The sequence below is a fragment of the Primulina eburnea genome, chromosome 8 (assembly GCF_022965805.1).
Source record: "Primulina eburnea isolate SZY01 chromosome 8, ASM2296580v1, whole genome shotgun sequence".
NCBI lineage: Eukaryota > Viridiplantae > Streptophyta > Magnoliopsida > Lamiales > Gesneriaceae > Primulina > Primulina eburnea.
In genome coordinates, this window is record NC_133108.1 from 30,192,250 (window position 1) to 30,253,197 (window position 60,948).

Genomic DNA, 60,948 nt, shown 5'->3' on the forward strand with positions numbered 1-60,948 from the left:
CGTGTAAGTGTGTGTGAGTGTGTGTAACGTGTGTGTGTGTTTTTAATTAGGAGAAATTTGTGTTAAATTAACTAAATTAAATTCTAATTAAAAGTTAACACACACTAATTTGATCAAACTCTACAATTAAAATAACTACACACCAATTTTTAAAAGTTTAAACTCTTAAATCACTCAATACATAAATACGGCTTTAAAATACTAAAACTCTATAGTTTATTTAAAATGCCTCATCCTGAATCTTAAAATAAAATACCACATTCTAAATTGCCAAAATCGTCACCGGTCTTTTCCTCGATCCCGCCTCGAATAATCGCCTGAAACATGAAGCTCGAAAACTATTTTAACGTCCATCACATAAACATAAATAATTTAAAACAATGCATCCAAATAAATCATGCATGGCTTAAAAGTCATTTTAAAATTAATTAAATGATTTACTAGTTAAATAAATACATGGGTTATACGTGTACTGAATTTGGGCACTACAGTTCCTCCCCCACTTATAAAAATTTCGTCCTCGAAATTAAATCTTACCGAACAACTCCGGGTAGCGAAACCTCATATCTGCTTCTGATTCCCAAGTGGCCTCTTCCACCGATTGATTTAGCCAACGGACTTTGACTAGCTTAGTCACTTTGTTCCGGAGCCTACGCTCTTGCCTGTCTAGGATTTGGACTGGTTTCTCCTCATAAGACAGGTCTGGAGCCAGCTGCAACGGCTCATAACTCAGAATGTGCGAAGGATTAGCCAGATATTTCCTTAGCATGGAGACATGGAACACATTGTGCACCCCGGCCAGATTCGGCGGAAGGGCAACACGATAGGCTAGTGTTCCAACTCTGTCCAAAATCTCAAACGATCCAATAAACCTCGGACTCAGCTTGCCTCTCTTCCCAAATCTTATAACACCTTTCATAGGTGCTATCTTGACGAATACATGATCCCCGACGGCAAACTCGAGATCTCTCCTCCTCTTATCAACATAGCTCTTCTGACGGCTCTGGGCGGTCTTCATCCTGTCACGGATCTTGACCACCACATCTGCAGTTTTCTGGACTATCACTGGGCCAAGTTCTGCTCTTTCACCGACTTCATCCCAATGAACTGGTGATCTACACTTCCTCTCGTACAACGCCTCATAGGGAGCCATACCAATAGATGCTTGGAAGCTGTTGTTGTATGTGAACTCCACTAGAGGTAGTCTAGACTCCCAAGTTCCTTGAAAATCAATCATGCAGGCTCTCAGCAAATCCTCTAAAACCTGAATCACTCGCTCAGACTGACCATCTGTCTGCGGGTGAAAAGCTGTACTGAAAAGAAACTTTGTCCCCATGGCTGCATGTAAGCTCTTCCAGAAGGACGACGTAAACCTTGGGTCCCTGTCGGACACAATTGAAATTGGAAATCCATGTAAACGAACTATCTCCCTGAGATAAAGCTCCGCATACTGCGTCATGGAGAAAGTCGTCTTCACTGGTAGAAAATGCGCCGATTTAGTGAGTCGGTCCACTATAACCCAAATAGAATTCGATCCTCTGACTGATCTAGGCAATCCAACGACGAAGTCCATCGTGATGTTCTCCCATTTCCACTCTGGGATGGGGAGTGGCTTAACCAATCCCGCTGGCCTCTGATGTTCTGTCTTCACCTGCTGACATGTGAGGCATTCAGACACAAACCTGCGGATGTCTCTCTTCATCCCTGGCCACCAATACAAAATCTGTAGGTCCTTATACATCTTGGTACCTCCTGGGTGGATAGAATACGGAGATGCGTGTGCCTCTATCAAAATATCCTGTCTGATCGATTCACCACTAGGCACCCACATTCTACCTATGTATCTCACAATCCCATCTGACACTGCATAAAGAACACTGCCCTTGGCTTCATCTTTCAGTCTCCATTTCTGTAGCTGCTCATCTGAAGACTGTCCTGCCCGGATACGATCTAGCAAATCAGATTTGACTGTCAGATTAGACAGCCTAGGAGCTCTGCCCTTACGATAAATCTCTAGACCAAACTTCTGAATCTCAGATTGAAGAGGTCTCTGCACTGACAAGTGAGCTACAACTGCCACTTTCCTGCTCAATGCGTCTGCGACAACATTAGTCTTTCCCGGATGGTAGCTAATTTCGCAGTCGTAATCTTTCACAAGTTCTAACCATCGTCTCTGTCTCATATTCAACACTTTCTGCGTATCTAGGAAGACAACAGCAAACTCAGACACCACTGGCAAATCAGCCAATGATGGACTCGATTTCAGTAAGTCAATTTAATATACAAGGAACCCCTCTTCTACTTTCAGCAATAATTGAGTCATAGACAATGCAGATATCAAAGGAATTCTAGCTCTAGAACCTTACCGTAAAATTTCCATTCTTCAACCATCTCAGGTCTGAATTTCGCAATCTTATGGAAACAGTCAACGGTAGCTCTGTACTTGGTCAGCATATCAATACCGATAATACAGTCAAAATCAGACAATCCAAGTACAATACAATCTAACTCAATCTCTAGCCCATCATACTGTAGCATACAATGTTTCACAGATTTCATTGATATCAAACATTTCCCCAAATGAGAAGAGACAGATACTACATCAGATAAAGACTCAACATGCAAATCATGCATCAAAGTAAATTGCTCAGAATAAATGCATGTGAAGCACCCGTATCTATCAATACGTAAGCATGATAACCACATAAAGAACAGTTACCTACAACAACATCATCTGGTGCTTCGTGAGCCTGCTCATCTGTCAAAGCAAATACTCTGGCCTACTGTCTCGGAAACTGGCTAACTGTCTGGATTCCTCCTGGCCTCTGCTGTGGCCAAGTAGTAGTCGGTGTGGGCTGGAAAGAATGAACAGCAGATGATCGTCTATCAGTCTGAGCCACTGATCCAGCTGATTCTGCTCCCTGGGATACCTGGGAACCTCTTTGTGGACATATTCTCGCAAAATGTCCCTGCTGTCTGCAAATACGGCAACTTCCAATCACTCCTTGGCATTGCTTGTTCGGATGTCTCCCTCCGCAAGTTCTGCAATAAGCCCCGGTATAACTCTGGCTCTGTCGGGAACCACTGGAGCTAGAAGAACTGCTGCCAGACTTCTTAAACTTTTTCCTCTGGCTTTCAGAAAATCTTTCTTCCCACTGCTGCTGCCACTCTCAAAACTGGGAGGTGGTTGCTGTGGTTTTGGTGCTGGGGGAAAATACGAAGCTCCTCTCTGTCTAATCAGACCAGCTTCGGCTCCCTTTGCTCTATTTAGGGCATCAGCAAAGTTATTCGGTCGCCCTGTGTTTACCAATGTAAATATCTCAGGATTCAGGCCATTGATGAACTGATCAGCTACAACTTCGTCGTTCTCAGCCACATGTGGAGCAAATCATAACAATGTAGAGAACTTGGCCACATATTCTTCTATATTCAGCTGACCCTGTCTCAAATTTTCAAACTCTGCTCCTTTGTCCTTCTTGTACGACACTGGAAAGAATCTCTGATAAAACTCAGTCTTAAATACATTCTAGGTAATAACTGTACCTCGATGTTCCAACGCTCTCCTTGTCATAATCCACCAGTTCTTTGCAACGTCATGCAACTGGTGCACAATGAATCGGGCTCTGCGCTCATCTGTGTAATCCAATGAATCAAACAACATCTCTATATCATCTAACCAACACTGACAATCAACAGAAGTCTCTGTTCCTTTCAGGGTTGGCGGTTTGAACGACTGAAACCTCTTCAGTAACATTTCCATCGGAGTTGCTGTCACATCCATAGGATTTTCCGAGGTACTGCCATGTTCCGGGATTCTTCAAGGAGGCATATCTGATTATCAAATGGATTAGTAACCCAATACAACAATTCTGTTTCAGTTCAGTCCCCCCTCTAATCATCTTACTGCTGATCAAGAATCGGTTCTGATTTATTCTCAGTAATACAAATTACCATTTTAAATCAAATAATCAGGTAACATGCATTATAAAGCAGTAGAACATGATAGCACAAGAAAATTAGGAAAGAAAACTCAATCTACCCCGCTCACTAGCTTCTATCTCAGTCTAGTCAAACCTACTGCTCTGATACCACCTGCTGTGGGGACCCGGACGCTAATTCATTTCTTAATCGTTTTAGGAAATAATTTGATCAATTAAGATAAATAAGGTCTAAATTTGTTTTATACAAATGCGGAAACATAATGTAATCAATTTGATATACATATTAAAAGTAAACGTGCAAGTCATGTACTGGATACAATAACATCAAACTAGGGTTCAACTACTATATAACAAGTGTTGAATCCTATTCTACTTCTGATCTGGATCTCCACGCTAACTTGTCCTCTCTCATCCTCTTCTTGACCCTGATCATGTCCCACCTGTTGTCACGCACACATACAAACACGAAAACAGCCGGATAACTCCGGTGAGAATATAATCCTAGTATAAATAATGAATAAATGCAATCATATAAAAACATATATAAAAGCATAAACAGTCATCAATAACATGTATCAAGTCCGAAAACATGAATCAATATAAAACTGTAAATAAACTCGTGACTTGTCATCTCAGACTCGACTCATCTCTAATCTAGGGATCCCTGTGATTGTTTGGATCGCTTGCTGTCATGTGTCGTTCCAGTGGCCATATGATCAACCATGGCACCATGGCTCGATCTAGACATCACGAGGTATTGTGTGAACCATGGCTAAGGGCTAGAAGCCAACCAAGACCCACACGAATCCTCAAACCCGAAATTACACATGCAAGAAAAAGAAAAGATTCGAAGGGGCTGTTGTGTGTTGTTTGTTTTAAAACCGATGGGAACGTGAACCAAGCCATGGAACGGCATATTGGTCACATCCTAGACATGTCAAGGAAGGGTCCTAACCATGTTTACAGGCCCTAAAGCCAACCAAGATTCGAACCTCTTTGAACAATCAAAAACCTGAATTTTTGAGACTCAACTTGCAACTATGGAGAGTTGCTGTCAAATCTCTTTCTCCAGCGTGTTGGGGACTTGAACAAATGGACCAACCTGATCCAAACTCACCCTAGTACATGCCTAGGTGCAGCCTTGGTTGCCTGGAATCGAGCCAAACCATGAAACACCAAAACTAGCCAAAACCGTGAGGCACAATGGAAGAGCCGAAAAATTCTGCACAATGTTTTTCGAAAATGCTTGACATGATTTCGGTTTTGCTTCATGATTCATGCACATATGATGTTTTAAAATAATATTAGGACTTGATTGAGGGGAAAAGGATGATAGAAACATGCCTTGGATTTGTTTTGAAAGAAAAACAAACGAATACAACGACGCGGCGCGGCGGAGACAAAGTTATTTCTCTTACTAGTTTTTCTCTCTTGTTTCTTGCTAGGAGACTCACGATTTTCTTCTCTGAAAATGCTCTGAAATTTCGAGAATGGTGAGGTAGAAATCAAGGAGGTGGCCGATTTTTACCAGATAAATGGGGATGAAATATTGCTAAATTATTAATTATTGGGGAATTAAAATTGTAGGAATTATTCTACCATGAAGGGATAAGGAAATATATCAAAGATGGAGTGGCTAAAATTAAATCAAATTCTCAAAGAGGTGGCCGAAATTATGCTTAATAAATGAAGGGAAATATTGCTTAATTATTGAATTTTAAATCTTTAAAGTTTTATCTACCCATTAAGTATTTTAGTGAATTAATAAATTAATTATTGAACCTAAATGAACTTATTTCCTACTTACCTCAAATTACTTAAATAATTCCTTAAACATTCTTTTACATTAAATTAACTTATTATTTATCTTAAATAAATTCTAAGAATGTTTTCTTAATATTAAATTTTATCTCAATACTTCAACTCCAGTCCGGCCTCACTTATTTAACTGAAAAGATAAAACTAAACTTAAGCGATTTAAAATAAATAATCATGACTAATCAACTAAAAAAATGCTTTAAATAATCAATAAATCATTTTTAATTTAAATACTAGAAATTATGCATAGCTTATACGTAGTCTAATTTAACAGGTTCTACAACTCTCCCCCCCTTAAAAGAAATTTTGTCCTCAAAATTAAAACTTACCGAATAGCTCGGGGTACCGACTCCTCATCTCTGACTCAGACTCCCACGTAGCTTCCTCCTCTGAATAATTAAGTCATTTGACTTTCACTCGCTTAACCCGCTTGTTCCGAAGCTTCTTCTCCTGTCTGTCTAAAATCTGCACTGGTCTCTCTTCATAAGACAGGTTCGGAGTGAGCTGCAATGGCTCAAAGTTCAAGACGTGCGAAGGATTTGCCATATACTTCCTCAGCATAGAGACGTGGAACACATTGTGTACTCCGGCCAGATTCGGCGGAAGAGCAACACGATAAGCTAGCGTCCCAACCCTGTCGAGGATCTCAAATGGTCCGATGAATCTCGGACTGAGCTTTCCTTTCTTTCCGAACCACATGACACCTTTCATAGGTGCCACCTTCATGAAAACATGGTCGCCAACGGCAAACTCTAGATCTCTCCTCCTCTGATCAGCATAGCTTTTCTGTCGACTCTTAGCAGTCCTCATCCTATCACGGATCTTGACTACTACATCGGCAGCCTGCTGAATAATCTCTGAACCCAACTCTGATCTCTCTCCTACTTCATCCCAATGAATAGGAGATCTACACTTACGGCCATACAGTGCTTCAAACGGAGCCATACCTATAGACGACTGGAAAGTGTTGTTATAGGTGAACTCTACCAATGGCAAATTCGACTCCCAACTCCCTGAAAAGTCGATGACACAAGCACAGAGAAGATCCTCCAAAATTTGGATAACACTCTCTGAATGCCCATCTGTCTGAGGGTGGAAAGCTGTGCTAAACAACAACTTCATACCCACTGTTGAATGCAGACTCTTCCAAAATACGGAAGTGAATCTAGGATCTCTGTCAGACACTATAGAAACTGGAATACCATGAAGTTTGACTATCTCTCGGATATACAACTCTGCATACTGAATCATGGTGAAAGTCATCTTGACAGGCAAGAATTGCGCTGATTTGGTAAGACGATCAACAATCACCCATATAGCATTTGATCCTCTGACTGACTTCGGCAAACCGGTCACGAAGTCCATGGTATTCTCCCACTTCCACTCGGGAATAGGAAGGGGCTTGAGCATACCTGCTGGTCTCTGATGCTCTGCTTTCACAAGTTGACATGTCAGACACTCGGATACAAAACGTCTGATATCCTTCTTCATTCCTGGCCACCAATACAATAGCTGCAGATCTTTGTACATCTTTGTACTCCCAGGGTGAATAGAGTATGGCGACATGTGGGCCTTTGCTAGAATATCTGCTCGAATAGAACCACTGCTAGGAACCCATATTCTGTCTCGGTATCTCACAATAACGTCGCTGACTGTATACAGGACACTTCCCTTGGCCTCATCTCTCTGCTTCCACTTTGCCAACTGCTCATCTGCTGACTGACCACTGCGAATACGGTCTAGAAGGGAAGACTGAATCATCAAAGTAGATAGACGGGGAACTCTACCTCGAGGATAAGTCTCTAGATCAAACCTCTGCATCTCAGACTGAAGAGGCCTCGAAATTGCTAGATGAGCCATCACTGCGACTTTCCTGCTCAATGCATCTGCAACTACATTAGCTTTACCCGGGTGGTAGCCTAATGTCACAGTTATAGTCCTTCAATAGCTAAAACCAACGCCTCTGACCCATATTCAGGTCTTTCTGCGTAAAGAAGTACTTGAGGCTCTTATGGTCGGTAAAAATCTGGCACTTCTCCCCGTACAAATAATGCCTCCAAATCTTCCAGGCAAATACTATGGCTGCCAACTCTAGATCGTGAGTAGGGTAATTTCCTCATTTCAACTTTCGAGAAGCATACGCTATCACTTTCCCATGCTGCATCAACATTGCGCCTAAACCGAGCTTCGAAGCATCGGTATACAAAACAAAGTCTCCGGGCCCTGACGACATGGCTAATACTGGCGCTGAGATAAGAGCTTGCTTCGAAGGATCGAATCTCTTCTGACACTCATCGCTCCACACGAATTTAACATTCTTCTTTGTTAATGATGTGAGTGGAACTGCGATAGAGGAGAATCCCTGAATAAACTTCTGATAATATCCTGCTAGGCCAAGGAAACTACAGATCTCTGATGCATTCTGCGGCACAACCCAATCCCTGACTGCTACAACTTTCGCTGGGTCTACCTCAATACCGCTGCTAGAAACGATATGGCCTAAGAACGCCACCTTCTCTAACTAGAACTCGCACTTACTGAACTTGGCGAATAACTTAGGCTTTTGCAAGGTCTGAAAAACTGTGGTCATATGTCTGCTTTGATCCTCTTGATTCTTTTAGTAGACGAGGATGTCATCTATGAATACTATCACAAACGTATCAAGATACGGCTGAAATATGCGATTCATGATATCAATGAAGATCGCTGGCGCATTCGTCAGACCGAATGGCATCACCAGGAACTCGAAGTGGAAATAACGAGTCCTGAAAGCTGTCTTGAGAACATCGGCGTCTTTCACCCTCAACTGGTGATAAACCGAACGCAGATCAATCTCGGAGAAAATCTAAGCTCCCTGCAATTGGTCAAACAAATCCTCAATCCTCGGAAGTAGGTATTTGTTTTTCATTGTAACCCTGTTCAACTCCCGGTAATCAATACAGAGCCTCATCGTACCATCATTCTTATTCACAAACAAGACTGGCGCGCCCCATGGTGAAAAACTCGGGCAAATGAACTCCTTAACTAGAAGTTCCTGAATCTGCTTCTTAAGCTCTGCCATCTCTGTTGGCGCTAATCGGTACGGTGGTTTTGATATCGGAGCCGTACCTGGCATAAGCTCAATAGAAAACTCCATCTCTTGCTCGGGTGGCATACTAGATACGTCCTCAGGAAAAACATCTAGGAAATCCATAACAATCGGAACATCTGAGGCTGACTGACTGGGTGCCTCGGGGACAGATATAAAAGTCGCTAAAAATGCGCGACACCCTCTATGCATAAGCTTCCTAGCCTGGACACAAGGTATAATGCGCGGTAAAAGAAAGTACCTGTCTGGCTTGAATAAGAACTGCTCCATCCCAGGCGGTGGGACTAGAACAGATCTCCGCTGGAAGTCGATCAACACTCTATTCCGTAATAGCCAGTCCATCCCCAGAATGATGTCAAACTCTGGCATCAGCAGTACGATCAGATCCGCATAAACAAGGTTGCCATGAAGCTCGAGGTCTATGTCTCGGATCACGTTGGTAGCTGTTATCTCCTCACCAGAAGGCAATACTACTTAATAGGCTATATCAAGCCCAATGGTCTTGACCTTGAGAAAATTAGCAAAGGTCTTCGAAATGAATGAATGAGTAGCCCCTGAATCTATCAATTCTTTCCTAGCTGAACCCGCTATAAAGATTCTCCCTGAAAGGTTGGAACGTCAAGCTGAACCTAAAATTACTAGAACTAACTTTTAGACATGCAAAGGTCAAAGTTCTTCTAACCTAATTCCCGAAAGTAACTCTGATTAGAGCATGTAATCCTATCGAAATTTCTAAGTTCAAAATCTCAACCCAAAACATAATTTCCCAAAACATTGAATTTCGAATATTAACTTTGTAGAACCTGTAACTTAGACTACGTATAAGCCATGCATAATTATAGTATTTTAAATTAAAATGATTTTATTTCATGAGTATTTAAATGCTTTTCCTTAAGTTAATTATTTTATGCAGTATTTTGATTTTTTTTCATTTCACTTAATTCAGTGAGGCCGGACTGAAGTTGGAGTTTAGAGATAAAATTTAAGATTTAGAAATCATTTCCAGGATTTATTTTAGCTAGCAAATAAGTTAATTTAATTTAATAAGGAATTTTAAAGAATTATTTAAGTTACTTGAGGTGAATAGAAAATAAATTCATTTAAGTTCCATAATTAAGGGGTTAGTTCACTAAATTAATTAAAGGATATGTAAGGCTTTTAAGGGTTACAAATTTAGTAAATAATCAACATTTCCCTTCATTTTTAGTGATGATTTTCGGCCCCCCTTGGATGACTTAGCATGCCTTGCCACCTCACCACCTTTGACCCTTTCTTTGTATTTAATTAGTAGGATAATTCTTTTATTTTTGGGAGCACCATTTAATTAATGATCAACCTTATCCTCACCTAGTCTAGATGGTAATATGATCGGCCACCTCACCCCAACAAATCACTTGATATCAAACAAGAATTCAAATTTCAAAAAGGGGAGACTTGGTCTTGCATGCATCCCACCTATATTGCACCCATCTCCCTCACTCTCCCAACCATCATCCTCCACCCCTCCATCACCGAAATTCAGAGGATTTTAGAGACAAAAATCGTGAGGTGCTAAGGGAAAAACAAGAGAGAAAAATCGAGAGCAAGAAAGGTAGAAAAGAAAGTGCTCCACCTCCTCCGCGCCGTATCGTCTTATTCATTCGTTTTCGTTCAAAACGAAACCAGACATGCATATATTCTTCCTTGACTCTTCAATCAAGTCATACTATCATTATTTTTATGTTTCATGATCGTCCTTTCATGTAAAAACCGAAACACACCAAGAAATTTCAGAAAATGTACATGCAGATTTTCGGCCCTCCCTTTTCAAGCTTCATGGTTTTCTTTTGTTTTGTGGTTTCAGGTATTGGTTCGATTCCAGGCTCCCAAGGCTGCTCCTAGTCATGTACTAGGACATGTTAGGATCACATTTGTCCATTGGTTTGGGTCCCACGCTAGCCGTAATCAAGAAGAGGACAGCAACCTCCCATTTGGTGTCCACATGAGTTTGGAAAATTCAGTTTGTGGTCAAGGGGAAAGTTTCAGATCATGGCTGCCCAAAAGGCCTATAGCCATGGTTAGATCACTCCCTAGCATTTATAAGATTTGACTAAGTCGCCCTTTTGGTGGCTTGGTCCATGGTGAATCAGTTTTCAAATAAAACAACGAGAACAGCCCCTTCCCCTTTCGGCCCCTTCACTTTTCAGCTAGTGTTGTTTTGATTTGTATGGAAAGGTGTGGATCTTGGTCGGCCTCCGGCCCTTAGGCACGGTTCATACCATACCCTAGATGTCTAGATCGTGTCATTTTCAATCGAATGGTGATTGGAACGATTCGTGACATTCAAACAAAAGCAATGCATCCTACGTGCAGAATTTGTTCTCGGTTGGAACGTTCGATTGTTTGCTGGTGTGATACGAATGGTGGCTGGCCTAGGGCCCTTAGCGATGGTTCGAATCATTCCTTGGGATGTTGGTAAGAGTCTCTGGTCGGTGTTTCAAGCCCCAATGGCCGGTAGTCTTGAAAACGACACGAGAAAAGCAAATGTGCAGCTACTGTAATTTTGACAGCAAGCGTGCTGTTGTTCTTGGGCGTCGTTTGAGTTCTTGGTTGGCTTTTAGCCTATGGCCTTGGACTGGACAGTGCCTCATCGAGTTATGAAGGTCATGTTTTTGACCATTTGTGATTCGGATCATTTTTTTGAGGTCGTACGAGAATTTACGGTGCGATGTGCCAAATTGACTCTCGAAAGAGCGTTTCATGTTTTGGCCTCCATTCACCTAAAATTCGACTTTCATCATTTTAGGATCATTAATTCATCATTTTAAGCGTATTTTAATCATGACTATATGATGTTTCAGTGTTGGCTCGGGTTGGTTCGGAGTCATGATTAGATACGAAGTCGTTCGGTGTAATTGTCACATTTTCGAATGTTATTGCATAGTTTGGTCCCATAAATCTATTGGATATTTTTCATGGCATATTTAGGTTGCAGCGAGCCTGGGAGCGATCCAATCCAAGCAGTAAATTATTAAAGGATATTTAATTGTGCCATTTAATTATATTACGTGCATAAAAATATAAAATGTTCATTTTTGAGATTATGCGATACTGCTTGTGGCCATTTCACTATCATGGGATTATTGCTAAATCCGGTCGCCAGTTACCGGTCAGTTCAGTTTGTACCACCCGGTATACTGTGGCATAGTCTGATCAGACGTTTACTATTTTACCCGGTCGCCAGTTACCGGTCATGGGAGCATTTTATTATCCGGTTGCCAGTTACCGGTCAGTTTCAGTTGAGGGGCCACTTACGTAGACCATAATCTCGATAGAAAATTTATGACATGCTATTTTATTACAGGGATCCAAGGAGCTAACATTTTCACTATGATTTTCAGTTCAGTTATGCACGTATTATAATTTCTCATGACAAGTTAATTTCACTTTATGTCTCATGACCTGATATTTTTATCCCATGCAAATTTTACTATATTATTTACTCGTTATTTACGATATATGCATGTTGAGTCTTTAGACTCACTAGACTTGATTGTTGTAGGTACTGATGATGCCGAGACCGAGGGCGGGGACCAGTGAGCTAGCTTGGGTCGGCAGTAGTGGAACCCGAGGACCTCATTTTAGCATTTACCATTTTTATGCTCAAACAGTTTATCCGTTATTGGATTATTCTTAAATTGTTCATTTGCAAACAAATAATTTCTTCCGCTGCTATTTTTAACTTTTAAACTTTATTTAACCATCTATTTTATGAATGAGGCATTTTACTTACTTTAAAAAGAAAATTTTTATTTTTTTCGCAAAGATTCAAACATGAATTTTCGGGCCGTTATAGCTGGTATCAGAGAAATGGTTCTGTATAGGGTTGTACTACTACTGACCACGAGAAGCTCATGAAGTCACGTCTTCGGTCTGTAAGTTTACATTTACGCATTTTATTTAAAGCATGAATTATTTTTAACGGCATGATTTCATGAAGCATTTTATGTCTAGATTCATTTTATTTGTTCAGTATTTAAATTTAAATAAATTATGGAATTATGCATGTTAGTTACGTACGAGTTATGTATGGAACAGTATGCCCCCTAGACGCATCCTTCAGCGCCCTATTGAGGATGAGCCTCGCCGAGAGGACAGGGAGGAGCAGAGGCAGGAGAGAGACTTACCACCTCCACCGGACATGAATGCCCAGATGCTAGCTGGGATGACGCAGTTCTTCGCACAGTTTGCGGGGAACCATGCTGTGGCGACCAGGCCGACAGGGCCCGAGGCTGTCTACGAAAGATTCATGAAGATGCGTCCGAAGGAGTTTTCTGGGACGTCTGACCCCATGATTGCTGAGGGCTGGATCAAGTCCCTCGAGGTTATCTTCGAGTTCATGGAGCTTGGAGATGCAGACAGAGTCCGATATGCCACCTACTTATTCGGAGGAGATGCCTGCTTATGGTGGGAAGGAGCATCGGTAGCCCTGAACGTGGCTACGCTGAGTTGGGAACGCTTCACGGAGGTGTTCTACTCCAAATACTTTGCTGAGGAACTGCGCACCAGGTTGACCACTGAGTTTATGAGCTTGAGACAAGGAGATATGACTGTTACAAAGTTCATCCGTAAGTTCGAGAGGGGTTGTCATTTTGTACCCCTGATCGCAAATGATGCTAGAGCCAAGATGATGCATTTTCTGGTGGGTCTACGGCCGATCTTGCGCCGTGATGTTAGAGTGTCTGACCCTACTTCTTATGAGGTCGCTGTCTCCAAAGCTCTAGCCGCAGAGCAGGATCAGCGTGATATCGAGAGAGATCGCTTGGGAAAGCGACCAGCCGAGGTACCGCACTGCCCTCCTCCTCAGCAGCAGAACAAGAGGCCTTTTCACGGGCCTCCTAGAAACAGAGGCCAGCAGCAGCGGGGACGCCCAACCCCGAGGGCTCTTGAGCGCCCAGTCTGTCCTAAGTGCTCACGTCACCATCCTGGAGCCTGTATGTACGGCTCAGGAAAGTGTTATAGGTGTGGTAGTCCAGACCACTTATTTCTTGAATGCCCTCAGAAGAATCTGCCTACCCAAGGCAGAGTGTTTGCTCTCCATGCCACGGAGACGAACCCAGATACGATGCTTATGACAGGTACCTTAAGCTTTGAGTCTGCATTTGGAACTTAATGTTTTGGGTTAATATTTTGAACATAGAATTGCGATAGGATTGCATTCTCTACTTTGTAATATTTTGGAAATTTAAGTTAGAAGAACTTCAACCTTTGCATGTCTATAAGTTTAGTCTTTGTAACTATTGGGTTCAACTTAGAGTTCCGATCTTTCAGGGACAATTTTTATATCCGGTTCCGCTACGAAGGCCTTGATAAATTCAGGGGCCACTCACTCATTCATTTCAGAGGTCTTTGCTAATTTCCTAAAAGTTAAGACCATTGGGCTAGATATAGCCTATCACCAATGTGATCCGAGACATAGATCTTGAGCTCCATGGCAACCTTGTTTATGCGGATCTTATCGTACTGCCGATGCCAGAGTTTGACATTATTCTAGGGATGGATTGGTTACTGCGGAACATAGTTTTGATTGACTTCCAGCGGAGATCTGTTCTAGTCCGACCGCCTGGAATGACGCAGTTCTTATTCGAGCCAGACAGGTACTTTCCTCTACCACGTATTATTCCTTATGTCCAGGCTAGGAAGCTCATGCATAAAGGGTGTCGGGTGTTTCTAGCAACCTTGGTATCTGTCCCCGAGGCGCCCAGGTCAGCCTCAGATGTTCCGATTGTTAGAGACTTCTTAGACGTTTTTCCTGAGGACGTTTCTGGTATGCCATCTGAGAGATAGGTGGAGTTTTCCATAGAGCTTATGCCAGGTACGGCTCCGATCTCAAAAGTGCCGTACCGACTTGCACCGACAGAGATGGCAGAGCTTAAGAAGCAGATTCAGGAACTTCTTGACAAGGAGTTCATTCGCCCTAGTTTCTCACCTTGGGGCGCGCCAGTCTTGTTTGTAAAGAAGAAAGATGGCACGATGAGGCTTTGTATTGACTATCGGGAGTTGAACAGGGTTACAGTGAAGAATAAATACCCACTTCCGAGGATTGAGGATCTGTTTGACCAGTTGCAGGGAGCTTCGATTTTCTCCAAGATAGATCTGCGTTCCGGTTATCACCAGTTGAGGGTGAGAGATGCTGATGTTTCAAAGACAGCTTTCAGGACTCGTTATGGCCACTATGAGTTCCTTGTGATGCCGTTCGGTTTGACGAATGCGCCAGCGATATTCATGGATCTCATGAATCGCGTATTTCAGCCGTATCTCGACCAGTTTGTGATAGTGTTCATAGATGACATTCTCATCTACTCCAAGAATCGGGAGGATCACAGCCGGCATCTGACCACAGTGTTGCAGACTTTGCAGAAGCACAAATTATTCGCAAAGTTCAGTAAATGCAAATTCTGGTTAGAGAAGGTGGCGTTCTTAGGCCACATTGTTTCCAGCAGTGGCATTGAGGTAGACCCAGCGAAAGTTGCAACAGTCAGAGATTGGGTTGTGCCGCAGAATGCATCAGAGATCCGCAGTTTTCTTGGCTTAGCAGGATATTATCGGAAGTTCATCAAGGGATTCTCTTTGATTGCAGTTCCACTCACAGCACTGACAAAGAAGAATGTGAAATTTGTTTGGAACGAGGAGTGTCAGAAGAGCTTCGATAATTTGAAGCAAGCTCTAATCTCAGCACCAGTTTTGGCCGTGCCGTCAGGGTCCGGTGAGTTTGTACTGTGTACTGATGCTTCGAAGCTCGGTCTTGGCGCCGTATTGATGCAGCATGATAAGGTAATAGCTTATGCTTCTAGACAGTTGAAGACTCATGAGAACAATTACCCTACCCATGATCTAGAGTTGGCCGCAGTAGTTTTTGCCTTGAAGATTTGGAGGCACTACCTGTACGGAGAGAAATGCCAGATCTTTACCGACCACAAGAGCCTCAAGTATTTCTTTACGCAGAAAGAGCTGAATATGCGTCAGAGGCGTTGGTTGGAGCTTGTGAAAGATTATGACTGTGACATTAGCTACCACCCGGGTAAAGCTAATGTAGTTGCGGATGCATTGTGCAGAAAAATAGAAATGATGGCTCATTTGACAGTTTCGAGACCTCTTCAGATTGAGATGCAGAGGTTTGATCTAGAGTCATATCCTCAAGGTAGAGTTCCCCGACTATCTACCTTGACTATTCAGTCCACTCTCCTGGACCGTATTCGTAGTGGTCAGGCAACAGATGAGCAATTGGCCAAGTGGAAGCAGAGAGATGAGGTCAAGGGCAGTGTCTTGTATTCAGTCAGGGATGGTATTGTGAGGTACCGAGACAGGATATGGGTTCCTAGCAGTGATTCTATCCGAGCAGATATCTTATCAGAAGCCCATACATCGTCGTACTCTATTCATCCAGGGAGTACGAAGATGTACAAGGATCTGCAGCTATTGTATTGGTGGCCAGGGACGAAAAAGGATATCAGACGATTTGTATCCGAGTGTCTGACTTTTCAGTTAGTGAAGGCCGAGCATCAGAGACCAGCAGGTTTGCTCAAGCCTCTCCCTATTCCCGAGTGGAAGTGGGAGAATGTTACCATGGACTTTGTGACCGGATTGCCGAGGACAGACAGAGGATCGAATGCCATCTGGGTGATTGTTGATCGTCTTACCAAATCAGTGCATTTCTTGCCTATTAAGACGACTTTCACCATGATTCAGTATACAAAGTTGTACATCCGGGAGATTTTCCGACTTCATGGTATTCTAGTTTCTATCGTATCTGACAGAGATCCCAGATTTACTTCCTCATTTTGGAAGAGTTTACATTCGACTATTGGGACGAAGTTGCTGTTTAGCACAACTTTCCATCCTCAGATAGATGGGCAGTCAGAGCGAGTCATTCAGATTTTAGAGGATCTTCTCCATGCTTGCTTCATTGATTTCTCTGGGAGTTGGGAGTCGAACTTACCATTGGTTGAGTTCACTTATAACAACAGCTTTCAGTCGTCTATTGGTATGGCTCCGTATGAAGCACTATATGGCCGTAAGTGTAGATCTCCTGTTCATTGGGATGAAGTAGGAGAGCGAGCAGAGTTGGGCCCAGAGATTATTCAGCAGACTGTCGACTTAGTAGCCCGGATCCGTGATAGAATGAGGACTGCTCAGAGTCGACAGAAGAGTTATGCAGATCAGCAGAGGAGAGATTTAGATTTTGCTGTCGGCGACCATGTCTTTGTGAAGGTGGCACCTATGAAGGGTGTCATGAGATTTGGGAAGAAAGGGAAGCTCAGTCCGAGATTCATTGGACCGTTTGAGATCCTCGACAGAGTTGGGACGCTAGCTTATCGTGTGGCTCTTCCGCCGAATCTGGCTGGAGTACACAATGTCTTTCACGTCTCTATGCTGAGGAAGTACATGGCGAACCCTTCGCATGTCCTGAACTTCGAGCCGTTGCAGCTTACCCCGAACCTATCTTATGAGGAGAGACCAGTGCAGATCTTAGACAGGCAGGAGAAGAAGCTTCGAAACAAGCTAGTTAAGCGAGTCAAAGTCAAATGGCTTAACCATTCTGAGGAGGAAGCAACTTAGGAGTCTGAGCCGGAGATGAGAGATCGTTACCCGAGTTATTCGGTGAGTTTTAATTTCGAGGACGAAATTTCTTTTAAGGGGGGAAGGATTGTAGAACCCGTAACTTAGACTACGTATAAGCCATGCATAATTTTAGTATTTTAAATTAAAATGATTTTATTTCATGAGTATTTAAATGCTTTTCCTTAAGTTAATTATTTTATGCAGTATTTTGATTTTTATCATTTCAATTAATTCAGTGAGGCCGGACTGAAGTTGGAGTTTAGAGATAAAATTTAAGATTTAGAAATCATTTCCAGGATTTATTTTAGCTATCAAGTAAGTTAATTTAATTTAATAAGGAAGTTTAAGGAATTATTTATGTTACTTGAGGTGAGTAGAAAATAAATTCATTTAAGTTCCATAATTAAGGGGTTAGTTCACTAAATTAATTAAAGGATAGGTAAGGCTTTTAAGGGTTACAAATTTAGTAAATAATCAACATTTTCCTTCATTTTTAGTGATGATTTTCGGCCCCCCTTGGATGACTTAGCATGCCTTGCCACCTCACCACCTTTGACCCTTTCTTTGTATTTAATTAGTAGGATAATTCTTTTATTTTTGGGAGCACCATTTAATTAATGATCAACCTTATCTTCACCTAGTATAGATGGTAATATGATCGGCCACCTCACCCCAACAAGCACCAACAAATCGCTTGATATCAAAGAAGAATTCAAATTTCAAAAAGGGGAGACTTGGTCTTGCATGCATCCCACATATATTGCACCCATTTCCCTCACTCTCCCAACCATCTTCCTCCACCACTCCATCACCGAAATTCAGAGGATTTTAGAGACAAAAATCGGGAGATGCTAAGGGAAAAACAAGAGAGAAAAATCGAGAGGAAGAAAGGTAGAAAAGAAAGCGCTCCACCTCCTCCGCGCCGTATCGTCTTATTCATTTGTTTTTCGTTCAAAACGAAACCAGGCATGCATATATTCTTCCTTGACTCTTCAGTCAAGTCATAATATCATTATTTTTATGTTTCATGATCATCCTTTCATGTAAAAACCGAAACACACCAAGAAATTTCAGAAAATGTACAAGCAGATTTTCGGCCCTCCCTTTTCAAGCTTCACGGTTTTCTTTTGTTTTGTGGTTTCAGGTATTGGTTCGATTCCAGGCTCCCAAGACTGCTCCTAGGCATGTACTAGTACATGTTAGGATCACATTTGTCCATTGGTTTGAGTCCCACGCTAGCCGTAATCAAGAAGGGGACAGCAACCACCCATTTGGTGTCCACATGAGTTTCGAAAATTCAGTTTGTGGTCAAGGGGAAAGTTTCAGATCATGACTGCCCAAAAGGCCTATAGTCATGTTTAGATCACTTCCCTAGCATGTCTAGGACGTGACTAAGTCTCTCTTTTTGTGGCTTGGTCCATGGTGAATCGATTTTCAAATAAAACAACGAGAACAGCCCATGCCCCTTTAGGCCCCTTCACTTTTCAGCTAGTGTTGTTTTGATTTGTAGTGAACGGTGTGGATCTTGTTTGGCCTCCGGCACTTAACCATGGTTCATACCATACCCCTATATGTCTAGATCGTGTCATGGTCAATCAAATGGCCATTGGAACGATTCGTGACATCTAAACAAAAACAATGCATCCTACGTGCAGAATTTGTTCTCGGTTGGAATGTTCGATTGTTTGCTGATGTGCTACGAATGGTGTCTGGCCTAGGGCCATTAGCCATGTTTCGAATAATTCCTTGGGATGTTGGTAAGAGTCTCTGGTCGGTGGTTCAAGCCCCAATGGCCGGTAGTCTCGAAAACGACACAAGAAAAGCAAATGTGCAGCTACTGTAATTTTGACAGCAAGCGTGCTGTTGTTCTCGAGTGTCGTTTGAGTTCTTGGTTGGCTATTAGCCTATGGTAATTGTCACATTTTCGAATGTTATTTCATAGTTTGGTCCCATAAATCTACTGCATATTTTTCATTGCATATTAAGGTTGCAGCGAGCCTGGGAGCGATCCAATCCAAGCAGTAAATTATTACAGGATATTTAATTGTGCCATTTAATTATATTACATGCATAAAAATATAAAATGTTCATTTTTGAGATTATGCGATATTGCTTGTAGTCATTTCACTATCATGAGATTATTGCTAAATCCGGTCGCCAGTTACCGGTCAATTCAGTTTGTACCACCCAGTATACTGTGGCATAGTCTGATCAGACGTTTACTATTTTACCCGATCGCCAGTTACCGGTCATGGGAGCATTTTATTATCCGGTCTCCAGTTACCGGTCAGTTTCAGTGTAGGGGCCACTTGCATAGACCGTAATCTCGACAGAAAATTTATGACATGCTATTTTATTACAGGGCTCCAAAGAGCAAACATTTTCACTATAATTTTCAGTTCAGTTATGCACGTATTATAATTTCTCATGACAAGTTAATTTCACTTTATGTCTCATGACCTGATATTTTTATCCCATGCAAATTTTACTATATTATTTACTCGTTATTTATGATATATGCATGTTGAGTCTTTAGACTCACTAGACTTGATTGTTGTAGGTACTGATGATGCCGGGGCCGAGGGCGGGGACCAGTGAGCTAGCTTGGGTCGGCAGTAGTGGAACCCGAGGACCTCATTTTAGCATTTACCATTTTTATGCTCAAACAGTTTATCCGTTGTTGGATTATTCTTAAATTGTTCTTTTGAAAACAAATAATTTCTTCCACTGCTATTTTTAACATTTAAACTTTATTTAATGGTCTATTTTATGAATGAGGCATTTTATTTACTTTACAAAGAAAATTTTTAATTTTTTTCGCAAACATTCAAACACGAATTTTTGGGCCGTTATAAACTTAAAGCTTTAAGATACCTGTCATGAGCAAGGTGTCTGGGTTCGTCTCTGCTGCATGGAGAGCAAAGACTCTGCCTTTGGTAGGCAGACTCCCCCGAGGGCACTGCTGCAGTAGGTGGTCTGGACTACCACACTTATAACACTTCCCTGAGCCATACATACACGCTCCAACATGGCGGCGTGTGCACTTAGGGCAGACTGGGTGCTCAAAGGTCCTCGAGACTGCGCGTCCCTGCTGCTGATGTCCTCTGATTCTGGGTGGGCCGTGGAAAAGCCTCTTATTATGGGGCTGCTGCTGCGGAGGAGGGTGGTGTGGCACTGGGACTGGTCTCTTGCCCTGTCGATCCCTCTCAATGTCAATCTTATCTTGATCTGCAGCAAGAGCTCTGGATACAGCGACTTCAATGGTAGTAGGGCCAGCCACCCTAACATCGCGGCGCAAGATCGGCCGTAAATCATCCAGAAAGTGCCTCAGCTTGACATCGGTATCGTTCTCAATCAGGGGCACTAAATGGCAACCCTTCTTAAACTTACGGATGAACTCCATAACTGTCAAGTCTCCCTGCCTCAGGTTCATGAACTCCCTGGTCAACCTGGCACGCACCTCGTCAGCGAAATATTTGGAGTAAAATACCTCCATGAAGCGCGTCAAGCTCAGAGTAGCCAAGTTCAAGGCTATGGATGCTCCTTCCCACCATAGGCGTGCATCTCCTCCAAATATATATGTCGCACAACGAACTCTATCTGCATCCCCAAGCTCCATAAACTCAAAGATAACCTCGAGGGACTTGATCCAGCCCTCGGCAATCATATGATCGGAAGTCCCTAAGAACTCCTTCGGCCTCATCTTCATGAAGCGCTCATAGGTAGCCTCGGGCCCTGTCGGCCTGGCTGCCACAGCATTGTTCCCTGCAAACTGTGCGAAGAACTGAGTTATCCTAGCTAACATCTGGGCATTCATGTCCGGTGAAGGTGGTAAATCTCTCTCCTGCCTCTGATTCTCACCGTCCTCCTGGTGAGTCTCATCATCTCTCCTGCGCTCAAGAACGCGTCTCGGAGGCATACTGTTCCATTCATAACCCATACGTAACTAACATGCATAATCTCTATTATTTCTTTAAATTTAAATAAATACTGAATAATCATAATCTTGACATAAAATATTTCATGAAAACATGCTGTTAAAATATTTCATTCTTTAAACAAAAATACGTAAACGTAAAACTTACAGACCGAAGACGTGACTTCGTGAGCTTCTCGAGGTCAGTAGTAGTACAACCCTTTACAAGAACATAGGCTCTAATACCAACTGTAGAGGCCCGAAGTTCGTATTTGAAAATTTGCAGAAAAATTTAAATTTTCTCTTTAAATAAATAAAATGCCTCATTCATAAAATAAACTGAATAAAAGTTTTGATGTTTAATGTAACAGCGGAATAAAAGTTTTAAATATCGAAATAGCAGCGGAAGTAAATATCTGTTTCAAAACAACAACTTAAAATAATTTATCATGGTAAGAATGAGTTTGCATAAAAATGATAATTAAACTGATAAATGATGTCCTAGGGTTCCTACTACTGCCGACCCAAGCTAGCTCACTTGTCCCCGCCCTCGGTCCCGACCTCATCAGTACCTACAACAATCAAGTCTAGTGAGTCTAAAGACTCAGCATGCATATATCGTAGATAACAAGTAAATATATCATAAAAATTTCATGTCGTGTAAAGATAACATATCGTAAAGTGTGACGTGAAAATATCTTGTCATGAGTAATTATAAATATGTGCATAACTGAACTGAAAATCGTAAGTGAAATGTTTGCTCGGTAGAGCCCTGTCATGAAATAACATATAATAATTTTCTGTTGAGAATATGTTCTACGCAAGTGGCCCATAACGTGAAATGAATCGTCTGATCAGACTAAACCACAGTATACTGGGCGATAGAGATCATCACAGCCCTTGGACTGGATATCCGTACCAATACATGAACATGAACATGAACCGGTCAGTGACCACCGGATGAAGTAATAATCCCATGATAAGCTGCAATCCCATGAACGTGAGGTGACCACAAGCAATATCGCATATATCTCAAAAATGAACATTTTATATTTTTATGCACGTAGTATAATTAAATATCCTGTTTTTATTTTACCGAATAGGTTGGATCGTTCCCAGGCTCACTGCAACCTAATTCATACATGAAAAATACGCAAATGTTGAAAATAACTTAGTCATTGAACCCAAAAACGGGCCTACTAGACCAACAACTAAATTTCTAACCATGACTCTGTACCAACCCGAACCAACATCGAACCATCATTTAGTCATGATTATAATACACCTAAAATGATGAAATAAAGCTCCTAAAATTGTACAAGTCGAAATTTGGTGCATGGAGGACAAAAATAAGAAACGCTCTTTCGAGAGTCGATTTGACATATTGCACCGTAAATTCTCGTACGACCTCTAAACTTAACTGAATCACGAACGGCCAAAAACATAACCTTCCTAACTTGCTGAGGTACTGTCCAGTCCAAGGCCATAGGCTAAAAGCAAACCAAGAACTCAAACGAGCCTCTGAACCAAAGCACCAAGTTGCTGTCAAAAAATTACAGCAGTAGCGCTTTCGCTTGCATGCTTCGTTTTCGAGACTATTGGCCATTGGGGCTTGAACCACCGACCAGAGTCTCTTACCAACATCCTAAGGTGTGGTTTGAACCATGGCTAAAGGCCCTAGGCCAACCACAATCCAAGCCAAACACCAAGGGCGTCACACAACCCAAACCGAGGACACAAGGAAAATTCTGCACCATGCGATTGTTTGGATCGCTTGCTGTGTGTCGTTCCAGTGGCCATATGATCGACCATGGCTCTATCTAGACATCATGAGGTATTGTGTGAACCATGGCTAAGGGCTAGAAGCCAACCAAGACCCACACGAATCCTCAAACCCGAAATTACACATGCAAGAAAAAGAAAAGATTCGAAGGGGCTGTTGTGTGTTGTTTGTTTTAAAACCGATGGGAACGTAAACCAAGCAATGGAAGGGCATCTTGGTCACGTCCTAGGCATGTCAAGGAAGGGTCCTATCCATGGTTACAGGCCCTAAAGCCAACCAAGATTCGAACATCCTTGAACAATCAAAAACCTGAATTTTTTAGACTCAACTTGCAACTATGGAGAGTTGCTGTCAAATCTCTTTCTCCAGCGTGTTGGGGACTTGAACAAATGGACCAACCTGATCCAAACTCACCCTAGTACATGCCTAGGTGCAGCCTTGGTTGCCTGGAATCGAGCTAAACCATGAAACACCAAAACTAGCCAAAACCGTGAGGCACAATGGAAGAGCCGAAAAATTCTGCACAATGTTTTTCGAAAATGCTTGACATGATTTCGGTTTTGCTTCATGATTCATGCACATATGATGTTTTAAAAAAATATTAGGACTTGATTGAGTAGAAAAGGATGATAGAAACATGCCTTGGATATGTTTTGAAAGAAAAACAAACAAATACAACGACGCGGCGCGACGGAGACGGAGTTATTTTTCTTACTAGTTTTTCTCTCTTGTTTCTTGCTAGAAGACTCACGATTTTCTTTCTCTGAAAATGCTCTGAAATTTCGAGAATGGTGAAGGAGAAATGAAGGCTAGGAATGAAGGGAAATTCTACAAATAAAAATGGGATAGAATGGCAAGATCAAATCTTTCAATCCTGGAGTTTGATAGATAAGGAATGATATGACATATCAAAGGATTTGACGTTGATTTGCTTGGGGTGAGGCCGATTTTATCATTCAAAAACAAAGGAGAAATTGTTTAATTGTTAATTATTGAAGATTAAATGTTGAGGGAATTATCTACTAAGAATGGATTAAGGAAATGAATAAAGTGGTGAGTTGTCAAACTTTTATCAAATCTTCCAAGGAGGTGGCCGATTTTTACTAGATAAATGGGGATGAAATATTGCTAAATTATTAATTATTGAGGAATTAAAATTGTGGGAATTATTCTACTATGAAGGGATAAGGAAAGATATCAAAGATGGAGTGGCTAAAATTAAATCAAATTCTCAAAGTGGTGGCCAAAATTATGCTTAATAAATGAAGAGAAATATTGCTTAATTATTGAATTTTAAATTTTTAAAGTTTTATCTACCCATTAAGTATTTTAGTGAATTAATAAATTAATTATTGAACCTAAATGAACTTATTTCCTACTTACCTCAAATTACTTAAATAATTCCTTAAACTTACATTAAATTAACTTATTATTTATCTTAAATAAATTCTAGGAATGTTTTCTTAATATTAAATTTTATCTCAATACTCCAACTCCAGTCCGACCTCACTTATTTAATTGAAAAGATAAAACTAAACTTATGCGATTTAAAATAAATAATCGTGATTAATCAACTAAAAAAATGCTTTAAATAATCAAGAAATCATTTTTAATTTAAATACTAGAAATTATGCATGGCTTATACGTAGTCTGATTTAAGGGGTTCTACATAATATATTAATCCACTAAACATATATCATGTAATTCAAGACTATACAGAACTTTAGTCTATATTTTTTTCTTCTCTGTATCTTGACTGTTAAAATAGTCTGACCTATAAATTGTGCTTTAAAAAGGGTAGCCATTCTTCCGGCTATCCCGCTAAGAGATTTTTCAACTAGAACTGATTCTTTGGTTTCTATCGAAGTCATATCCAAACAATTTTAATTGATCCCATAAGACTCATTTCCAGAAGTTTATTGAATTCTTCTCTATTGAGATCGACTCATTTCAAGAAGTTTAATGAATTCTTCACTATTGAGATCGAGTGTGCCTGCTGCGATTCTCATAGCAAATGTCAAATCATCTATGAGATCTTCTTTGTTTTTGAAATCTAATATATCTAGGTTAAGCATAACCCCATAAGGATGTATACGTTCTAAAACAGATTTCTCATAGTGTGTTTGGTGCAAAGGAATTTGATTCTTCCTTGACCTTGTTCCTGCTGGGTGTGATTCTCCACCAGTATAAAAGTATGATAGGGATTCTTTCATACTTATATTCTGAGTTCCCACAATTTTTCCTTGTGGTTCCTGTGAAGATGAGCAGGTTATGATGGTTTGTTCGCCCCCAGTTGCGTTCATCTTTAGATCTACAACTTTGAGATTTGCAAAAAATTCTGCAATGTCTTGGAGATCTTCTAGACCAATCTATCATCGGATTAATTTCTTTTCTGAGACTTTTTTTATTAGACCGATCATTTTTATTCTTCAGTAAAGGGTTTTGGCATCAATTTGGCCTTCCCTCTTTGATGTAATAAGATTTCAGTTCCAAATGATAGTGGTAACCTTCCTTCTGAAGTCCTCTTACTAGAACTTGGTTTTTGTTCTAGATTTTGAAGTCGTGTTCGAATATATTTTAATATTCCAAGAACATCTTCCTGGTTTTCAAGATTTTTCTCAACATTTTGTGGTATATAATACAACATATTGCTATAATTTTGTACTGTCTTTTGAATTTCCTAAGTTCTTCGGAAAGTTAAGAGGAATCTGGTAATATTTCTAGGAACCTATTTTTTTGAATTATAAGTTTACCTTAGGACTCTGATATGTTTTTCTGTTTTCTTGATATCTAACTTTGGTTAGATACTCCTACTTCGAATATTTCAAAAATTTGGAATATATCCTGTAAATAATTAACATCGAACCTGGGTTTAGATTCATGTTATTTGGATAAATTATCCTTCTCAAACATTTAATTACCTAATAATAATAAATCTGTATGTTTAAAATAATTTAACTAGGATTTGATACCATTTTCCCAAGAAAATCAACCATTAAAATTTATAAGGATATTTTTGTTAATTTTTTCTTTTTGAGGGAGTTTGGACAAAGTTTTTTAGGGGTAGATAGTTAGGATAAAATTAAGTATGGGTTTGGAGATTTTATTTCTAATTTTCCCATGAAAATTTATATATAATTTGAACTAAATTTAAAATATTTTGCATTCACAAATATTTATGCACACGCAACACGTGGTTACTAGGCTTTTTAATAAATGTGAAATTGCTAATCAAGTTTCTCGTGAAGATCTATATCTGAAGTCTTCTGCTTATATATTCATTTAAAAAGAACTATAATATTGCTGTTGTTTTATTGATTATCGGCGTTTGGATGTGTTAGAGTAGATGCCCTGCAAGCCAACGGTTGGCTAGGGAATTTATTGACTCAAGTGAATAAACAATCTTTATTTCAATATAATTTAACTTTTTATGGTCTTATTATACTTTATCTGTATACCCATGCAAACAACATAGATAAAGTCCTTGATTATGCTTTAATACAAATGAATCGTAATTCGATGTTGAAACTCATTTGTAAACACTGCATATTCTAAATTCGTTCCTAGTCGATTCAGCCGCCTAAAACAGGGATAAAGGCCGCTTGAGCTCGAGACTAACATATGTGATGTTGTGTACTGCGTTTCTTGGTAAGGGCATAGAGATGTCTAAACATACAGATAGGTAGTCATATGATGATTATACCGAACAACCCTCCCTCGGACTTTCCAAGTGGTTATCATTCATCGAGAGGATAAGTCCGTGGTTATGATTGTACAACATTAGTCCTTACGACCCGGGACAACACCGAGGCTCTATATGCTAGGGCTGTGCTTTGACTCGTTTACCGGCTCCAGGAGAGTCATCAGGTGGCGAGGTTGGGTACAGTTGTGACACATATAGGAGCCAGTGCTTTGTAGTCGGGGATTCACCGCTCACCTACGGGTGTGGATATCCTATGTGATCTGATGAAATAATAGTGCATGGAATCTCTGGCCAGAGTACGAGATGTACGTTGAAAATAGTACACGCGATGCCACTATTATAGTTATCACATAGTTATCGAATTAATATGCAACCCTCGATGAACCAATGGTTGCAGATTCGATCGGGATATATGAGATGAAGGGACCGTACTGTACGTTAATCATAATCGACTGGTTCTTGCAGGCACTATCAGTGATACCTAGGGGATCATGGGGCGATGCTACTAGACGCTCTTACCATGATCCGATGGGTGCAATCAGAAATGAGTTTTGACATTCTTAATCAAGGTGTTGATGAAAAGAATGGGGCTAACTAAGGTAAGCCCGAAAAAAAGATTATGTCCTGAATCACAAAGAGTTGTGAACCCATGGCTAGCTGTATCCCTGAACCATTGAGGGTCACACAAGCACTGGATCGTTTGTTCCCGTTGAGAGAATAAATCTAAGGAGTTGAATTATATTATGATATAGTAAATTCAAGGAGTTGAATTTATGATAATTAAATTTTGAGAAAATAAATTCGAGGAGTTGAATTTACGATATAGTAAATTCAAGAAGTTGAATTTATGAAATTTAAAGGGAATAAATTCAAGGAGTTGAATTTATAAAATTTGATAATTTAATTTATTAAACTCAAAAGTTGGGTTTATTAAATATTAAATTTTGGAGGTGATAAATTCAAGGAGTTGAATTTATAATTTAAATATTAAATTCAAATGTTGAATTTATAATTGATTTAATTTATTAAGCTCAAAAGTTGAGTTTATTAAATATTAAATCAAATATAGTGGGAGTATGTTTAATGGGCTTGTATGAGTACAAGTCCAACATATTAAACAATTAAAGTTGTTAATGGACTTTGATTAATTAATTAAACTAGTTGGATTAGCCCAATTAATTAATCAAACCTATTAATGTTAATTGTGGAATTTAGGTCAAGTTATTGTTTTTTAAAGAAAAAAAATTGACCTAGCCTAACTTTCTCCAATGGTGACTCACGAGAGTTGCAAAAATATTCCTCCAAATTCTTTTCCACTTTTCAAGAAAAATTTCTTTTGAGGTCTCTCTCAAATTTTAGATCTCAACGTAAAACTTCTTTCAAATATTCTAGTGTTATTTGAAAGAGGAACAAATCTTCTAGTCGTGGACCTAATTAGAAGGATTGAAGGTAAGAGTTTTTGAAGATCGTTCGTAGAGATTCATCAAGAGCTAGATCCGCTAATACCGGAGTAGTTGGAGCCATGTTATTTATTCACTAAAGGTATAACTTTTAAACATCCTATGAATGTTTATGTTAAAATAATACGAACGCCCAAAGCAAAATATATTTTTATTGTCAAAATAAACAAAATTTTTAAAACTTCCACTGCGTTTGGGCTTGTAGAAAACCGGGATCCAACAGTGGTATCAGAGCCAGGTTTTTCTAAATTGTATGGTTTTGATATTGAATAATTTATTTCTAACCACACAAGAAAATTTTTCAGAAAATTGTAGCACCATTAAATTTTATTTTTCTAGAAAACAAAAAAAAAATTTCGTTTCTGCCCGAACTGTTCCGTGCCGCACGCGCGCAGATTGCGCGCGCCGGGCAGCGCAGCGTGCGGAGCGTCCGCACGCGATGCGCCACCAGCGCTGCGCGCAGCGCCGCGTAACGTGCGGAACGTCCACACTCCGCGCGCACAGGAGTGCCGCCACTGCCCGAAACGTTCGGGCAGCGGGAGGGCAGCGAGGGCGGCTACCCGGAATCGTCTCGGGAACCGTGCTGGATGTTGGGCATGAATTGTTTGGGCCTAGGGTGCAATTTTCTGAATTTTAAAATTTTTGGGTAAAATTGATATTTTTGAAAATTGGTTCAATTTTTATTTTGAAAAATTGATTTTTAGAAAATTATTTACTTTCTTGTGAAAATAAATAATTAGAATATGATTTTAATTATTTATGGAAAAAATGAGTTTTTACAAGAAATCAATTATTATTGATTTAATTGGAAATTAAATAAAGGAGTTTATTTAATTTATTAAATCTTTTAATAATTGTGGTGGTTAGTGATAAAATTATTAGATATATGATTTAACAATTAATTAAATTGTTTAATTAAATTGATGTTAATATTTGATATTAAATGCATGAAGAATGATCGAGAGCCTTGACCAATGTGTTAGGTGTATGTTAGGATATTTTACTGTTTTATTCGTTTTTTTTATTAATATTTGATATTATTAAAGTGGGCCTGGTTTATGGCCCGTTCAAACCCCATGAGATGTATCCTTTATGTGCCATGGCTATTTAAATGTAACTATTAGAAATAGTGGGAGATCAAGACTGAAAAATAGTGGGCCCGATGAACGAGATGAAGACATGTAAAATATTGGAAGCTCTTGTAATAGTTGCATTTGCATCCCTCCATTCACCTAGGTTTGGACCCGGATCCATGTATGGCTCACATGGATCTAATAGTGTTGGCGATCGATCATCCTTAATTATTGTTGAATGTCATATTATGATATATGTGATATATAGTAGTATGAATGTATGTATATTATTATATAATATAGCTGCATGAATCCGGCAAACATACAAACTCATGGAACACGATTTTTAAATTAAAATGATGAGACAATTTTAAAATTTAAATCCCTCATTTTGAATAAGATTCAAAATTTATATCAAACTGAAAAAATAAAAATTAAAAGAGTTTGATTTTTCATTACCTTCCATCAACCGTGGTTGCATGTTGATCGATACCTGCAGACAGTGTCTGGCTCATGTTATTAGGGAGGCCTGTACGCCGGAAAGCTGTGACTTCCACTGGACATATGATGTGAATTGAGTGGAACTCCCGTGACTTCGGCTCATATTATTTGGGGAACTCATGGCGACCATCCACTACAATTCAATATTGATGGGTCGGTTTGACACGCGAAAATAAACGACGTCATATTATTGGGTCCTTATTAAACGTGAGGCAAAACACGCGGAGGTTGCATAGGGATGCAATTGGATTCTACCTTTTAGAAATTATAATTGGCTGATATTATTCGGGATTATAATTGGCTAATTGGACTCTACGTGCCCACTAAGAAAATACGATTTCCCTTTTTCATCAGAGGGTGGTGGAAATGTCAAAATAGTGGGAGGGAGATTTATAAAATAAAATCCATATTTTATATCTTAAAATTATTTTAAAATAACCAGCAACCATTATTCTGTTTCCGTATCAGTATATTTTCGATTTCGTCACGTAATAAATTTTGTTATTAACAAGCTAGCCGAATCTAATTTCAAGACTGGTTGGAAAAATTGTTCTGAATTCGGAGAAAATGTCATACACACTAATGTCAGTCTTGTTGAACTGACAATGCATGCAAGATGGTGGGACCATAGTGTGCAAGCTAAAGTGTAATGTGCTCGCTTCTATGTCAAATGAACTGTAGGGACATTTGAGGAAATTTTGAATGCTGCTGACATTCGAATGCACGTGCAAGAGTTTCATGGTGCATGAAACTCATACGATGATGCACACTACTTTCATGGAGCTCATGACTACACACATGCAAGATGGGGCTCTAGCCCATGAGCATGATGTACATATGATTATGCTTATTAAGAATGTGGTGGATCTGGAATATGTGATTCCTAACGAGTTAATTGATAAAATCAATTTGTTGTCTTTCTCTTCCTCATTTGACGGGGTTATGGTGAACTTAAAGTTTAATAAGATATTTGATAGCCTTGAAGAGCTAGTCAATATGCTTATGACTTATGAGATCACCATAAAATAAGAAAAATTATTTTTTTTATAATGGGCCTTTCGTCGGACGAAAATGACCCACAAGGTAAGGGAAAGAAATGTTCTGCCCCTCACAAGAAAAACAATCCCAATAAGAGGCAAACTCTGAAAGACACTTAAAAGGCCTACAAAGCACGATAAGTTAGAACATATTTATTTCACTACAAGAAGTCCGAACATAAGAAATTATATGTGCCTGAAATGTTCTGGAAATGATAAGTGAATATCCAAGTAAACATGATTTCAACAACAAACAAAATAAAATTAGATGATCCAAATCCCACACAAATATGGCACGCTAGACTATGTCACATTTCCCAAAGAAAGATGCACGAACTAGTGGGAGAAGGCATGTTTGACTTGTCAAACATAAATTCTTTACTTACTTGTGAGTTCTGTCTAAAAGGAAAAATGACCAAGACTCCATTCGATGGAAACTTGGAACGTGCGCATGGTCTATTGGATTTGATCCACACAGACATTTGTGGCCCGCTAAGTGTTAGCACAAAATATGGGCAATCCTACTTCATTACCTTTACTAATGACCATACGAGGTATTGGTATGTTTATACGATGAAACACAAATCTGAAGCATTTGAAAGGTTCAAAGAATTCAGATCTGATGTAGAAACCAGCTAGAAAGAAGTATTAAGGCATTTCGATCTGATCGAAGTGGAGAATACTTGAGTGCTGAATTTTTGGGTTATCTAAAAGAGAATATGATTCTCACAGTAGACTCCACCAGCAACACCACAATTGAATGGTATTTCTGAACATTGTAAGCGAACCTTGTTTGACATGGTTCGATCAATGATGAGATTCACTGAATTGCCTACATCGTTTTGGGGCTTTGCGCTTGAAACTGCGGCATTGTTTTTGAATAATGTCTATACTAGAGCAGTTGATAAAACACCATATGAGATATGGATGGGAAAAACTCCCAAGTATTCTTACATGAGAATATGGGGATGTCCTGCTTACGTGAAGCAGACAGTGGGAGACAAATTGGATAGTAGATCCACTTTGTACTACTTTGTAAGATATCCAAAGAATTCTGTTGGATATTATTTCTATCATTCCAATGAAGCAAAAGTGTTTGTTTCAAGAAATGCCGCCTTTTTGGAAAGAAAATTTCTATTAGTTAGAAAAGGTAAGATGATAGAACTTGAAGAAATTCAAGATACTCCCTCAACTATAGAAGTTGAACCCATTTCCCAAGAACCAGTAGTTGAAGTACAAGCTCCTAGGAGGTCTGATAGGATTATTAGACCACCTGCAAGATATACGCTTCTTCATGAACAAGGCCATGATGAGTCTTGTGTTGGATGTGATCCAATGAATTTCAAAGAAGCATTATCTGATACTGATTCAAGCAAATAGCTTGAAGACATGCAGTCAGAAATGGACTCTATGTATTCAAACCAAGTCTGCACATTAGTGGATCCACCTGAGGGAATCGTTCCCATAGGATGCAAATGGATCTACAAAAGAAAGCTTGGAGCGGATGGGAAGGTAGTGACCTTCAAAGCAAGACTGGTTTCAAAAGGATATACTCAAAGGCAAGGAGTTGTCTATGAGAAAACTTTTTCACCAGTTGCTATGTTTAAGTCCATTAGAATACTACTAGCCATAACAGCATAGTATGACTATGAGATATGGCTAATGGATGTAAAGACTGCATTCCTCAATGGAGACATCAAAGAGGGAATTGATATGTCTCAAACTAAGGGATACACATCAGTAGGAAGTGCGCATAAGGTATGCAAACTTCAGAGATCAATATATGGTCTCAAGCATGAGTCAAGGAGTTGGAACCTCAGATTTGATAGCACTATCAAAGAGTTTGGTTTTTCTAAGAATCCTGAGGAACCATGTGTGTACAAGAAAGTTAGTGGGAGTGCATTGATATTCCTGGCACTTTATGTTGATGATATCCTGCTTATTGAGAATGATATAGGATTATTGCAATCAACTAAAGTATGGTTAGCAAGTAAATTCTCCATGAAAGACATGGGTGAAGCATCCTATGTATTGGGAATGCAAATCTATAGAGATAGATCAAAAGGATGCTCGGACTCACCCAAGCCACTTATATCGATACCATTATAAAACGATTCTCTATGGAAGAGTCCAAGAGAAGATACTTATCAATGTGTCATGGTATTACTCTATCTAAAGCTATGTGTCCCAAAACTGATGAAGAGATAGAGATGATGGACACGCATTTTATATGCGTCAGCCATTGGTAGTATCATGTATGGTGTGATATAGGCACGTCCTGATGTTGCTTACGCTCTGAGTGTTACAAGCAGATATCAGGCAAACCCTGATCCAATGTATTGGAAGGTCGTGAAAGATATTCTTAAGTACTTGAGAAGGACTAAGAACTTGTTCATGGTCTATGGGGTGGAGAATTGAAATTGGAAGGCTGCACTAATTCTAGCTTCCAATGTGACGTAGATGATTCGAAATCGACCTCTGGCTTTGTATTCATGCTCAATGGTGCGGCTGTCTTTTGGAAAAGTTCCAATTAAGACACCGTTGCGGATTCCACCACTGAAGCTGAATATATTGCTGCATCTGATGCAGTCAAAGAGGTAGTTTGGATGAGGAATTTTGTCCAAGAGTTGGGCATTATTCCTAATGGAATTGATCTGGTCGCATCGTACCGCGACAACACTGGTGCCATTGCGCAAGCAAAGGAACCAAGGTCTCATCAGCGATCCAAACATGTACTGAGGAAGTTCCACATCATACGGGAGATTTTGGGAAGAGGATACATATCAGTCGAAAGACTCCCCTCTACAGATAATGCTGCTGATCCACTTACAAAGCCCTTGCCAGGACCATTGTTTGAAAAGCATCGCGAAGCAATGGGATTAAGGGTAGTTGGCTCTAGGGAAAGTGGGAGATTGTTAGAGTAGATGCCCTGCAAGCCAACAGTTGGCTAGGGAATTTATTGACTCAAGTGAATAAACAATCTTTATTTTAATATAATTTAACTTTTATGGTCTTGTTATACTTTATCTGTATACCCATGCAAACAGTATAGATAAAGTCCTTGATTATGCTTTAATACAAATGAATCGTAATTCGATGTTGAAACTCATTTGTAAACACTGCATATTCTAAATTCGTTCCTAGTCGATTCAGCCGCCTAAAACAGGGATAAAGGCCGCTTGAGCTCGAGACTAGCATCTGTGATGTTGTGTATTGCATTTCTTGGTAAGGGCATAGAGATGTCCAAACATACAGATGGCTAGTCATATGATGATTATACCGAATAACCCTCCCTCGGACTTTCCAAGTGGTTATCATTCATCGAGAGGATAAGTCTGTGGTTATGATTGTACACCATTAGTCCTTACGACCCGGGACAACACTGAGGCTCTATATGCTAGGGCTGTGCTTTGACTCGTTTACCGGCTCCAGGAGAATCATCAGGTGGCGAGGTTGGGTATAGTTGCAACACTTATAGGAGCCAGTGCTTTGTAGTCGGGGATTCAACGCTCACCTACGGCTGTGGATATCCTATGTGATCTGATGAAATAATAGTGCATGGAATCTCTGGCCAGAGTACGAGATGTACGTTGAAAATAGTACACGCGATGCCACTATTATAGTTGTCACATAGTTATCGAGTTAATATGCAACCCTCGATGAACCAATGGTTGCAGATTCGATCGGGATATATGAGATGAAGGGACCGTACTGTACGTTAATCATAATCGTCTGGTTCTTGCAGGCACTATCAGTGATACCTAGGGGATCATGGGGCGATGCTACTAGACGCTCTTACCATGATCCGATGGGTGCAATCAGGAATGAGTTTTGACATTCTTAATCAAGGTGTTGATGAAAAGAATGGGGCTAACTAGGGTAAGCCCGAATAAAGGATTATGTCCTGAATCACAAAGAGTTGTGAACCCACGGCTAGCTGTATCCCTGAACCATTGAGGGTTACACAAGCACTGGATCGTTTGTTCCCGTTGAGAGAATAAATCCAAGGAGTTGAATTTATATTATGATATAGTAAATTCAAGGAGTTGAATTTATGATAATTAAATTTTGAGAAAATAAATTCAAGTAGTTGAATTTATGATATAGTAAATTCAAGAAGTTCAATTTATGAAATTTAGAGAGAATAAATTCAAGGAGTTGAATTTATAAAATTTGATAATTTAATTTTTTAAACTCAAAAGTTGAGTTTATTAAATATTAAATTTTAGAGGTGATAAATTCAAGGAGTTGAATTTATAATTTAAATATTAAATTCAAATGTTGAATTTATAATTGATTTAATTTATTAAGCTCAAAATTTGAGTTTATTAAATATTAAATCAAATATAGTGGGAGTATGTTTAATGGGCTTGTATGAGTACAAGTCCAACATATTAAAAAAATAAAGTTGTTAATGGACTTTGATTAATTAATTAAACTAGTTGGACTAGCCTCATTAATTAATCAAGCCTGTTAATGTTAATTGTGGAATTTAGGTCAAGTTATTGTTTTTTAAAGAAAAATAATTGACCTAGCCTCACTTTCTCCAATGGTGACTCACGAGAGTTGCAAAAATATTCCTCCAAATTCTTTGCCACTTTTCAAGAAAAATTTCTTTTGAGGTCTCTCTCAAATTTTAGATCACAACGTAAAATTTCTTTCAAATATTCTAGTGCTATTTGAAAGAGGAACAAATCTTCTAATCGTGGACCTAATTAGAAGGATTGAAGGAAAAGAGGTTTTGAAGATCGTTCGTAGGGATTCATCAAGAGCTAGATCAGCTAATACCTGAGTAGTTGGAGCCATGTGATTTATTCACCAAAGGTATAATTTTTAAACATCCTATGAATGTTTATGTTAAAATCATACGAACGACCAAAGCAAAATATATTTTGATTGTCAAAATAAACAAAATTTTTAAAACTTACGCTGTGTTTGGGCGTGTAGAAAACCGGGATCCAACATGATGGACTTGAATTTTCCTAATTCGTTTCGATTTGCATGTATAGACGTTAGATTCGATTCTCTCTATTCATATTGTCCTTGTCATGTCGTGTAACATATGATTTTATAGTAAAATTGTGATTTTAATTGAACGTAGACTTTGTAACTTCATATGTTATCTCAATTCCCATTAAAGCAAATGATATAACTTTGAAGTTCTTGGTAGTGCTTTCTAGTCTACCAGAGAAGGGGAAAAACACACACAGAGAGACCAAAGGTTTTAGGATAAGAAGAATTGTAATCTATTCCTACGGCTGAAAATATACGTACATATTCAAAATGTTATACTGGATAAACTATACATAAAAATTTGAGGCGCTCTTTTCTGATCAATTACATATTATCCAATAAAAAAACACTAACAAAAGCAAGAATCAGTTTCCCGAGATCCATCATTAAAAAAAAGTTTAAAAATTTAGAAGTTTCAATGGATTGCCTTGTTTTTCAGCACACTTTGTTGGTTCCTCGTATTTTTGCTCATTTTTCTGCAGTTTCCCGTTGTAGAAACAGGGCCTGGAATCTGGGTTGCTGGGCTGTTGGGTTGTCAGGGAATAAATGGGATAAGAATTCATCGTCATCATTCAATGAAGGAAGCTTAAACGGATCACTGTTTAATTCTTTTACTGACGAGTCTTCCCCGGCTGTCTCCTTTGAAGCAGTTGATGCAGAGATAACTCAAGAAACTATTGATTTCTTTGTTAGTGATGCTGAAGGTGATCCTGATCGTCCTTCTCCGGGCTACTCTTCAATCGAACAAGCTCTTTCTTCTTTGCGTCAACAGAAGGTATTGCAAGTCTTGATTCTGAGATATTGTTGGTTTTGACGGACGTACGTGGGTCATAAATTGACGTGTAAATTGTTCAAGTTTGTGGTTGTTGTAGATGATGAAAGTGGGAATGTCGAAGGGAACCTTGTCATGGCAGCGTCCTACGCGAATCTAACGGCTGTCGCATTCTTGATCAAGCATGGATCAGGTATAGTTTCCGTAGGCATGACAGGAGAAGACCTCAAAAGGCTAGAGCTCCCTCTAATGTCACCTGAAACAGAAGACGATTCTTCGGCTCCTTCCTTCACAATCACAGTGGTATGGCTAACCTGGCATAAGCATCTAATCTACATGATTTTTCTTTTCGTATGATTACTTCGGCAGACACTATATTTTATTGTTTGGCGTATTTCTTGTAAAATTTAGGATGCTAAAGTTGGAACATCAACTGGTGTCTCAGCTTCGGATAGGGCTAGAACAGTCCTTGCTCTCTCATCTCCCAAATCTAGACCAGGAGATTTCCGAAGACCGGGACATATATTCCCCCTCAAGTATAGAAACGGTGGTGTTTTACGTCGGGTTGGTCACACTGAGGCTTCAGTGGATTTGGTCACACAAGCTGGTTTGCCTCCAGTTTCAGTTCTCACGGCTATAGTTGACAAACAAGATGGTTCTATGGCCTCCATGTCTAGTTTAAGAAAGTTGGCATCAGATCACAGTATTCCAATCGTTTCTATCACTGATCTTATTAGGTAAGTTTGCATCTAATAATGCATGATTTGGATAGAATTGGTGTACGTGTAATGAGTCGTTGCAGTGTATATGATGATCGAAGCTCAATAGAATGACTCCAAAAGGCGTGGAATATGGGACATTAAGAAATATTTTTCTCAGGTACAGAAGAAAGAGAGAAAAGCTTGTGGAAAGAACAGCCATTTCGCGTTTACCGACTAAATGGGGTTCGTTTCAGGCCGTTTGCTATCGTTCAAAACTTGATGGAATGGAGCACATAGCCATTGTGAAGGTGACAAAACAATTCCCTCACTTGTACAAGGAATATTTGGAAAGAAATATAGTTACTTTTCTTTTTCATCTATAGGGAGAAATTGGAAATGGACAAGATGTTCTAGTAAGGGTTCACTCAGAATGTCTGACAGGAGATATATTCGGTTCTATGAGATGCGACTGTGGAAACCAGTTAGATCTAGCAATGCAGTTAATTGAACAAGCTGGCAGAGGTGTTGTAGTGTATCTCCGAGGTCATGAAGGGCGTGGCATCGGGCTCGGCCACAAACTTCAGGCATATAACTTACAGGATCTTGGACACGACACCGTTGAAGCCAATCTTGAGCTCGGTTTCGTTGCTGATGCACGTGAATATGGGATTGGAGCCCAGGTAGCTAAATCTACTTTCCCCCTTCCATCGAAGAAGTTTTCAGCCTTTTGGCTTAAATAATTAACTTCCTGATTTCATTCAAAGAGAACATTTTCACATGCCTACAGCTGCGCTAAAAATTATAATAGCAGTATTGCAACGTAAATCTTTAAACGTACTAGTTTCACGTTTTCAGAGTGAGTTGACTTTTATCATAGCTGCACAATCTGACGAATTGACGCTTGACAGATACTACGAGATATCGGAGTTCACACAATGCGGTTGATGACAAACAATCCAGCCAAGTTCACTGGTCTGAAAGGCTACGGTTTGGCAATTGTGGGACGAATTCCCGTTCTGACTCCTATCACAGAGGACAACAAGCGTTATCTGGAAACCAAAAGAATAAAAATGGGTCATGTATATGGATCAGATTTACATGGACAATCGACTGAAACCATCATACAGAAGATAGATAAACAAGACGATATTTGAATGAGATCATGTCGATTAAGCTAAAGGTAGCAGATCATTTCATCAATTTGTATAGGTTTATGCACAAATGCGTCTTATATTACACAGAATTTTCGAGCTGCTGGAAGATCGGTCATTTAGACATTGATAACAGTACTAAAGAAACCTGGTGCTGCCTTGTTCTAAATTTGCTGAGACAGTAATTATGAAGCTGAAACAAACAATTAGTTATGTTGATTCAAGAATCATAGGTAAAAGGAAGATAACAATTAAACCATAACCTCATCCACAAGAAAGTAGAGAAATTAAACCAAAATGAGTCCTGCCATTTACAAATCAGCACCTTCTACCTGTACAAATACTGTAAAGACCATAAAATCACCAAGGCCACCGTTCAACTATATTTCTATTATATTGCTACTTCTCAGGAGAGCAATTTCTATCCATAGATATCGAACAGCTCCTAATTCCTTCTAATTCAGAAAAATCTTTGCCTCTTTGGCAAATGGACAAAATTATTAGCATTTATGTCAGAAGCTACATTAGTAAAATTCAACAAAGGTGTCGACAGAACTTGAGAAGACCCACAAGACATCTGAGCATAAGGTTGCAAACTAAGTGATCTTGAACCAAATTGTCCTATATTTTCTAATGGTCTCTGAACAAAAATCTCGGAATCATGGCCATTAAAAGAAGTGGTAGGAATCTCAAATGGCTGAAGCGGTGGAGGATTCTGCCACCTAGGAAGCGGCCCCGACAAGAAAATCGTATGAAGAAGCGGCCCTGCTTCAAGAACAGCCTGCAAAAACTTCCCTTGTTGCGGAAAAGATTTTCCCCTCGAAAGATTGTTTATAACCAATGAATACCGATCAAATTTAACAGCAACTGAAAGGGAATCAACTGAAGACGAACCATGTGAGTGGCAATTGTGTGTTTCCGAAAAACTTTTTGATTCGGTTACGCTTGAATTAACATTTCCCTGTTTCACAAGAAAAATGAGGGATGGCAGGAAAGCCTTTTTCATTTATCGTAGTTAAAAGACACAGCTTTGTTACTGAGTAACTTATGGAGTTGACCCGAAATGGAGACGTGGGTTCGGGGATATTTTTAAATCATTTATGTATTTCGAGATGAAAATGAGATTATTATCTTTATTCTCGAAACTATTCTGAAAATAATATCAATAATAAAATAATAGTATTATTATTAAAAATAATATTATAATAATAATATTATATTTAAAATATATAATATTAAAATATTATTTATATTGATATTAATATGAATATTATCAATAATAATAATAAGTTTTGGTTTGAGAAAATTTCTGAATCCGTAATCGTCTGATCATATAAATATTTTTAAAATGAAGATGAGAGCCAGGGATGGAAAGTTGAAAAAACGTAGATCGAGACATGTATCAGGATGGGGATGGAATTCAAGGACGGAGATGTGGATGGCAAACTCGCCCCGCCATGCCCCATTGCCATCCGTGACATGGATAGAGATATTTTTAATAAGAATAAAAGTAGTGTTTAAACAAACTCTTGAATTACATATTGCCACATCTAACAATTTGTAATTAACTATAAGTGGGTTCTTATTAGCAAATGTTATAAATTGAGTAGTTTTTTTTATAATATTCAGAAAGAACAATTCCTTCACTGATACAATTTATATCAGTTTCTGTATCATGAAATACTTCTAGAGTAATTGTAATTTTTTTATTAATAATAAGTGTTACTTTTGAGCACCACTTTTGAGAAATAATTTGATCAATTTTATTGATCCATATCATTTGATTTATTTCATTTTCTTCTTTGCTTAAAATGTTTTCTTCTTCTTCATCAAGAGTAGAATCTTTTTCCCAAATATGATTATTATTAATACTAAGAGTATTTACTCTTTCTCTTAAATATTTATCTCAAATTTTATTTGATCTATTTCTGCTTTTAATTCAGAAATAGTAGGTTCTCTTTCCTTTTGTTTTGCCTTTTCTAATATTTTATTATAAGAATATAATTCATGTTCTTGTACTATATTATGTACAAGTTTAGTAGGATTTTGATCGAGCAAAACTTTCACGGTAAAATCTTAGTAAAAATTAATAATATTCAAGCTCGAAATAATCACAAGTGCACGATGTCAAGTAATAATATTTGAGTATTGTTCTTCTAGTGACTGTATTTCGAAATTTTTATTCTCAGTTATTAAAATATTTAGCAACAATAATTTGAATGATTGTTTACTACTATAATGTTTAAATAAAAACTCAATAAAATGGTTCAAGAATTAAATGGTGAAATAAACAAGCTAGAATAATTGATTAAAGATTCAATGAGAAATAGATTTGTTGGGAATCTCGGTTCACCTATCCCACGCTAATCTACTTAATTAGTTCGACAATGATATATGTTTTCGACAGGATTTCCTATCCAATTGATCACGTGCTCTCAAGCTATGCCAAACTAATTCGTCTCAGTGAAGTAATTAAATCTCTTTAATTATTTATCAATGATGAATTTCATGTCGTTCTACGAAATCCCCTAGCTTTCAACCTACTGGACTATGACTATCGACGTATATCCGACTTCATATTTCTATGTAAATTGTAAATCCACAGATTATGCTACTCGTTCCTATCACGGGTTATTCTCTCAAACTCACTCACAATTTTAAATCGTTATTAAAGTTAGCTGCGCTTCAACAACACAATGAAAATAATAGAACAATCAAGAATAAATCAATAGTCGATAGATGAATTAACTAAACTTAGTTTCGGGGTAGGATCCCCTTAAATCCCAACAAATAATGAAAATTAGCTACTAGAATTCATGCCCAAATTAAGAAAAATAATATTTAAACAAGAGAAATTAAATTAGAAACAGTAGACGTGACGAAAACACAAAGAATGTTGCCAGGAAATCTTGAAATCTTCGCTCCAAGCCTTTTTTCTCTCTTCAAAATCTTGGTGGCTGCTGAATAATCTGAATTTTGGTGCCCTAAGTTTTTTTGTGCAGCCTCCAACGGTAATCATCTCACAGAAGTCAAGAAATCATCCTCAAGAATTTTCCAAAATTAGTCCCGCTCGAGCGGTAAGGTTCTACCTCCCGAGCGCCGAGTCCTCTGGACCTTTGCTTCCAATGTGCGGCACTTGCCCTCGAGCGGTAAGATTCTACCGCCCGGGTGCCGAGTCTTCTGTAATCTTCAGCACCACTCGTGCCCGAGGGGTAGGATCTTCGGTAAGATACTAAGATCCTACCGCTCGGGCGCCAATGCTTCTGCCAGCACTTCTGGAAATCCATCCTCACGCTGGAGCAGTAAGATTTTACCGCCCGAGCTGATCTTTCTGCCAAGTGCTCTCAAATTTCTTGTGGCTTGCATATTTCTGTCCCGATTTCAGTTCTCCGGTCATTTCACCTGCAAATTCATCATGTACGAGTTAGAAACTATCATATGCATATACTAATTCTAAAACGAACAAAATTTTTATGAAATGCACACACACGAAGCAAATACACACAAAACTAATGCAATAAAACACATACAAACAACACCTATCAGCTTTTGATTTGCCATATTTAAATAATGTTATATAGCTTTTTCTCTTTTCTTGAGGATATTTTATTTGATCAATAAGATCTAAAATGAACGTTTCTTGATTTGATATAACATTTATTTCTAATCCCATAAAATTTATGAGACAAGAATCGTAATCACAATCTTGATCACAAATTTTGTTTATGATATTTCAGATTCAATATTAGAATCACTATTAGATTATTCAGATATGTCATCATTAATAATATTAATATAAAAATCTTTTTGTTTTAAATCATCTTCTTTATTTAGAAGAATATTTATTAATGATTCTTTTAAATCATTGTCTATATTAAGATTATTAATCTTTTTCTTGACATAACACTTATTAGTTTTATGTCTTATTTTTCCAAATTTCCAGCATACTGGAACTTTATTTCGATTATTATTTTTTATAGTCTCCTTCAAAGTTGTCTCTGTGGGGACCCGGACGCTAATCATCTTCTTAATCATCATTGGGATTTAATTATCAATTAAGATAAACATGGTCTAATTTTTTTTTTAAAATGCAAGTGCGGAACGTAATGGAATTTAACTAATATACATACCAGTATAAAAGTACAATCATGTACAACAATCATTCAACTAGACTAAGGTTCAACAACTAGTCAAGTGTCAAAACCATATCTACAATAAGTCCGGAATTACCACGCTAACTTGTCCTCTCTCATCATCTTTTTGACCCTGATCCTGTCCCACCTGTTGTCATGCACACATACAAACAAGACAACAGTCGGATAACTTCGGTGAGAATAAATCCCAGTATAAACAATGTATATATATGCATTTCATATAAACCATATAAAAGCATAAAACCGATATCTAAAACATGTAACATAATCAGAAAAATGAGTTAATTTCAAACTATCAATCATACTCTGAACATGTATCAATCAGAAACATGACTCAATAAACAACTCTGAATCACACTCTGTGACTCTTAAACTCTGACTCGACTCGTCTGAATCTAGGGATCCCGATCTGAATAAGAACACAACATTCTCCCATCTACTTTACCCCAGCTAGATGGTGGTACGTTCTTAGTCCCAGACTTTGGCTGTCTATATCGAAAATCTGTAATAGGAGTCGGTCTTCTCCTCAGTATATCGATATGTATATCCAAAAGTCCAGTGACTTGGCGGTTCTGCCATGGTGGTTCTACCAAAGACTAGACGTATCTGCCCAATGACTACTCTGACAATATGCAATGGACCAGTGATCATTCTGTCATAATCTGGCCCTTCTGTCAGCGACTCTCGCTCAATCGCTATCTACTATTCTATGCTTTCAATAAATCAATAGAATCAGCATTCTTATTCAAATAACATAAAGGTATGAAAACAATAACATATAAGTATGTGGTTTTAGGGAAACTCAAGTTAAATCTAACTCGAGTCGCATCTCCCAATTAACATTGATTTATACTTTTTTCTTCTCGGTCTGACGAAGACGAAGTCTCGCATTCCAATCGGTCCATACCCAATCTGGCAATGACAATATCAAATATGCACAGTATCAATGTACAACTCAATTTAAGACCTATTATGATCAATACTCAAATCCAGACATAATCTGATCAATGTCAACAAATTACGATACAATATCAGTCGATATTGAATCTAATCAATATCAATCTACTGATGTTTCGACGGTATAACAATACAATCTTGATAACCCCGTCAATCTCAACATCATAGACATAGTCAGTATCAATACAACTCATAACCCCAGCGATAACAGATCATAATCTCAAATCGGTACAATCTTAGTCATATTACTTCAGAAAATCATAATACTTGCATACACAGTCTGTTCTTCGATTTGACTTCGATTATACAATTTCTATTACATCAAGAACGCTATATATGAATCCTATCCAATTTCTTCAATAGCATAATTTCAAACGATATCAAAACATAACAAAACTTACTTCCAGTTGTAGCTATCGTCGCTAGGAACTCGGTACTGAAGTCGGATTTCTAATCAGACAGACGGATCGTTCGTAACTCGAATTCTAAAATCAAAGGCTTACGAATTCCCCAACTTCTCGTTTCTTCCTCCTTTATCTTTCTGAATCCAAAGCTTGATATGCGCCAGAAGTTCTATCCGGAATTAGCTACTGGATTGCTCGCGCATATGCGCGCACACAAGTCGCGCATATACGCAAGACCTTCTGGTCACGCATCATTCTTTCCACACGACTCGCGCATATGCGCGCCTACTCTTCGCGCATATGCGCGAGGTGTTATGCCCATCTCGCGCATATGCGCGCATCTGTGTCGCGCATATGCGCGAGGTGTACTGTCCTCGCACATTTGTCGTGTCTTTTCTCGTATTTCTCGGTCTGATCTTTTCCGTCTAAAATCACATCAATTTATCCCCAAATCATTTCAGATTACGATAATAACATTCTCGGGCTTTACAGTCTCTCTCCCGAAGCATTGTTTATCTTTCATCTTCAAGAATTTATAAGAACTATTGAAACGTCCTATACTAATTTTTTTTTAATTTTTTTATATAAAGCATAAAATCGAAAATTACTACTGAAAACCACTTAACCTTTCCATAATTCAAATAACTTAGCATTAAAATTTAAAGTGCATAAAAATCGCTAAATCATCAACTAAACAAAAATCCTACGTCGACCTTTAAAAAGATTAACCAACATCAAAATAAAGCATAAAAAAGTCCCTAATAATTTCATTAACAATAATCTTTTATCTATCACGCTAATGTGGAAAATAAATGTCCCTCGGGAGTATACTGCCATACTCGATCCACTCAAACGTCAACGCCTCCCTCAATATCATTAACTCCTGCAACATTCAAACCCAATGAGCCTAATGACTCAACACGTTTTAAACATGAGTAACAAATAATACATAAACAATCACAAACATTAAATATCATACTTTTATTTAAAATTATTTTTAATAATAAATAATTGTAATCGTAAATCTTTCAATCATTTATTATTTGGGTGAAGTTTGATCCTTTAAAGTGACTAGCCTTTTATCCTCTGGTCAACTGATTAGTATTAGCTCACCATTGCGCATGGGGACGGGCATTGGCACTGACGTAAAATGGAAATTCGATAGTTGTGCTCCCTCTGGGGCCTTGTCCTGTAAACAGGCTCCCTCTGGGACCTGTTCCCTCACGATATTCCCAAAAATCATATATCATATCCTTTGTGTCACAGTCAATTCACATCCCTCAAAATATTTTTTCTTTTATTTTTAAATCATAAAATATCATGACTTTCTAAAAATAGTATTTTAACAGTAAAAATTTCACATCTTTATCATAAATCATAAAATTCCATATTTTTATCAAAATCATCATTTTATATCATTCATCATGCGGTATGACCCTTCGGAACGCTGCCAAACCTTTTTCGTAATACCCAAGTGTAAAATGACAGTTTGCCCCTAGACGTATAATTTCTCAATTTTGACTTTTTCTTACTTTCATTGACTCTCGATCATCCCAAATAATTATTTAAGCTTAAATTAAATTTTAGATATTTTTGTTTTTCTTAAATTCGAGCCAACCCTCAATTTTCTTGGACCATGGTCGAGCCACCTCGAGCATCACATGACCAGACCTCCTAGGGACCCAACCTGTAATGCCCGAGATTTTATTACCGCAATCTAAAATTGATCTGAAATGATTTGGCGATAATTGATGTGATTATAGACGGGAAGGATTAGACCGAAAAGACGAAAGAAAACACGGAATATGTAGTGACCCGTTCCAGAATCACCTACTAATTGAAAACTAAGCATGCAATTAACTTAATAATTACTAATAATCAGAGATAACAGCGGAAACAACTAACAAATGATAGTTATACAACCCAAACGAACTCTAGAACAACTCAAAATAAGGTAAAGAATATCTGGTACAACCATATCGAATCAAATGATACCGAAACTAAACCAACCGGCTACTCAACGTCCTCCTCCTGCTCCTCCGGAACCATCCAACCTGAGACCTGCCCCGAGGGAATGGGGTGTCCAAGATAAACAAAACCGAGGACGTGAGCGATAAGAACGCCCAGTACAAAAGTATGAGTATACAGACCTATATGAAATGCACATGCTATGATCATGATACCGGGGTAGTCAAGAAACAGGAATCACAAAAGGATCTCAACAATGCTCAGTCTAGAGGCGCCAAGTGGATAGTGCCGCGCGGTCCAACCTCTGGGTCACTGCATCCACTACAAGACAGACGTGGACCTAAAAATGTCCCGGACCACCGAAGCCCTCCCGACCCGTCGGCCACTGTGTACTCTCGGTGTCCATGCGTCCACAAGACAGGGCTGAGCGGCCCCAAGATATAGCTTATCTCGAAAGAGATACAGCTCAACAGCAAAGGCTATCTCGAAGAAGATACGGCTCAACATGAATTGCAACGTGCAGTAATAAACGTGACATAATAGCATGCATCATATGACATATATCAATGCAGCAAATACTCATGCAACACATATATGAATGTATACTCAACCAGGATATCTCGGATAGTACTTTCGTACCTCTATCACAGCAATCCTAATCCACTGGAACAACCAGACAACAGGTCTAATCCAAGCCTATTCATCAAGTGAAAACCATCACTAAACTTATCTACCAGACTTAACTAGATAATCCTGAGATAAATACTGATAAAATTCCAAACCTTCGTCCGTCGCTAGCCCGCTGATGCCGCTAGCTCCCAACTAGAGCACAGTTCTGCTACAAGACCAGCAGCTCCCCGCTAGTGCCCAAATCTCGGAACACGACTAGAACCTGTCAGAAACGACTGAAATGCTATGAAATTCTCTGAATTGGCGAGTCAAAATGAGGAAATCCGACCACTATTTATAGGCCATGTTCGGATCCTCCGAACACCACTTCGGAACGTCCGAACGCTACGTGTCCATTGGCTCTTGACAGCTCATGATCGGATCCTCCGATCATACACTTCGGACCGTCCGAACATGCACGTGTCCAGCTGCTCTTGACACCTCATGATCGGATCCACCGAACCTACACTTCGGAACGTCCGAACTCCCACGTGTCGATCAACTCTTGACACCTAATGATCGGATCCACCGAACTCACTTCGGACCTTCCGAACTCTTCGGTGCTTCCGAACCATCTTCGGACCTTCCGATCATGATTAATCACCATTAATCCGTTAATTACCCAATTTGGAATTCGGGCTACTACATTCTCCCCCCCTTAAAAGATTTCGTCCTCGAAATCAGGCTTAGAGAATGAACAAAACGAAATAACAACATCGCTATTATATCTCAATTGTTGTTGAATACAACTGATATCTCGATTACAATTGAAAAACACAAACATATACAAAGCACAACTCAAAAGAGCTCTGGATGTTCTGAACGCATACGACTCTCTAACTCCCAAGTGGCTTCTTCAGTGCCTCTGCGCTGCCACTGTACTAAGACAAGAGGAATGATCTTATTCCGCAACACCTTGTCTTTGCGATCGAGAATCTGAACTGGTCGCTCCACGTAAGACAAATCTGATTCAAGTTGAACTTCAGAGGGATGCAAGATGTGAGACTCATCTGCTACGTATCGTCTCAACAAAGATACGTGGAACACATCATGAATACCGGACAAATACGGAGGTAATGCTAACCTGTAAGCTAAATCTCCCACACATTCTAGAATCTCAAAAGGACCAATGAATCTCGGAGATAGCTTACCCTTGAGACCAAATCTCAAAATCCTGCGAAAAGGCGAAACTCGGAGAAACACTTTCTCACCTGGCTGAAAATAAAGAGGTCGCCGCTTGGTGTTCGCATAACTAGCCTGTCGATCCTGGGCAATCTTAATCCTCTTCTTGATTACTGCAACTTTATCAATAGCCTGCTGGACTAACTCCGGTCCCTCAACATGTCGTTCACCAACTTCGTCCCAGAATAAAGGAGTACGACAACGTCGCCCATACAACGCCTCAAATGGTGCCATACCAATACTACGATGGTAGCTGTTGTTGTACGCGAACTCAATCAAAGGCAAATGATCCTGCCAAGCGGGTCCGAAATCCATAACACAGGCTCGCAACATATCCTCAAGCGTACGGATAGTCCTCTCTGACTGACCGTCAGTCTCCGGATGATAAGCAGTACTCAGACTCAGTGTAGTACCCAAAACTGACTGGAAACTACCCCAAAACCGTGAGGTAAAACGAGGATCTCTGTCACTGACAATACTGACAGGCACTCCATGCAAACGTACAATCTCCTGAATGTACAATCGAGCCATACGATCGAAAGTGAAATCCCGGTTATAAGACAGAAAATGAGCAGACTTGGTGAGTCGATCCACCACTACCCAAATAGCGTCACTATTCCTCGACGATAATGGCAAGTGAGTAATGAAATCCATCGCGATATGCTCCCACTTCCATTCAGGAATAGGTAGATTCAACAATAATCCTCCAGGTCGACGGTGCTCTGCCTTAATCTGTTGACAAACAAGACACTTGGAAACAAACTGATAAACACTGCGCTTCATCCCTTTCCACCAAAATCGTGTCCTCAAGTCTTTATACATCTTATTACTTCCTGGATGAATACTCAACTTACTTCGATGAGCATGAGATAAGATCTCCTCCCTCAAATTATCACCTTCTGGTACTACAACTCGATTAGACAAACACAGAAGACCATTAGACTGATAATGGAAACCGCTATCTCCACCCGCTAACCGAGCTAATCTCTGAGTCTTGAGATCAGACATCTGAGCATCTCGAATCCGAGCGAACAAGGCTGGCTCAGATAAAATGGTAGCAACACGAATGCTCTCCATACCTTTCCGATGTTTGAAATTAAATCCCAACGAACAACAATCCTGAATAGTACTAATCATAGCACTGGTCTGAAGTGCAGAAACTCTCACTTTGCGACTAAGAGCATCAGCTGTGAGATTTGCAGATCCTGGATGGTACTTGATCTCGCAGTCATAATCTTTCAGCAAATCCATCCAACGACGTTGCCTCATGTTCAACTCAGCCTGAGTGAACAGATATTTCAGACTCTTATGATCAGTAAAGATTTCAAACTTAACCCCGTACAAGTAATGACGCCAAATCTTCAGCGCGAACACAATAGCTGCCAACTCTAGATCATGAGTAGGATACTTCTCCTCGTGAGATTTCAGCTGTCTGGAAGCATAAGCAATCACATGACCGTTTTGCGTCAACACACACCCTAAGCCTTGAGAAGAGGCATCGGTGTAAACACTGAAACCATCAGATCCTGACGGTAACGCCAAAACAGGTGCAGAAGTCAGAAGTCGACGAAGCTCTCTGAAACTATCTTCGCACTCAGATGACCACTCAAATGGAACATCCTTCCGAGTAAGTTGCGTCAAAGGTCTAGCTACCTGGGAGAAATTCACGATGAAGCGACGATAATACCCTGCTAGACCTAGAAAACTACGGATCTCAGCCACTGTCGTAGGTCGTGACCAATTTAGCACTGCCTCAATCTTGCTGGGATCCACAGAAATTCCTTCCTTGGAAATCACATGACCAAGGAATACTACACGATCAATCCAGAACTCGCACTTACTCAGCTTAGCATACAATTGCTTCTCGCGAAGAATCTGCAACACAATCCTCAAGTGCTGGACATGCTCTTCCACACTATGAGAATAGATCAAGATATCGTCAATGAAAACTACCACAAACTGATCCAGAAAATCTCGGAAGACTCGGTTCATCAGATTCATGAACACTGCTGGCGCATTCGTCAATCCGAATGGCATAACTAGAAACTCGTAATGCCCATAACGAGTACGAAATGCAGTCTTGGAAATATCATCATCTCTGACTCTCATCTGATGATAACCTGATCGCAAGTCGATCTTGGAGTAAACAGAAGTACCCTGAAGCTGATCGAACAAGTCATCAATACGGGGTAATGGGTACTTGTTTTTGATCGTCACCCGATTCAGCTGGCGATAATCAATGCACAACCGCATCGATCCATCCTTCTTCTTGACAAACAAGACTGGAGCTCCCCAAGGCGAAACACTCGGGCGAATATAACCCTTATCAAGAAGATCCTGCAATTGCTGCTTCAGCTCTCTCATCTCTGACGGAGCCAGACGATAGGGGGCACGAGAAATCGGTGCAGTCCCTGGCATTAACTCAATGCCAAACTCCACCTCTCTAACCGGAGGAAAACCAGGAATCTCTTCTGGAAATACATCAGGAAATTCACAAACCACTGGAATATCCTCTATACCAACACTACCTGTGGACGTATCAATTGCATAGATGAGGTAGCCTTCCCCGCCCGCCTCTAAAGCACGACAGGCTTTCAGAGCAGATACTACTGGCATCGGAGGTCGCGCTCCCTCACCATAGAAAAACCAACTAGAGCTCTCAGTCGTACGAAACTGAACAAGCTTCTGGTAACAATCCACAGTAGCTCGGTAGGTAGTCAAAATGTCTATACCCAAAATACAATCAAAATCTTCCATCTCCAGAATCATAAGATTCGCAGTCAACTCGTTACCCTCAAAATCTAAAGGACAACCCATCACTAGACGCTTGGCTAAAACCGAATGACCCATCGGGGTAGAAACAGAAAGAATGACGTCTAGAGAAACATACGGTAACTTATGACGTTTAACGAATCGTGCAGAAATGAATGAATGAGATGCTCCGGTATCTATAAGAACAAAAGCAGGAATACCGCATAAACAAAAAGTACCTGCTATGACTCTCTCGGTCTCGTCTGCAGCCTGATCCTGGTTCAACGCAAAAACTTGACCTTGGGCACGAGGTCGAAGATTCGAACTACCCACTGCCTGACCCTGCCTCCTCTGCTGAACAGTCGCCTGAGATCCAGAACCAGATCCTGCTCCACCTCGCAACTGAGGACAATTCTTCTTAATATGCCCCATCTCTCCGCACTGATAACAAGCTCCTGCGGCTACTCGGCATTGCTCCGATGGATGGTTCTTCCCACAATGCGCACAAGACTCCTTCTTCTTACCAAAGCGGAAAACACCGCTAGATCGAGATCTAGATCCAGAAGAAGACGAACCAGATTTCTTGAACGACTGAGATCGAGGCCTCAAAGTACTCGGAGGTCTAGAAGAAAGAATAGCCCTACCACGCTGGAGACTGATCTCTGCTTGACGACACCGGTTCACCAACCCATCGTACGAAGTAGGATTATCACAGACAGTGACTCGATCAAAGATCTCCTGATTAAGGCCCTGGAGGAAATGATCATACTTGGCCTCAGAACTGCCACTGATATGAGGAGCGAAGGGTAATAACTCAAAGAATTTCTGCTGATACTCATCAACAGACATACTCCCCTGCTTCAGGTTCAAGAGCTCAATCGTCTTGGCCTGGCGAAGGGCTGGAGGAAAGTACAGCTGCATGAACGCTGCACGGAAATCGGCCCAAGTCGCTCTACCCTGAGACTGAACTATCGGCGCAGAAGTCGATCGCCACCACCTGCGAGCACGGCCCTCAAGAAGAAAACTAAGGGTCTCCATCTTCTGCTCATCGGTGCACTGGAATGCGCGGAAACAACTCTCCATGCGCTCTAACCAATCCTCCGCATCATCGGGAGTCTCACCGCCAACTAAAGGCTTAGGCCCCATCTGCATGAAACGATGCATATCGAAACGCCTAGGACCATCCCGACGATGACGATGCTCATGGTGACGCCTATGATCATCCTGGTCACCCCATCGACCTACACTCCCCTGACTACTCCCGTCATCAAAATGGTCAGCCATCGCTACAAGATAGAATAGGGAAAAATGGTCAACGGAAATCCCAAAACAGAATCAATATCCCAAAAACATACGCATGCTCTGATACCATAAATGTAGTGACCCGTTCCAGAATCACCTACTAATTGAAAACTAAGCATGCAATTAACTTAATAATTACTAATAATCAGAGATAACAGCGGAAACAACTAACAAATGATAGTTATACAACCCAAACGAACTCTAGAACAACTCAAAATAAGGTAAAGAATATCTGGTACAACCATATCGAATCAAATGATACCGAAACTAAACCAACCGGCTACTCAACGTCCTCCTCCTGCTCCTCCGGAACCATCCAACCTGAGACCTGCCCCGAGGGAATGGGGTGTCCAAGATAAACAAAACCGAGGACGTGAGCGATAAGAACGCCCAGTACAAAAGTATGAGTATACAGACCTATATGAAATGCACATGCTATGATCATGATACCGGGGTAGTCAAGAAACAGGAATCACAAAAGGATCTCAACAATGCTCAGTCTAGAGGCGCCAAGTGGATAGTGCCGCGCGGTCCAACCTCTGGGTCACTACATTTATAACAGCGGAAACAACTAACAAATGATAGTTATACAACCCAAACGAACTCTAGAACAACTCAAAATAAGGTAAAGAATATCTGGTACAACCATATCGAATCAAATGATACCGAAACTAAACCAACCGGCTACTCAACGTCCTCCTCCTGCTCCTCCGGAACCATCCAACCTGAGACCTGCCCCGAGGGAATGGGGTGTCCAAGATAAACAAAACCGAGGACGTGAGCGATAAGAACGCCCAGTACAAAAGTATGAGTATACAGACCTATATGAAATGCACATGCTATGATCATGATACCGGGGTAGTCAAGAAACAGGAATCACAAAAGGATCTCAACAATGCTCAGTCTAGAGGCGCCAAGTGGATAGTGCCGCGCGGTCCAACCTCTGGGTCACTGCATCCACTACAAGACAGACGTGGACCTAAAAATGTCCCGGACCACCGAAGCCCTCCCGACCCGTCGGCCACTGTGTACTCTCGGTGTCCATGCGTCCACAAGACAGGGCTGAGCGGCCCCAAGATATAGCTTATCTCGAAAGAGATACAGCTCAACAGCAAAGGCTATCTCGAAGAAGATACGGCTCAACATGAATTGCAACGTGCAGTAATAAACGTGACATAATAGCATGCATCATATGACATATATCAATGCAGCAAATACTCATGCAACACATATATGAATGTATACTCAACCAGGATATCTCGGATAGTACTTTCGTACCTCTATCACAGCAATCCTAATCCACTGGAACAACCAGACAACAGGTCTAATCCAAGCCTATTCATCAAGTGAAAACCATCACTAAACTTATCTACCAGACTTAACTAGATAATCCTGAATAGTACTAATCATAGCACTGGTCTGAAGTGCAGAAACTCTCACTTTGCGACTAAGAGCATCAGCTGTGAGATTTGCAGATCCTGGATGGTACTTGATCTCGCAGTCATAATCTTTCAGCAAATCCATCCAACGACGTTGCCTCATGTTCAACTCAGCCTGAGTGAACAGATATTTCAGACTCTTATGATCAGTAAAGATTTCAAACTTAACCCCGTACAAGTAATGACGCCAAATCTTCAGCGCGAACACAATAGCTGCCAACTCTAGATCATGAGTAGGATACTTCTCCTCGTGAGATTTCAGCTGTCTGGAAGCATAAGCAATCACATGACCGTTTTGCGTCAACACACACCCTAAGCCTTGAGAAGAGGCATCGGTGTAAACACTGAAACCATCAGATCCTGACGGTAACGCCAAAACAGGTGCAGAAGTCAGAAGTCGACGAAGCTCTCTGAAACTATCTTCGCACTCAGATGACCACTCAAATGGAACATCCTTCCGAGTAAGTTGCGTCAAAGGTCTAGCTACCTGGGAGAAATTCACGATGAAGCGACGATAATACCCTGCTAGACCTAGAAAACTACGGATCTCAGCCACTGTCGTTATCGTCGAGGAATAGTGACGCTATTTGGGTAGTGGTGGATCGACTCACCAAGTCTGCTCATTTTCTGTCTTATAACCGGGATTTCACTTTCGATCGTATGGCTCGATTGTACATTCAGGAGATTGTACGTTTGCATGGAGTGCCTGTCAGTATTGTCAGTGACAGAGATCCTCGTTTTACCTCACGGTTTTGGGGTAGTTTCCAGTCAGTTTTGGGTACTACACTGAGTCTGAGTACTGCTTATCATCCGGAGACTGACGGTCAGTCAGAGAGGACTATCCGTACGCTTGAGGATATGTTGCGAGCCTGTGTTATGGATTTCGGACCCGCTTGGCAGGATCATTTGCCTTTGATTGAGTTCGCGTACAACAACAGCTACCATCGTAGTATTGGTATGGCACCATTTGAGGCGTTGTATGGGCGACGTTGTCGTACTCCTTTATTCTGGGACGAAGTTGGTGAACGACATGTTGAGGGACCGGAGTTAGTCCAGCAGGCTATTGATAAAGTTGCAGTAATCAAGAAGAGGATTAAGATTGCCCAGGATCGACAGGCTAGTTATGCGAACACCAAGCGGCGACCTCTTTATTTTCAGCCAGGTGAGAAAGTGTTTCTCCGAGTTTCGCCTTTTCGCAGGATTTTGAGATTTGGTCTCAAGGGTAAGCTATCTCCGAGATTCATTGGTCCTTTTGAGATTCTAGAATGTGTGGGAGATTTAGCTTACAGGTTAGCATTACCTCCGTATTTGTCCGGTATTCATGATGTGTTCCACGTATCTTTGTTGAGACGATACGTAGCAGATGAGTCTCACATCTTGCATCCCTCTGAAGTTCAACTTGAATCAGATTTGTCTTACGTGGAGCGACCAGTTCAGATTCTCGATCGCAAAGACAAGGTGTTGCGGAATAAGATCATTCCTCTTGTCTTAGTACAGTGGCAGCGCAGAGGCACTGAAGAAGCCACTTGGGAGTTAGAGAGTCGTATGCGTTCAGAACATCCAGAGCTCTTTTGAGTTGTGCTTTGTATATGTTTGTGTTTTTCAATTGTAATCGAGATATCAGTTGTTGAACCGGCTACTCAACGTCCTCCTCCTGCTCCTCCGGAACCATCCAACCTGAGACCTGCCCCGAGGGAATGGGGTGTCCAAGATAAACAAAACCGAGGACGTGAGCGATAAGAACGCCCAGTACAAAAGTATGAGTATACAGACCTATATGAAATGCACATGCTATGATCATGATACCGGGGTAGTCAAGAAACAGGAATCACAAAAGGATCTCAACAATGCTCAGTCTAGAGGCGCCAAGTGGATAGTGCCGCGCGGTCCAACCTCTGGGTCACTGCATCCACTACAAGACAGACGTGGACCTAAAAATGTCCCGGACCACCGAAGCCCTCCCGACCCGTCGGCCACTGTGTACTCTCGGTGTCCATGCGTCCACAAGACAGGGCTGAGCGGCCCCAAGATATAGCTTATCTCGAAAGAGATACAGCTCAACAGCAAAGGCTATCTCGAAGAAGATACGGCTCAACATGAATTGCAACGTGCAGTAATAAACGTGACATAATAGCATGCATCATATGACATATATCAATGCAGCAAATACTCATGCAACACATATATGAATGTATACTCAACCAGGATATCTCGGATAGTACTTTCGTACCTCTATCACAGCAATCCTAATCCACTGGAACAACCAGACAACAGGTCTAATCCAAGCCTATTCATCAAGTGAAAACCATCACTAAACTTATCTACCAGACTTAACTAGATAATCCTGAGATAAATACTGATAAAATTCCAAACCTTCGTCCGTCGCTAGCCCGCTGATGCCGCTAGCTCCCAACTAGAGCACAGTTCTGCTACAAGACCAGCAGCTCCCCGCTAGTGCCCAAATCTCGGAACACGACTAGAACCTGTCAGAAACGACTGAAATGCTATGAAATTCTCTGAATTGGCGAGTCAAAATGAGGAAATCCGACCACTATTTATAGGCCATGTTCGGATCCTCCGAACACCACTTCGGAACGTCCGAACGCTACGTGTCCATTGGCTCTTGACAGCTCATGATCGGATCCTCCGATCATACACTTCGGACCGTCCGAACATGCACGTGTCCAGCTGCTCTTGACACCTCATGATCGGATCCACCGAACCTACACTTCGGAACGTCCGAACTCCCACGTGTCGATCAACTCTTGACACCTAATGATCGGATCCACCGAACTCACTTCGGACCTTCCGAACTCTTCGGTGCTTCCGAACCATCTTCGGACCTTCCGATCATGATTAATCACCATTAATCCGTTAATTACCCAATTTGGAATTCGGGCTACTACATTCTCCCCCCCTTAAAAGATTTCGTCCTCGAAATCAGGCTTAGAGAATGAACAAAACGAAATAACAACATCGCTATTATATCTCAATTGTTGTTGAATACAACTGATATCTCGATTACAATTGAAAAACACAAACATATACAAAGCACAACTCAAAAGAGCTCTGGATGTTCTGAACGCATACGACTCTCTAACTCCCAAGTGGCTTCTACAGTGCCTCTGCGCTGCCACTGTACTAAGACAAGAGGAATGATCTTATTCCGCAACACCTTGTCTTTGCGATCGAGAATCTGAACTGGTCGCTCCACGTAAGACAAATCTGATTCAAGTTGAACTTCAGAGGGATGCAAGATGTGAGACTCATCTGCTACGTATCGTCTCAACAAAGATACGTGGAACACATCATGAATACCGGACAAATACGGAGGTAATGCTAACCTGTAAGCTAAATCTCCCACACATTCTAGAATCTCAAAAGGACCAATGAATCTCGGAGATAGCTTACCCTTGAGACCAAATCTCAAAATCCTGCGAAAAGGCGAAACTCGGAGAAACACTTTCTCACCTGGCTGAAAATAAAGAGGTCGCCGCTTGGCGGTGAGACTCCCGATGATGCGGAGGATTGGTTAGAGCGCATGGAGAGTTGTTTCCGCGCATTCCAGTGCACCGATGAGCAGAAGATGGAGACCCTTAGTTTTCTTCTTGAGGGCCGTGCTCGCAGGTGGTGGCGATCGACTTCTGCGCCGATAGTTCAGTCTCAGGGTAGAGCGACTTGGGCCGATTTCCGTGCAGCGTTCATGCAGCTGTACTTTCCTCCAGCCCTTCGCCAGGCCAAGAAGATTGAGCTCTTGAACCTGAAGCAGGGGAGTATGTCTGTTGATGAGTATCAGCAGAAATTCTTTGAGTTATTACCCTTCGCTCCTCATATCAGTGGCAGTTCTGAGGCCAAGTATGATCATTTCCTCCAGGGCCTTAATCAGGATATCTTTGATCGAGTCACTGTCTGTGATAATCCTACTTCGTACGATGGGTTGGTGAACCGGTGTCGTCAAGCAGAGATCAGTCTCCAGCGTGGTAGGGCTATTCTTTCTTCTAGACCTCCGAGTACTTTGAGGCCTCGATCTCAGTCGTTCAAGAAATCTGGTTCGTCTTCTTCTGGATCTAGATCTCGATCTAGCGGTGTTTTCCGCTTTGGTAAGAAGAAGGAGTCTTGTGCGCATTGTGGGAAGAACCATCCATCGGAGCAATGCCGAGTAGCCGCAGGAGCTTGTTATCAGTGCGGAGAGATGGGGCATATTAAGAAGAATTGTCCTCAGTTGCGAGGTGGAGCAGGATCTGGTTCTGGATCTCAGGCGACTGTTCAGCAGAGGAGGCAGGGTCAGGCAGTGGGTAGTTCGAATCTTCGACCTCGTGCCCAAGGTCAAGTTTTTGCGTTGAACCAGGATCAGGCTGCAGACGAGACCGAGAGAGTCATAGCAGGTACTTTTTGTTTATGCGGTATTCCTGCTTTTGTTCTTATAGATACCGGAGCATCTCATTCATTCATTTCTGCACGATTCGTTAAACGTCATAAGTTACCGTATGTTTCTCTAGACGTCATTCTTTCTGTTTCTACCCCGATGGGTCATTCGGTTTTAGCCAAGCGTCTAGTGATGGGTTGTCCTTTAGATTTTGAGGGTAACGAGTTGACTGCGAATCTTATGATTCTGGAGATGGAAGATTTTGATTGTATTTTGGGTATAGACATTTTGACTACCTACCGAGCTACTGTGGATTGTTACCAGAAGCTTGTTCAGTTTCGTACGACTGAGAGCTCTAGTTGGTTTTTCTATGGTGAGGGAGCGCGACCTCCGATGCCAGTAGTATCTGCTCTGAAAGCCTGTCGTGCTTTAGAGGCGGGCGGGGAAGGCTACCTCATCTATGCAATTGATACGTCCACAGGTAGTGTTGGTATAGAGGATATTCCAGTGGTTTGTGAATTTCTCCCAGGTAGCTAGACCTTTGACGCAACTTACTCGGAAGGATGTTCCATTTGAGTGGTCATCTGAGTGCGAAGATAGTTTCAGAGAGCTTCGTCGACTTCTGACTTCTGCACCTGTTTTGGCGTTACCGTCAGGATCTGATGGTTTCAGTGTTTACACCGATGCCTCTTCTCAAGGCTTAGGGTGTGTGTTGACGCAAAACGGTCATGTGATTGCTTATGCTTCCAGACAGCTGAAATCTCACGAGGAGAAGTATCCTACTCATGATCTAGAGTTGGCAGCTATTGTGTTCGCGCTGAAGATTTGGCGTCATTACTTGTACGGGGTTAAGTTTGAAATCTTTACTGATCATAAGAGTCTGAAATATCTGTTCACTCAGGCTGAGTTGAACATGAGGCAACGTCGTTGGATGGATTTGCTGAAAGATTATGACTGCGAGATCAAGTACCATCCGAAATCCATAACACAGGCTCGCAACATATCCTCAAGCGTACGGATAGTCCTCTCTGACTGACCGTCAGTCTCCGGATGATAAGCAGTACTCAGACTCAGTGTAGTACCCAAAACTGACTGGAAACTACCCCAAAACCGTGAGGTAAAACGAGGATCTCTGTCACTGACAATACTGACAGGCACTCCATGCAAACGTACAATCTCCTGAATGTACAATCGAGCCATACGATCGAAAGTGAAATCCCGGTTATAAGACAGAAAATGAGCAGACTTGGTGAGTCGATCCACCACTACCCAAATAGCGTCACTATTCCTCGACGATAATGGCAAGTGAGTAATGAAATCCATCGCGATATGCTCCCACTTCCATTCAGGAATAGGTAGATTCAACAATAATCCTCCAGGTCGACGGTGCTCTGCCTTAATCTGTTGACAAACAAGACACTTGGAAACAAACTGATAAACACTGCGCTTCATCCCTTTCCACCAAAATCGTGTCCTCAAGTCTTTATACATCTTATTACTTCCTGGATGAATACTCAACTTACTTCGATGAGCATGAGATAAGATCTCCTCCCTCAAATTATCACCTTCTGGTACTACAACTCGATTAGACAAACACAGAAGACCATTAGACTGATAATGGAAACCGCTATCTCCACCCGCTAACCGAGCTAATCTCTGAGTCTTGAGATCAGACATCTGAGCATCTCGAATCCGAGCGAACAAGGCTGGCTCAGATAAAATGGTAGCAACACGAATGCTCTCCATACCTTTCCGATGTTTGAAATTAAATCCCAACGAACAACAATCCTGAATAGTACTAATCATAGCACTGGTCTGAAGTGCAGAAACTCTCACTTTGCGACTAAGAGCATCAGCTGTGAGATTTGCAGATCCTGGATGGTACTTGATCTCGCAGTCATAATCTTTCAGCAAATCCATCCAACGACGTTGCCTCATGTTCAACTCAGCCTGAGTGAACAGATATTTCAGACTCTTATGATCAGTAAAGATTTCAAACTTAACCCCGTACAAGTAATGACGCCAAATCTTCAGCGCGAACACAATAGCTGCCAACTCTAGATCATGAGTAGGATACTTCTCCTCGTGAGATTTCAGCTGTCTGGAAGCATAAGCAATCACATGACCGTTTTGCGTCAACACACACCCTAAGCCTTGAGAAGAGGCATCGGTGTAAACACTGAAACCATCAGATCCTGACGGTAACGCCAAAACAGGTGCAGAAGTCAGAAGTCGACGAAGCTCTCTGAAACTATCTTCGCACTCAGATGACCACTCAAATGGAACATCCTTCCGAGTAAGTTGCGTCAAAGGTCTAGCTACCTGGGAGAAATTCACGATGAAGCGACGATAATACCCTGCTAGACCTAGAAAACTACGGATCTCAGCCACTGTCGTAGGTCGTGACCAATTTAGCACTGCCTCAATCTTGCTGGGATCCACAGAAATTCCTTCCTTGGAAATAACATGACCAAGGAATACTACACGATCAATCCAGAACTCGCACTTACTCAGCTTAGCATACAATTGCTTCTCGCGAAGAATCTGCAACACAATCCTCAAGTGCTGGACATGCTCTTCCACACTATGAGAATAGATCAAGATATCGTCAATGAAAACTACCACAAACTGATCCAGAAAATCTCGGAAGACTCGGTTCATCAGATTCATGAACACTGCTGGCGCATTCGTCAATCCGAATGGCATAACTAGAAACTCGTAATGCCCATAACGAGTACGAAATGCAGTCTTGGAAATATCATCATCTCTGACTCTCATCTGATGATAACCTGATCGCAAGTCGATCTTGGAGTAAACAGAAGTACCCTGAAGCTGATCGAACAAGTCATCAATACGGGGTAATGGGTACTTGTTTTTGATCGTCACCCGATTCAGCTGGCGATAATCAATGCACAACCGCATCGATCCATCCTTCTTCTTGACAAACAAGACTGGAGCTCCCCAAGGCGAAACACTCGGGCGAATATAACCCTTATCAAGAAGATCCTGCAATTGCTGCTTCAGCTCTCTCATCTCTGACGGAGCCAGACGATAGGGGGCACGAGAAATCGGTGCAGTCCCTGGCATTAACTCAATGCCAAACTCCACCTCTCTAACCGGAGGAAAACCAGGAATCTCTTCTGGAAATACATCAGGAAATTCACAAACCACTGGAATATCCTCTATACCAACACTACC

The 60,948-nt window shown here is 40.5% G+C and overlaps 1 protein-coding gene and 1 long non-coding RNA gene across 3 annotated transcripts; one reads left to right on the forward strand and one right to left on the reverse strand.

The window, feature by feature from the left end:
- Positions 1–36,122: 36,122 nt before the first annotated feature.
- LOC140839371 (monofunctional riboflavin biosynthesis protein RIBA 3, chloroplastic) lies at positions 36,123–38,657 on the forward strand. 2 transcript variants are annotated; one of them, XM_073206029.1, is made up of 6 exons: positions 36,123–36,709; positions 36,791–37,009; positions 37,118–37,443; positions 37,592–37,715; positions 37,791–38,087; positions 38,316–38,657. In XM_073206029.1, the coding sequence occupies exons 1-6, from the start codon at positions 36,353–36,355 to the stop codon at positions 38,559–38,561; spliced, it is 1,569 nt and encodes a 522-aa protein (XP_073062130.1). In that variant the 5' UTR covers positions 36,123–36,352; the 3' UTR covers positions 38,562–38,657. The 2 variants fall into 2 exon arrangements, with proteins under 2 accessions (XP_073062130.1, XP_073062129.1); XM_073206028.1 differs by having other exon boundaries at positions 36,128–36,709; positions 37,586–37,715.
- Positions 38,021–39,599, reverse strand: LOC140839372 (uncharacterized). Its single transcript, XR_012119701.1, has 3 exons — positions 39,453–39,599; positions 38,246–38,456; positions 38,021–38,155 (listed from the first exon to the last, which is right to left on the reverse strand). It is a non-coding gene; the product is annotated as an uncharacterized lncRNA (long non-coding RNA).
- Positions 39,600–60,948: the final 21,349 nt, after the last annotated feature.

Excerpts from the sequence above, each read along its gene's own strand:
- LOC140839371 (XM_073206028.1), top strand. The coding sequence starts at position 36,353 with ATGGATTGCCTTGTTTTTCAGCACACTTTGTTGGTTCCTCGTATTTTT. Across the intron at positions 36,710-36,790 it reads CTTCTTTGCGTCAACAGAAG|TTTGTGGTTGTTGTAGATGA; the intron begins GTATTGCAAGTC and ends AAATTGTTCAAG. Across the intron at positions 37,010-37,117 it reads CTTCCTTCACAATCACAGTG|GATGCTAAAGTTGGAACATC; the intron begins GTATGGCTAACC and ends TGTAAAATTTAG.